At 46.6% G+C, this 72,089-nt stretch overlaps 2 protein-coding genes across 2 annotated transcripts; both read left to right on the top strand.

The window, feature by feature from the left end:
• Positions 1 to 12,748: 12,748 nt before the first annotated feature.
• LOC109940559 (uncharacterized) lies at positions 12,749 to 14,047 on the top strand. The gene is made up of 2 exons (XM_020540118.1): positions 12,749 to 13,461; positions 13,975 to 14,047. The coding sequence occupies exons 1-2, from the start codon at positions 12,884 to 12,886 to the stop codon at positions 14,045 to 14,047; spliced, it is 651 nt and encodes a 216-aa protein (XP_020395707.1). The 5' UTR covers positions 12,749 to 12,883.
• LOC103630183 (probable WRKY transcription factor 29) lies at positions 13,897 to 15,996 on the top strand. The gene is made up of 2 exons (XM_020540231.2): positions 13,897 to 14,205; positions 15,305 to 15,996. The coding sequence occupies exons 1-2, from the start codon at positions 14,090 to 14,092 to the stop codon at positions 15,819 to 15,821; spliced, it is 633 nt and encodes a 210-aa protein (XP_020395820.1). The 5' UTR covers positions 13,897 to 14,089; the 3' UTR covers positions 15,822 to 15,996.
• Positions 15,997 to 72,089: the final 56,093 nt, after the last annotated feature.

The raw sequence follows: 72,089 nt of genomic DNA on the forward strand, positions 1-72,089 counted from the left end.
ACGACAACCTCATCATCTGCAACCTCCCCCTGTTCCTCTCCGACACCGCTCGCGCCTGGTTGGAGCACCTGCCTCTGGGCAGATCTCCAACTGGGACGACCTAGTCCAAGCTTTCGCTGGCAATTTCCAGGGCACGTACGTGCGCCCCAGGAATTCCTCGGACCTCCGAAGCTGTCGGCAGCAGCCGGGAGAGTCTCTCCGGGACTACATCCGGCGATTCTCGAAGCAGCGCACCGAGCTGCCCAACATCACCGACTCGGATGTCATCGGCGCGTTCCTCGCAGGCACCACCTGCCGCGACCTGGTGAGCAAGTTGGGTCGCAAGACCCCCACCAGGGCGAGCGAGCTGATGGACATCGCCACCAAGTTCGCCTCCGGCCAGGAGGCGGTCGAGGCTATCTTTCGAAAGGACAAGCAGCCCCAGGGCTGCCCATCGGAAGATGCTCCCGAGGCGTCTGCTCAGCGCGGCGCCAAGAAGAAAGGCAAGAAGAAGTCGCAAGCGAAACGCGACGCCGCCGACGCGGACCTTGTCGCCGCCACCGAGTACAAGAACCCTCGGAAACCCCCCGGAGGTGCCAACCTCTTCGACAAGATGCTCAAGGAGTCGTGCCCCTATCACCAGGGGCCCGTCAAGCACACCCTTGAGGAGTGCGTCATGCTTCGGCGCCACTTCCACAGGGCCGGGCCACCCGCAGAGGGTGGCAGGGCCCGCGACGACGACAAGAAGGAAGATCACCAAGCAGGAGAGTTCCCCGAGGTCCGCGACTGCTTCATGATCTACGGTGGGCAAGCGGCGAATGCCTCGGCTCGGCACCGCAAGCAAGAGCGCCGGGAGGTCTGCTCGGTGAAGGTGGCGGCGCCAGTCTACCTAGACTGGTCCGACAAGCCCATCACCTTCGACCAAGCCGACCACGTGCCGAGCCCGGGGAAATACCCGCTCGTCGTCGACCCCGTCATCGGCGACGTCAGGCTCACCAAGGTCCTTATGGACGGAGGCAGCAGCCTCAACATCATCTACGCCGAGACCCTCGGGCTCCTGCGCGTCGATCTGTCCTCCGTCCGAGCAGGCGCTGCGCCCTTCCATGGGATCATTCCCGGGAAGCGCGTCCAGCCCCTCGGACAACTCGACCTTCCCGTCTGCTTCGGAACACCCTCCAACTTTCGAAGGGAGACCCTGACATTCGAGGTGGTCGGGTTCCGAGGAACCTACCACGCGGTACTGGGAAGGCCATGCTACGCGAAGTTCATGGCCGTCCCCAACTACACCTACCTGAAGCTCAAGATGTCGGGCCCCAACGGGGTCATCACCGTCGGCCCCACGTACAAACACGCGTTCGAATGCGACGTGGAGTGCGTGGAGTACGCCGAAGCCCTCGTCGAGTCCGAGGCCCTCATCGCCGACCTGGAAAGCCTCTCTAAGGAGGTGCCAGACGTGAAACGTCATGCTGACAACTTTGAGCCAGTGGAGACGGTTAAGGCCGTCCCCCTCGACCCCAGCGGCGACACCTCCAAGCAGATCCGGATCGGCTCCGGGCTCGATCCCAAATAGGAACCAGTGCTCGTCGACTTTCTCCGCGCAAACGCCGACGTCTTCGCGTGGAGTCCCTCGGACATGCCCGGCATACCGAGGAATGTCGCCGAGCACTCGCTGGATATTCGGGCCGGAGCCCGACCCGACAAGCAGCCTCTGCGCCGGTTCGACGGGAAGGAGCGCAGAACCATAGGCGAGGAGATCCACAAGCTAATGGCAGCGGAGTCCATCAAAGAGGCAAAAGGCGCCAAGCTCAATCCTGGTCTTGGGGTTCATCATCTCCAGGCGGGGCATCGAAGCCCACCCGGAGAAGATCGCGACCATCGCACAGCACCCCGAGCCCTTGTTGGGGGCACCCGGGGGCTACACGCACCCCCGGGAAGGACCGCTTGTCATCGCCAAAGTTCTGAAGCTCGGAACGCACAAGCTGGCCAACAGTCAAGGCGAGGTCTACGACAACGCTTGGAACATCCAACAGCTACGTCGCTTCTACCCTTAAGATGTTTTCAAGTTGTTCGTATACCTCGCTCCCATGCAAGTCTTAGTCGTCAAGGAAGGGTCAGCCTCGCCTCGGCAGAGCCTGACCCTCCCTCGGGGGCTAAAAAGGGGGGAACCCCTCTGCGTCAAGATTGGGGAACCTCTCTGCGTCCAAAATTTTCAATCAAAAAGGCTTTTGCGTTCCCCCGGCTATGTTAGAAGCAGGACCCCAAGGAGCGAACGCGGATGCATGTAAGTGGCAAGGTCGACTGAGCCGAGGGACTCCCATGCCTCCGGGTTAGGGACACCTCACTCGTCACCCGCCACGAAAAGTGACCCCTACTTGGGGAAGCCACCCTGCTACTAACAGGCAGAGCCGGACACGCAAAATAAAAGGAAAAGGAGTACGACTTCATGCAACGGTAACAAAGTGTTCAGGCCTCAGCGGCCGCAGAAAGACACACGCGCATCCAACAGAAACTGTTCCAGCAGAGTTAGGCGTCGCCTTGGGAAGGAGCCGCGCCTTCAGCCCCGTCCCCACCTTCGGCAAAGTCCATCTCGGCTTCCGGCGACGGCGCAGGTGGGAGGATCTCCGCCTCAAAGGTGGTCGCCAGCACTGCGCTCGGACCCGCGGTGGCCGCATCGAGCCTCTGGACTTCTGCCAGGGCGGCTTCATCTTCGTCGGGAAGGCAATACCCCTCGCTAACCCGCTCTAGGTCCACAACGTAGTGGGAAGCGAGCACGGCGAAGGCCCGCCTGACGCCGTGGTGTAGCGCCTCGCGGAGTCTGCCGCGCACATGATCGCCTAAGACTTGAAGGCAACTTTGAGGGGAGCTTCCTGAGGGGACGTCGCCGGAGCCAAGGATCCGGTAAACGTCCGAGACGGCTTCGGACATGGCCGCGTGGTCAGCCTCCCTCTGCTCGGCCGCCCCGACAAGCGCCTCGGCAAGCGCCTTGGCGGACTCATCAAGGGCGGACTCGAGCTCTGCGAACAGCCAGAAGAAAGATCTCAAACACAAGCAGAGGAAATAAACAGGAACGAAAACCGAGGATGGCCAAGGCGTACCTCTGGCTCGGGCACGCTGCTCCGAGGCTGTGACCTGGGCTACGGCTAAGTCGGCTGCAAGGGTTTCGGCCTGGCTTTCGGCCTCGGCAGCCCGACCCCGAGATTGGTCCCGCTCCTCGACGACCCGGTTGAACTCCGACCGTTGTCGTTGCGCTTCTGCGCGCACCGCGGCCGCCTCCGCGCGCGCCGCTGCCGCCTCGGCTCTCAGATCGGCGCAGAGCAACTGAAGGTCCGCTACCTCGGCACCCTGCTGAGAAAGGCGCGCAGTAGCCTCGGCGAGCGAGGTCCTCAGGGATCGCAGCGAGCCCCAGACGTCGACCTCGCGACGGATGAACGACGACTTGGCGGCGCTCTGATCCGTCAGATCCTGAGGGAAGGAAGCGGGGCGTCACGAAAGACGCCTCGGTCACAGAAGAGAAAAGGTATGCATGAAACCGTTACCTAGAGGATTTTGGGGACGTCCCTGCAGAAAACCTCCAGCGACGACCGGAGCGACCCCACCGTTGCTTTGGCACACTCGCGGAGCTCATCCCAGGACTGGTCCTCCCGTTTGTCGTCGAGAACGAAGACGGGATTCGAGGCCTCACGGGTCCGGAACCGGAGCAACTGGCGCCGGCCCTCGGAGCTCCGCCGCACAGCGACGAGGCTGCCGCCCGGCGGGACGGATCGCGTCTCCACGCCCCCCTCTTCCGAGGCACCAAGCGCCGACGCATCAGCCGTCTCAACGTCGGCAGCAACCGGTCGCTCTCCGACTGGGACGACGACGACTTTAGTAGCGGCAAGCGCCGGCATGGCCGGCACGTCCGGTGGGCTCGGGGCCACGTCCGTGTCAGCCGCCTCCCCTATCACAATGGCCGCCTCAGCAGAAGAGCCAGCCTCGGGAACCCGCTCCACGGCAACTGGTGCCGCCTGAGCCCCCTGCGGTGGAACGCCTTGCCAGAAGGTCGGCTGAACGGCAAGGCCCGGAGCGGCGCTGGCCACGCAAGCCGGCGCCGTCTTAAGGGCCTTCCGGGGTGCCAGGTCGGTTAGGCCATGGCTCCGCTTGCTGAGGGAAAAAGGAAAATCACGGCTGGGACATATGAATGAAAAGCCAGGACGAAGACATTCCGAGATACTTACCCGCTCCGGGCCATGATCTACCGTGCCTGGGGGGAAGTCTCTTGGATCTCGACCCCCAGAACCGCCGCCGAGGTCCGCTTCGCCGGAAGCTTCGGCACCACCCTTGCTTTGGACGCCCTGGACGCCCGGGGGGCGGATTGCCCAGGCACCGTCACGGCGACCTGGGGGTCGCTCCCCTGCGCTGCCGGCGCGGGCGGCGGCTCTCGGGGAGCAGACGCTTCGGCCTAGCTCCCCGGGGCCGCCTCAGCTCCTCCAGCCGAGGGGTCCGATACCCTCTCGGATTGCCCCCGCCCCTCAGGCCGGGACCCCGGCGTCCCGACCCCGGGGACTGACGACATCAGCCCGCTCGGGGGCTGGTTTGACGGCTCCTGGCCAAACCCCAAGCCGGGGCTGAGGCCGAGGCGGGCAGCCATGTCGTCCTCCCCGTCATCATCTTCATCATCGTCGTCGTCGTCGGGCGTTTTCGGCGACGGCTCCCTCGGGAGCCCCTCCCTCTCCTGCCGGCGACGAAGCTTCTCCAAGGCGTCTCGAGCCCGCCTCCGCTCGCGGGCCCGGGCCTTCTCCGCGTCCTTCTTCTTCTCCTCCGCGGCGACCCGCCGTGCCGCTCGGTCCACCGCATCCTGCGGGACCCGTGGCAGGGAAGGCTTATGCCACCCCACCTCCTGAAGAAGGGGGAAAACCCCAATCGTAAGAACCAGGAGCAACCCGATGCAAGAGAAAGGAGGAGGCGGACACTCACCAGAGTCACGCACCCTTGGTCTGGGCGCATCAAAAGCTGGGAGAAGGCGTTGGGGTCTGGCTTCCCCAACGCGACGGACACCCGCCTGTGGAGGACGTCGAAGGGAAGAGGATCAGGGGAGATCCGCGAGCCCTCCGAGTCAGCCTCCGGTGTCATCTCCCAAAGCGACAGCCGTCGCTCCGCCAAGGGAAGCACCCTCCGACGGTGGATGGTGGCAATCACTCCCGCAGCGGTGAGTCCCCCCTTCCGCAACGCCTCCAAGGCCTGAAGAAGGGGTTCGAGGTTCTTTTGTCTCTCGTGCGGGGTCCCGTGGCGCCAAGCATCGGTGGCGGTGGTGACTACTCGCTGGGAGAACGACGGGAGCAACTCGCCGTTGTTCCGGAGGTAGAACCACCGGCGCTGCCACCCCTTGTTCGAGGACGCGAGGATGGCAGGAATATACAGCGACGCCCGCGACTGCCTCAGCAGGAGGGTGCAGCCGCCGGCCCGCACCGCTGCGCGGACCTTCCTCTCCCCCGTCGGCGAGGCAAAAAGCTCCGCGAAAAAGAGATGGGTCCACAAATCCCAATGGGGGGCGATCCCCAAGTACCCCTCGCACACCGCTACGAAGATGGCGGCCTGTGAGATGGAGTTGGGGGTGAGGTTGTGCAACTCCACCCCCGTAGTGGTGCAGGATCGCCAGCATAAAGCGGCTCGCCGGCACACCAAATCCCCGCTCGTGGAAGGAGACGAAGCTCACGATGTACCCCGGCGGTGGGGACGGAGCGGCTCCGCCCACGGGAGGAATCCATTCCGGTCGCTGCTCATCGGTGAGAGGGCGAAGTAAACCCTCGCCAACGAGATCCTCCAGATCACTCGCCGTCACCATGGAAAAAGGCCATGGGTCGCGCGGCGAGATGATGGTCACCCGGTCAGCCATCACCGAGCGGAAGGGGTGGCGGCACAAGGCGCAGGGAGGGCGGTTTCCTCTTCTCTAGCTAAGCCTCTCGGGTTGCGAAAACCTAAGAGGGAGGCAGGAAGCGGAGCAAAGAACCGTCACCAGACCCTCTCCCGGGTATATAAAGACCAAGGCGAGACCGGTTCAAACGTTCCGCCCGGACCGGACGCGGGATTCGAAAACGCAAAGCGAAATAGCCGTTCCCCGGACGGCTCGCGCACGCGCCACGGCCGCCCCGCCAACCACTCGCCCCGTCGCATTAACTCCGCGGCAGGACAGGCGGCGCCTCTGGCAGGAGAAGTGGGCGACGCTTCGCCTTCGCCATAATAACCACGCCAAAAAAGGTACGCCGCGTCGTTCGATTTCGTATCCTTTTCCTTTTTTCCTCTTTCTCTCTCTTGCAACAGGGACCGGGAAAGGGGGATACCCCGAAAAGGATCCTTCCCCGTGAAGGAACCAGGCTCCGAGCCTCCCTACTGATCAGAGGTTCGAAGGCTGGCCCCCCGGAAGGGTTCGACAGCCGCCTCAGATCGTGTGGGCCCTACACCCACTACTGGTCAGAGGTTCGAAGGTCGACCCCTCGGAAGGGTTCCACGGTCGCCTCAGGCTACTCGGGCTCCACGCCCATTACTGATCAGGGGTTCGAAGGCTGGCCCCCGAAGGGTTCACAGCCGCCTCAGACGCCGAGCGAGGGATGACCATGGGTACGTTCGATACATAACCAAGGCTCGGGCTACGCTCCCGAGGTACCCTAGGACATTTCCGAGACCAGCGGGAGCGATCTTGTAACGGAATCGCATCAGAGGGAGGCATCGAGCCCTCGGACCCCGTCGCCAGGGGACCGGGTCCGGTAGATCACCCGCAGGTACTTTTGGGCGTGCCTCTGGGCCCCTAGCCGACCCCTAACGAACGGGGCACAGACGTCCACTCGGATTACCCGCTTGCAGCTCACCGGAGACACCATGTTCGGCGCCCATCGAGGGCAACATGGCGCTTTCCCCCCTCCTCCTTGCGGAAAGGCGACGCAGGGGCGTATGTAAAAAAGTCGAGTCTGTCCCTGATCGCCCTCTCGCCCTGTGCAGAGGCTCAGGGGCTGCTCTCGCAAACCCGGCTCCGGCCGAACTGTTGACAGCGTCAACATACCAGCCCAAGAACTTGGGACCCGACCATACACCCGGGCTACGGCCAGCTCGCATGAGGGAACAACCAGACCAGCCGAAGCATTACGCAAGGCATTAAGACCTCGAAGGAGTAAAACCACTCCTCCGAGGCCTCGGGGGCTACACCCGGCGGGTGCGCTCGCGCGCACCCACCAGAACAAAATGCAACCGAGAAAGGCTGGTCCCCTTGCAAAAAAGTGCGACGAAAGCCTCCAAGCGAGTGCTAACACTCCCTTCGAGGCTCGGGGGCTACTGTCGGGGACCATAATTAGGGGTACCCTCAAGGCTCCTAATTCTCAGCTAGTAACCCCCATCAGCATAAAGCTGCAAAGGCCTGATGGGCGCGACTAAGTCAGGGATCAGTCCATTCGAGCGACTCGATCACGCCTCGCCCGAGCCTAGCCTCGGACAAGGGCAGCCGACCCCGGAGGATTTCCGTCTCGCCCGAGGCCCCCCTCCAACGGCGAACATATTTCCGGCTCGCCCGAGGCCCTGCCTTCGCTAAGAAGCAACCCTGACCAAATCGCCGCACCAACCGACCAAATCGCAGGAGCATTTAATGCAAAGGTGGCCTGACACCTTTGTCCTGACGCGCGCCCCCCAGCCGGCAGAGCCGAAGTGACCGCCGTCACTTCGCCGCTCCACTGACCGGCCTGACAGAAGGACAGTGCCGCCTGTGCCACTCCGACTGCGGTGCCGCTTGACAGAGTGAGACTGACAGGCAGTCAGGCCCGGCCGAAGGCACCATAGGAAGCTCCGCTCCGCCCGACCCAGGGCTCGGACTCGGGCTAAGTCCCGGAAGACGACAAACTCCGCTCCGCCCGACCCAGGGCTCGGACTCGGGCTAAGTCCAGGAAGACGGCGAACTCCGCTCCGCCCGACCCAGGGCTCGGACTCGGGCTAAGTCCCAGAAGACGGCGAACTCCGCTTCGCCCGACCCAGGGCTCGGACTCGGGCTAAGTCCCGGAAGACGGCGAACTCCGCTCCGCCCGACCTAGGGCTCGGACTCGGGCTAAGTCCCGGAAGACGGCGAACTCCGCTTCGCCCGACCCAGGGCTCAGACTCGGGCTCAGCCCCAGAAGACGACGAACTCCGCTCCGCGCGACCCAGGGGCTCGGACTCGGCCTCGGCCACGGAAGACAGACTCGACCTCGGCTTCGGAGGAGCTTCCACATCACCCAACCTAGGGCGCAGGCCAGCCACGTCAACAGGAGGCGCCATCATCACCCTACCCCGAGCTGACTCGGGTCGCAGGGAACAAGACCGGCGTCCCATCTGGCTAGCTCCGCCAAATAGGCAATGATGGCGCCCCGCGTACTCTGTGACGACGGCGGCTCTTAGCCCCCTTACGGAAGCAAGAGGACGTCAGCAAGAACCCAACCGCTCTGACAACTGTCCCTCCGCCAGGCTCCGTCGCTCCTCCGACGGCCACGACATCACACCAGCTGGGTGCCAAAATCTCTCCGGCTGCCACAACGACATGTACTTAGGGCGCTAGCTCCCCTCCGCTAGACACGTAGCACTCTGCTACACCCCCCATTGTACACCTGGATCCTCTCCTTACGCCTATAAAAGGAAGGACCAGGGCCCTCTTAGAAAAGGTTGGCCGCGCGGGGACGAGGACGAGACAGGCGCCCGCTTGGAGCCGCTCGCTTCCCTCTCCCGCGTGGACGCTTGTAACCCCCTACTGCAAGCGCACCCGACCTGGGCGCGGGACGAACACGAAGGCCGCGGGATTCCCACCTCTCTCACGCCGGTCTCCGGCCGCCTCGCTCTCCCCCCTTCGCGCTCGCCCTCGCGCTCGACCCATTTGGGCTGGGGCACGCGGCGACATTCACTCGTCGGCCCAGGGACCCCCCGGTCTCGAAACGCCGACAAGTAGCGTGCAATAGTTTAGTCTACAGATTCGAAATAGTAGCGTGCAACAGTTGCGTGCCGGAAACATACATGCTTCGAATGTTTTTTATTGTACTTGTATTGTGATATTTTCATATTGATATGGTTACCGATTGTATTTTAGATTCCGACCGATATCGATGTTTTTTGTACCGAACTTCCGTTTCCAATGATTCCGAAATACCGATGTCGTTTCCGTTTCCGAAATTACCGTTTCCGATTTCGTTTCCGATAAAAAAAATGAAAACGGTAACGGTTTTAGTGTTTTCTGATCGTTTTCGACCGTTTTCATCCCTATTATAACTGTTCACTTTGATTATTACCATGCGATTATCATAAATTATGGAGATAGTTGGTATTGGTGTTTTAACTACTATACATCTATAATGAGTTTATGAATCCACTTAGCTTCAACTATGGCAGTGTATAATGTTGTGAGTTCAACTTCCATTGTCGACCTCCTTAAGATGATTTTCTTGAAATACTTTAATGAAACTTTGTCACCTCCAAGTTAGAATACATATCCACTTGTGGCATAAATCTTATCAGCATTAGATATCCAATTTGTATCAAAATAACCCTACAATGCCTTTGGGTACCCGGTATAGTGAATGCCATAACTCATAGCCCCTTATAGATAGCGCAATACCCTATCTAGGGCATGCCAATGGTCATATCCCGGGTTTGAAACAAACCGACTCAGTTTGCTCATAGACAATGAGATGTCAGGTCTCATTGCACTAGATAGGTACATTAGAGACCGAATGATTTGAGAGTATCTTATTTGATCACGTGCTATTCTACTTTTTTCTTAATGAGTGCTTAGATCATAAGGAGTTAGATCAAGTTTGTCCAAAGTGACTCAACACATTTTCCACATAATAGTTTTATGTTAAGAATAACATCAACTACTACTAAATCTTTAATTTTAAAGTTACTAGTCAGAAAAGTATTTCACTTCCTTAATCACATCAATGTTTTTGCCAAAGATTAGAATGTCATGCACATACAAACATAGAATCACACCTTCAGCCCCTCCAAACCAGTAATATACACATTTATTAGCCTCATTCACAACAAGTTCAACTGATGTCAAAACTTTATAAATTTTCTTGTGTTGTTTATGTACTTGTTTTAGGTCATACAACGGTTTTAATAACTAACAAACTTTCCCCTCTTGGCCATTTGCTATAAAACTATCATGCTTATCCATGTAGATCTCTTCGTCAAGTTCTCAATTCAAGAAAGTTGTCTTAACGTACATCTGATGAATGATACGACTGTGTGAGACAACCAAGGAAAATAGCACTCATATAGTCATTAGACGGGCAGCAAGTGAATAAGTATCAAAATAATCTTTGTCTTCCTTTTGGGTATAACCCTTAGCCACAAACCTGGCCTTGTACTTCTCAATAGTACCATCAGTCCTAAGCCTTTTCTTGAATACCCATTTAGATCCTACAGACTTCCACCCATAAGGACGATCGACAACCTCCCATGTTCCTTTAGCCATAATTGAGTCCATATTAGTCTGAACATCTTCATTTTATAAGTCATCATCAAGAGATGAATATGCCTCTTCTATGATTTTTGGAGTATCATCCACAAGATATATAATATAATATTCATCAAAAGATTGCAGCCCTTTGTCTCATACTCTTTCGAGTGACTATAATATTATCCTCTAGATTTTTCACATGGGGTTCAAGGTCGACATGTATTACTCATTCATGAATCGCATGTACAAATTTATAACTAGAAGTGTTGGGTGTATTTTTCATAGAAAATTCACTCTAAAAAATGTGGCATCTTTAGACTCCATAATTGTACCAACATTCATGTTAGGTACTCTAGAGTGTTTATTAAAAATCTATATCACACGATGTTAAAAGCATACCAAGAAAGACACAGTTAATAGTTCTTGGTCCAAGCTTTCGCTTCTTATTGATTGGCACATTCACCTTAGCCAATCAACCTCAAGTTCATAGGTAAGCGAGATTCAATCTCTTCTTCAACTGATCATCGAATGGTGTAGTTTCATTATCTCACTCCACTGTTCCTTAGATATATTAGCTCACTCCACCGTTTCTTAGATAGTCTCGATGTCTCTAACATGGCATTGGCCAACTTAGTTAGAGCCTAGTTTTTTCTTTCAACAAACCTATTGGATTATGGTGAGTATGGAGGTGTCCTCCTATAAATAATAACATGCTCTGTATAAAACTCAGAAAATTCATTTGAGAAATATCGCCCTAATCAGACCTTAATCGTTTAATTTTCTTCTCTATTTGATTTTCTACCTCAGCTTTTATAGACCTTAAAATAATGTAATGCTCCATCTTTTGTTTTTAACATGTACACATAGCATAATCTAGCGCAATTATCTATGAACGCCAAGAAGTACGCATAGCAGAATCTAGTGCATAATTTGAGATCTTAATGATCACCCGATGAAGATCATAGGTGGCCCAACTCATGGTGTAAACGGTTGTGGGTGAATCTTTGTGTTAGAGTAGCAAAGAATTAAGATGTGTAGAGTACTTGATGGTTGCGCGGATCAAGGGGAGCCACAACCCGCTCCAACAAGTTCAAATGAAGAGTGTGGGTTCTCTGATACCTCTGAAAAAACGTTGTGTTCCTAATCCTTCCTTTACTTTGAACATTTACTTTTGTTCAATTAAATTCTTGTGTTTATAGTATTAGAATTGACATACTATAATAGAGTTGCAACCTAGGTCGCGGAACTTTTATAGGAAGGATAGAACAAGATTAGGCAGAAGCGATAAACTGAGCTATTTGGTATGATTTAGTTATTGCGAGGAAAAAAAATAGATTGGTCTAATTCAGTCTCTCTTGTATATCTTGATCCTTTCACTTACATTACATGATTTATTGAATAGAAAAAAGAAATTTTGTCAACACTAGATGTCTACTTGTCACGCATCACGTAAGGTTCTTTATCTAAAAAAATCACTCAAGTTATACTCCAGGGGGGGGGGGGGGGGGGGGGATTTGTGTGTGAGGGGCCGTGTGGGTGCCTACGGTGAGAACATTTTGAGTGCGAACGAACCCCATTCTTTGATTTTTTTTTTTTGCAACTAAATTATCTGTGACACTATGGGCCTGTTTGGTTTGTGGCTAAATATGTCACACTTTGCCTAAGGTTAGTCGTTCGAATTGAATAACTAACCTTAGGCAGAAAAGTTAGGCAAAGTGTGGCAACTGAGGTAGTGAACCAAACATGCCCTATATACTCCTCGTCATATATAGAATATGTCTTTTCTGAACGGATGATTAGCATATATTCTTTTGATTGATGCCTGCCGATTTGTTACCATCGTCCCTGCTGGAACATGATCGCTGGAATGTAAAATAAAGGCCGAGAGGCCAGGTAGGAAACAATACGTGTGGTCGTGCTCTTTGACTCTTCCAATGAAAAGCTAGCTTCACCAAGTCGTTGGCCAAAGAAGGGAGGGGAGGGGAGGGGAGGATCACGGACGCCGGAATTAAGATCCTTCCACGTTGAACGCTAGCTATAGCTAGCTCCTTTTCAACGTCCGCGGTCTTCCCCATGACCCAACCAGAACCAAGACGGGGATCGTCGGAGCGGTGAGAAAGTGACCAGATCAGCGCAGCACAGCACATCATGCAATTAATAACAAGCTTGTTTGTTTATTTATTTATTAATTACTAGTATTATTTACTGCTCCTAGTAATCGCCATGACCAATGACCCGTTCTGCTTTCTTACCGCATATAGTGAGTGAGTCGTCCCCGCCCCCTGGCCCTGGCCGTGTACGTACCAGGCTGTTTCCTGTCCTCTGCATGCTATATAGCGAGTCTCGTCATCTCTCTCGCCATGGCATGAAGCACCAACGCCCTTGCATTGGAGATAGGTACGTACGTAGATACCAAGCCTAGCTATAGATCAGGTAGCTAACGCACAGCGGAGAAGATAGATGCACGTCCTTGCAGCCCACCCAGCAGCAGCTCCCCCACTCGCGTTTCTTGCTGCTGCTGGCGGCGTGCTTGACCACCACCGGTACAGCACCAAGGAGCTGACACCACCGACGACGACGACCATGGACAGCAACGCGCTGCGGCAGATCGAGGAGGGGTTCCGCCTGGCCAGGGAGCTAATGGAGGAGCTCCCGGCGGCCCAGAACGAGCCGGCGTACCTCGCCGACCGCTGCCACGGCATTGCCCAGGCCTACGTCGCGGCCATACGCATGCTTCACCCGCCTGCTAATCCTCCTACTCACTTCGGCGGCAGCAGCCAGCACGACCGCGTCATCCCTCAGCTGGACCTCCTCCGCCCGTTCCTCAGCGCTCCTTCGGCGCCGTCGTCGTCGTCGACGGCGTTCCCGCATAACCTCGGGCGCCACCAGCTGCTAGCTGCGGACCCGTCGTCGTTCGTCGTCAACGCCTCGCCAGTCGTCGCCGGCACGTCGTCGGGCGGGCCAGTGCGGCGGCATGCCTCGTCGTCGTCGCGGTCTTCGCCGCCGGTCCAGCCGCGGCAGCAGCAGCACAGGAGGAGGTACGTACGTGTGCCGTGTGCGTTGCCGTCCGGCGTTCGTTGGCGTACGTTAGGGTTCAGCTGGGGCGCGCGGCCGGGTCTGCTCGTGTTTTTTTTCTTTCTTTCTTATTCAAGTTTTGGCGGTCAAGAGTTCAAACCCTGCCTGGCGGAGAACCTTTTACCATGTCGTCGTGCCGTCGTGGCACGGAATTTTCCACGCACGCCCCTGGTATTTGTTCTCCGGTTGCGACGCCCACGAATACGTACATGATGACGTTATTATTAGGTCTTATAATAACGATTATATTACTCTAAGGACATATACAACCCTGCTACACGGTATTTAAAGTATAAGACGCAGCTAAAACATAATATAATACAGTAAACGTATTTAAAACCTATGTCTTATTATATTTATTGAATAATCAGATCATTCAATAAATTAAATTAATCAATCAGCTAGTCTTCTGTCTTGAGCATAGAGCAAGATATAGTGTATATGTTCTGAGTTTTTTTTTACATTTACTCACTTAGACACTCTCCAAAACACAACTTAAAACCTAACTTGCCGATGAAAGAGACAGGGGTGCCAGTAACAGTGAAGTGATTACTAGTATTAATTAATTTCAGGAGGGAGGGTGGTGAGAGGATGACAATAATGGTTCCAACACAGGCGACGGCGGGCAACGCTGATCAGCCACCGGACGATGGCTACACGTGGCGCAAGTACGGCCAGAAGGATATACTGGGCTCCAGATATCCAAGGTAACCCAATTATTATGTGTTTGAATCCACGCAGAAGGTTAATTACTTTGTTATTATTTGGCATCGTTTTATTCCTCTCGAACATCAAAAAAATCTTCCATTTGATCTAGCATCATTTCCGTTCTGTTTTCTGATCTGGATTTGGTATAATATTAATACTTAGTTTATGATCTGGATTTGCGTGTTTAATTTGGTCAGGAGATATATATATATGATTTAAGTCAAGTCACTAATAAGCATGCTTGCACACCCTTTCCTACATGTTCGCATGGCTGTTGACTTCGCTTTGCATTGCCTTGCGCCCTTGCCTTGGTTACTTCAATTTTTTCCTGCTTTCTCACGGCAGAGGCCAACGTCAGTGAATATAATTAATAAGCTGGTTCAAAAGTACAGCCACAGTACAACATTAGCAGTCTTAACATATATATTGTTTGGCTTTGATATCTTATTATTAGCAGTCTTAACAGTACAATATTACTAGCTCGTGTGTATCCTGTTCCTGTGTGTGTCAATGTATGTGTGCGCATGAAATCGAGTGGACGACACAGAAGAAATAAGAAACGTAAAGTTGTGTGAATGGCTATAGTGACAACACCGGCCGTGCGTATTCTCACTGTCTGACGGTTTTAAAATTGAAAATGGGCCCTTCGTACGTAGAATGTCCTTCGGGGCAACAAATTTATCAACTGAAAGGTACGTCACAATATATGCTGAGTTGTCGTTAGAGAATGCATATTTGTCACCAAGGTTGAGATGTCTAGATAATTTTAAAGCTAGCATGCAACATACCAATATGATATGAAGGCAAAGTTTATATCAATCTTATTATAGAGCCCGAGAATAAATGTACAACTCTGCCTTTTTTACCGAATGTTGCAAACTATAAAATTCTATAACGACTTCTCAAGATCCACAAAGTTTATTTTGTTTGTTTGGTCATTTATTCATTCCACATGATGGTTTTAACATTATTTATGAATCTTATAGATCTCTCTTCGAGTTTTGTAATACGATATTTGCATATTATTTTAATATTAATGGATGTCATGGTAATCATAAGATAAATTATAGCTTCTAACTTATAGCTATATATCCGCAGGAGCTACTACAGGTGCACTCACAAGAACTACTACGGGTGCGAGGCGAAGAAGAAGATGCAGCGCCTAGACGACGACCCGTTCACGTACGAGGTGACCTACTGCGGCAACCACACCTGCCTCACCTCCACGACGCCGCTGCTCACCCTCCCAGCAGCTGGCCCCGCCACTGCGGCCTCAACTGCCGCCAACATGCTAAGCAACTCCCCGACTGGCGGTTCAGCAGCAGTCCTCGCTGCTGCCAGCCAGGACCTCTTCATGGCGGCGGCCGCTGAGCATTCTGCACCGGCGCTGTCCACGGCCATCCAGCTCGGCATCAGCTGGATGCCATCAGCCCTCGTGGGCTCCAGTGCCGGCGAGGGAAGCAGCGCTCAGGTGAACGTGCCGGCCGCCTCAGGAAGGGACACGGCCGAATACCCGGTGATGGACCTCGCCGACGCCATGTTCAACTCTACCAGCAGCGGAGGGAGCAGCATGGACGCCATCTTCCCTGCTCATCACGATCGACGTGATAGCTAGATCCATATTGGATGCATCGGAGGATCGATTCCTGTGGGGATTCATCATTCATCCGTGATTCGAGTTTTGACTTTAGCCACTCAAAATCACTAGATAGATTAGTTCGCGGCTAAACCGTGCTAATAAAGGTGCTCACAGTTTTTAGGTATATAAAAGCAACAGTATTATTTGTGTTTGTATAACTCTAAGATTTAGAAGCAAGTGTGTGTCTACGTAGGCCGAATAGAATTTTTTGAAGTTGTTGAGTCACAGGCGGTTATATAGTACTAGTATATTGCTGAGATGATAAGAATGTGCTCAACGATTTTCTCTATATTTTACCCCTACATCCCACTAGTCCCGCCACATCACCGATCTCTCTTATATATCTCCAGTCTTTATGGCGGTTCTTCCTAAATTCTACCCTTATATTCCAATACAACTATAAAATATTATTTTCCATACCTATTCACCATCTATTAGCATTTTTTTCCTAGCTAACAAACACTCACTACCAGAAACAAGCCTAGAAAACACTAGGTGAAAAAAGAAGGCTAAGTGAATTGTACATCGGCAACGACTTCTTTACCGAGTACTTTCTATCGGGCACTCGACAAAGACTTTGCCAAGTGCCACTCGATACTCGGCAAAAAATGTCGCCGTCATGGCGCCAGGTGACGGTGATAGAGCGTGCCTGCCGAGTGACACTCGACAAATTAAGGCTCACTCTTTGCCTAGTGTCGTCTACTGTGCTGACACTCGGTATAGAAGCTCTCTATGGTCCCCTTTACCAGTTCCTTTGCCAAGCGTATTAGGTGGCATACGGGTTTTGGGTTAGGGTTAGGGTTTAGGGTTAAGGGTTTAGGGTTTTGGGTTAGGGTTAGGGTTAAGGGTTTAGGGTTACGTATTGCTTACGTTAATATGTGTTAATATGTATTTAATTATTGCTTACGTTAATATGTGTTAATATGTATTTAATTATTGCTTATGTATTTGTATATATATAGCTCAATGAGTTCTCCGATCAAGGACCAAGGATTAGTGCCCGAGCACATGGACAAGAGTGTTGCTCAAGAACAATCCAGCAGTGAAGGATATGAAACGCCTAGCGACCCTTTTCCTACCACTAGCATAGATAGGGCCGCTCTCCGTGAGTTGCAACGTGACCCTACTTATGATCCACGAGAAGCTGAGGTAAAAGTACGCATCTTTAGCTTCGTATGTGTACCCTACTGATTTCACATGCATGATCTCTTGTGCATTTTATTACATGAATAGGAGGTCGTGTCTGAATTTCGTGCGATACTCGAAGAAGCCGTGGCACGATACGAAGACGTACCGGAGCCGACCCAAGACGCACCGGAACAGACCAAGACAACAACCGAGACGTTAAGGAAAAGGAAGCAGAGCGATCGAAAAAGAGGTGACAGGGGGCTGAACAAGTTTCCCGACAAAACATACAAAATCTCAGACGTGAGCCCGAAAGGTCAGCCCCTAGCTCCAGAAGAGGCACTACCTAAGTTCCGGAATGCACTTGGGTTTTTAGTTAGAGATAATCTTGACATAACAATACGACAGTGGAGAGATGTGTCAGATGATGTCAAGAATCAAATATGGAATAAGCTATTAATGAGGTTCGTTCTGCCTCGGGGTTCAGAAGAACTCGTGAAGGAATACACGATGAAGCAGCTTGCAATCAATTTCCGAAACTGGAGGTCTGAGATGAACACAAAGTTTGCAAAGAAAGGTCTGGACCCGACCAAAAAATATAAAATCTCAACAGGTCAGTGGGCAGTATTTCTAGAGCAGAGGAGCAGCCCTGATTTCATATCTCTAAGTGAGGCAAATTCGGAACTATCAAAGAAGAACAAGTACCGCCGCCACCTAGGCACAGGTGGTTACAAGCGTCAGGTTCCTAAATGGACACAAGAAGACGCCGAGAAGAAGGCCGCAGGGTTGCCGACGCTGTCCGAGCAACTTGGTGAAAGGGCGGCAAATTGGCTCCGTGCTAGAAAACCAAGGGAAACCGAGACCGGTGTATCTTTTGATGATCCCATTGTCGAAGAAGCGGCAAAAAACATATATACAATGGCAGCTAAGCAGAGCGAAGGAACTTTTAAGCCACAAAGGGAAAGAGACATCCTAACGGCTGGTCTCGGTAACCCTGAGCATCCTGGTCGTGTACGAGGAATCTCGTCTAAGGAAGGATGGATGGAAGGATTCGGACCACAGTGGGAAGGTCTGTACAAGAAACGTGATCGATACAAGGAAGAGATGGCGGATTATTTTAAGGAGGAGGCCAAGAAAGAGTTCAAAGCCATGATGTCTCAAATGCTATCGAATCCTCCTCCAGAATTGATGCAACAGTTGGCGAGTGCGATGTCTGTTCAACAGATGACCACTCCACAGATACAAATAATTCCAGCAGCTCAACCGCCGGCTTCCACAGATTGTACGACATTACCAAGCTCTGTTGCTTCAACGGGAAATAAGGACTGTTATCCAGTTGATGACATCACAAGGCATGTGGCTTGCACACTGGTTATAAGATATGGTATTAACAATAAACGTACAAAGAAAGTAGCCACAGACCTTGCGATCCCAGGACGCAAGTTCCATGGAAACGATATTCCAGATGATTATTGCAAAGTAGAAGTGACGACGGTCGTCCAAGGATCCGAGGACGACATGCTAGACATCCCTGGGCCCGAAGGTATCGAGAAACTTGGACAAGCCATCAAGAATTTTATCCTTTGGCCTCGAAGGGATGTCGAATTGCTTGATTGGTCGAATTCGTCGCAGGCGTCGCAGGCCCAACCGCTCCGCCTTCTCAAATTGCTGTTCCTATTGTACATCCATCATCACCTCCTCAAACTTCACATGCTGCTCCTCATCCTTTTTCTGACCCACCGTCTCCGCCACAAGCATCACCATTCAGGGCTCCACCACCTTCTCCTCCCCATCCTCTTGGTGACCCACTGTCTACGCCACCATCAAGGGATCCACCTTCTCCACAACCATCAAAGGATCCAAGGCCATCAAAGAAATCTAAACTTCCTATACCAAAATTGGTGTTCCCGTATCAGAAAAAGAAGAGTAAAGCTACTACTGCTGGCACAGCTCGGTTTTTGAAAGGGATTGGACGGAGCCTCACGTCACAAACTGTTGATTTGGCCAAGCACGAGGAGTCTGCAAAAAAGGCTGAGACAATGGCCGCAAAGATAAAGAAGCCAACTAAGGCAGATTACAAAAACGTGCCTAAAAAATATGTGTCGGGCAGACCTCTGCTACCTCTTGAGAAACTAAGAAAGGTCCCGGCTGGTGTTAAAAGGTTGCATGACTGGTACATGCGGGCATCATCGGTTGGCATCGACACCATCAGTGTGCATATACCAGACCATGCTTTTATTGGTTCGGACCAAAAGGCCATTGTTACATTCGAGGACATGTGGTTAATGATGAACCTTCAGAGACTCGACGTGCAACTTGTAACGATGTTTGCATTGTAAGTGTCGCTCATACTTCCACATATGTGTGTTATTATTAGTGAGCTGTATAAAATTTCAAAATCTGACATGCACGTGTGACTTGCAGAATGCAACATGATCAGCAGGAGATTCTTTACGGTACCAAGCCCAATGCTAGTGCCAGTAAAAGGGTTGGGTATCTCAACCCAATACTTATATCCGAGGAAAGCCACACTTTTAGAATCGGGAAAGACAACGATGAAATACGGGGAAAGACGGACGAAGAAGTTGAGAAGCGTATAAAGGATATGAAGAAGGATTTTGAAGCTCGATACGCCACCTACATAGGACATGCAATGCTTCAATTTCAAGACAGGGAAGCCATAATGGCCCCGTACAACTTTAAGTAAGTGTGATTTTGCATAAATAAAATTAATAATTTCAATACACATGCATCACAAATTTGATTCGTACAGGGACCACTGGATATGCTTCCTCATTTATCCTAAGGTTGGAAAGGTGCTGGTGCTCGACTCCTTGAACTTCGACCCTTCGACATATGCAACATTCCTCAGCATCTTAGAGCTGTAAGCCTTTTCTATGCATGCATACTTTTATCGATTAAAATTTGAGAATAACATGGTGATTCTATTTGAGATCACAGGGCTTATAGATTCTATAAGATGAGAGGTGGAAAGTACGACCTGTCGAAAAAACTCGTGCCACTAGACATCCATCATCACTGGCTGGTAAGTATGTGATTTTATGAATACATATCATACACAATGTTGCAACTAAATAACCAATATCCCGTTATGTAGTGCCACAAGCAACCACAAGGATCGGTCCTATGTGGATTCTATGCGTGCGAGTTCATGAGAGTGAACGGACGATACATCACGAACCCTGACAAGGTATTATTAGTAATAGTCAAGTATGTATTTATGTCATTAAAGATGCAAATGTGTTATTATTGAGTATAAATAGATGATGTTTATAAAATTCCTTTACAACAATTTCAACGAGGAAACCCGGAGAACTTGACCGAAGCTGCATTGTATGGCATAGTCGAGGACCTCTGCACATTCATATTGAAAGAGGTCATTCCCGCAGAAGGAAAATATCACGATGCTTCCGGAACATTAGCTTTGCCAGAGTTTAGAATACTAACAGAAATTAGTAGATTATCTCTTAGCCGAGATAGTTATTAGAGCTTAGGTGAAAACTTATGATGTATAGAATGCATGAAGGATATATGGTTGTAAACAGAATACTTTGATGTATATAAATGTATGATAGAATTTAATTTCATGTTGCTTTCAATATCAATATAGATCTATATATATACATGTTTGTGTGTGTGTAAATAAATATATATATATAATTCAGTATTGTTTGAAATTTTAAAAAAAGGCGGGAAAACTTCCACTGGCGGCTAAATAAAGAAAACCGCCAGTGAAAAGTGCATTTCCACTGGCGGTTTGCTTTATAAAACCGCCAGTGGAAATGCATTTTCACTGGCGGTTTTCTTTATTCAGCCGCCAGTGAAAATGCACTTTTCACTGGCGGTTCCTTAAGAAAACCGCCAGTGAAAATGCACTTTTCACTGGCGGTTCCAAAATAACCGCCAGTGGAAATGCTGATTTCCACTGACCCCTAGCACTGGCGGTACTGAAAAACGCCAGTGTAAATAGGTTTAGAACCGCCACTATAGAGCTTCTGTGTACTAGTGGTCTACTGTGCTGACACTCGGTATAGAAGCTCTCTGTGGTCCCCTTTACCAGTTCCTTTGCCAAGCGTATTAGGTGGCATACGGCAAAGGCTCCCTCTTTGCCGAGTGCCCGCGGGACTAGCACTCGGCAAAGGGATCACCAGCGGGCCCCTTTGTCAGTTCCTTTGTCGAGTGCACTATGAGACACTCGGCAAATGTTGCTTTTTTGCCGAGTGCCAAGGCCACATCACTCGGCAAAAAAGCTTTATTGGTGCCCAGGTGTGCCTTCTTTGTCGAGTGCTATGACCTTAAAACTCGGCAAAGAAACCTCTTTGCCGAGTGTTACTATAACACCCTCAATTTGGGGTATAAAATTTCTTTTCTAATATCCACCAAATTCAGGTGTTACCCTCCTATTTACTTGCTTTTCTTCTTCTTTTTGTTTTCTAAATAATGGATATTAACTTTATTATATATATATATGAGTTTTTGGCATGGTAAAATAAAGTCCAGCTAGAGAAGATTTGATTGTTACATTCATGCCGTTGCATATTGTTTATGGGTGCATAAGGTTTTTGAAACATAAAAAGATTATCTCGATAGTGTTTTTAGGAATGTCTGGAACCTTTGAAACATTTTCGAGTATTAAATATGAATTTCTAGAAATTTCTAATATTAATTTAACCTCTAAAATTTAGTATTTGCGAAAACAACAAAATCTTGGAAGTTCGATTATAAATATATATGTTTCTCTCGTCGAACTCGTTCTATGTTTTGTGTCTTTTTCGCGAGGTCGTCAAACCGCTTTTCCTCCTCATGAACATTGTGCTGCTCGCAGACCTGCTACCTCTCTATTTCATCTACCATCGCCTACCCCTGCCTAACTCGATCAGTCTCTGTCATACACTGTATCGTGCAACTCGTCGCTCGGCCAGGACGCGGCATGCGACAAATTTTACAACCGTCTTCCGCATCCTCTCTCTTCTATAAATACATCCCTAGGCATCGCAAAATTCCTCATCTCGCCCCGGATCCAGACCACAGGCGTGAAGGGCAGCGTTTACCAGGTACGCAGGATCCCTCTCCTTCTCCCTCTCTTCCTCGCGCGACCAGACGGCGCAGGGCCGCGGCAGCTTAGTGTGCACGCCCTGGCCTTGTCCCCGGCAGCCCCGCGCAGCGCCCGTGCGCGCCCCTGTAGCCTCGCGCGCGGCGCGGCAGCCATCCCCGGCCAGCCCGCCCAAGCCCCAGCACGGCACGGTTCGCCGCCCAGGGCCGCGGTGTCGCGGCCGACCTCGGGCCCTGTGGTGCGTCCAGGAGGCCATGGCGCAGGGCGTCCTCTGGCGCGGTTTCCCCTCCCCCTGTGCTCGACCAGCAGCAAGGGCCCCTACGCGCGGCGGCGTGGCCTGCCAGCGCAGTGGCGCGGCCATCTAGTGCGGGGAGCCCTGCGCGCGGCAGTGCCGAGCCCTTGCTCTCCCATGGCGGCTGCACGGTGGTTTTTTGTCCGTGCGTGTGTTCGTGAGCGGTGGAGGAGATGCTAGCCACATTTGATCCCACTCATTTTGACTAATTGTGGCTGAGATCCATGTGGCCTTTCATGTGACTTTGGTTCAACCAATAGAATCACGCCACGTAGTTTAAATTCGAGAGATGATATCTATTCAATATATATTGCGTCGTAAACCCGTCACGACTCGTTCCAGTCGCGTTAACTTCGTAATAACTTCAATTTCATATTAGTAACATTATTTTGGTATGTCGCGGATCTTAAGTAATTAATTATTTGTTCATTCAATAGTGGTTAAAAAATGACTCTCCAATTAAAACTAATGTATAGTTCTAACTTGTGCTTTACAAATACGTGTTAATTTGATTAATGCCAACTCAAACATTTTGAATTAATACTCGCTTAGTGTATGCACGACATCTGTTTAAGTATTTCTCGTATGTCGCGCATGCTGTTCCGCGCGCGATGGCGTGCTGGGTCGCGCGTGGTGTTTTGCGCGTGTCTCCACACGTTGTCTTCGCATGTCGCGCGTGCGGATCGTGCGCATCGCCGCGCGTTGTCCGCGCGCTAAGTCACGTATGTCGCGCGGCGTCTGCACGTGATAATAATTGTTTTCGCTTATAAACACTTATGTTAATAATGATAATTTGTCGGTTTGCATATTTTAGATAGTTAACTTAAGGTTTGCTCAACAAATAATTGTTAGATTAATATTCTGATTAGATTAAAAGTGTAGTGTTCAACTTGCGCTTTGATAATAAACATTAACATGGTTAATATTAGCTTAAATACTTTTTACTTATTTAATACTTGTTTAGTTTAAACACGACATCTAATTAGTTTCTCTCTGCCTGTCGCGTGGCCTGTTCCGCATGCGGTGGCACGCTGTTTCGCGTGTCATTCGCGTGCTGCTTGTACATCGTCGTCGTTCGTTCGCACGTTCGCGCCTCGCGTATGGTTCGCGTGTTGTCGCGTGATGTTCGCACGTGTCGTCACGCGTCAGTCGCACATGGTCACGTGTTGTCGTGCGTACTGTCCGTGAGGTCCTTCGCGCGTGCCGCAAGGTTGTTTCACGTGTCGTCGCGCGTGCTAATTCACATTGTTCGCTTGCGTCGCCGCTCGCATAAATCGCTATTCAGACGCTTTGATAAAATCGCTTCGTCGCATCGTTCATGTTAAATAATTAATTTCTTGTTTAGCGTCGGTTAGTTAAAATAACCGTTCGATCGAACCTGTTAAGCGATTATGCCGACTTAGACGTTATATTCAATATTCGATTAATATAAAACGATATAATTTAGTGGTACCCGTATGTCGTGTCGTTTATAAATTTATTATATGTTTAAACATAGCGAGTCTTATGTGTCGTGTTCATAAATATAATCCAACCAGTTTAAAATGTGGTTTCCGATCAAATTACAATCTCGATTAATGCCACATTAGATATTTCTTTAGAGTATCTTCTGCGGCAGAACCTCCCAAGTTATTGGGCCCACATGCACCTGTCCTTGTCTCAAAGACCTCAGACTGCTATGCATGTGCACCAGATAACTTAACAGGATCCGTCCGATTGCCCCAAGGACACCGGATAAACCACTTACAACCAGAACCGCGGGATTAAGTAACACAAATCACACACACCAATATTTTTGCAGCGGAAATCTTGTTACCAAATTTTACAAGTTACAAAAATTTTACATTATTTTATCGGAGTGATTGCAAAAGTATAAGTTTGAAATATATGCTAGCTCAAGGGACCATCCTCATTAAGAAGTTTAGAAGGGTTACTTAGACTTATAAGAAGGCCGAGCCCACTGGCACTTAACACCATCATCAACAGCACAAAACTATGACCTGAAAAACAACAGGGAATAAAACCCTGAGTATGGAATTACTCAGCAAGACTTACCCGACTAAAGAAAAGACTCTCAAGGATATGCTGGATTTGGGAATCAAGGAGAGGCTTTTAGCAAGAATCAACTTAGATACTTTTGCAGAAAAAGCTTACTAAAGTGAGTCCTTACTTTCAATATTTTAATGCCAGATTAAATATTAATAGACTCTATTTGCACCTAGTCTAATTTCACCATTTCATCAATACAACATCATTTTTACTCATAATGTTTACATCCTGACTTAGGTTGTAGGTCGGAGCTCAAGTCTCCACTCTCCGGGGATATAACGGCGATCCGAATCGATTTACTCAGCTGAGGATCTCTAACCACACGACATATGTAGCACTTAACCCTTGCATATGTCAATCGTTCCCACAGATCCTCCACAACGTGAACCGGTCCGCGCTACCCGGGAGCACTACTCCTCCATCCAGCCTCTAGCCAGGAGGGTACACGCTACTCCCACCATCTCCCACGCCCAGTGCGCGGTTGTCTTTTCACGTATGGAATAGCCGGGTTCAAGCTTACCCTGTCCCATTTCCAGGGCATGTGGCTAGTTAAGATAGTCCTTGATCAACAGGCCTACATACGCATCCAATCCTTAATTAACCTGGGCGGAGCATCACCTGTTCCTAGCCCAAGTCCCGATTTAAGTACTTCCATCCTTAGGAGTGTTTGTGCTCCCTAGGATGAAAAGAGCATTATAGGGAACTTTGCAGTAAGATCCCACCATGCTCCCAATGAAAATATTCTTGCAGGTAGAAATCATCCTTCCTCAGGATAAACCTGAGCTAGGCATAAGTGCAAAGGACAAACTCTATCTGCTTATAAGCAGGGCTAAGCATTTTTTGTAAATCATATTTTGATACTTCACCAGAAGTACCTATAAAGGTATGGATATCAAGGTAGGCAATGCATCAAAGGGTTTCCAAGCAACTCCTATAAACCTAATGCACATTTCGCTAGACTTAAAGTGTGTAAAAATAATTTAAAAACACAAGGAAGGGGTTGCATGCACCGGGGCTTGCCTGAGTAACACTAGGTTAGTGTTTGTTAGGCGATCACTTGGCGAGCATCCTTTGGATTGACACTCGTTCAGATTATCCATCTTCCAGTTCGTCCATCAGCATCATCCTGCGGATTAGCCCACGCTTGGGGTAGACTTGGCTCTTTTCCTCCGCATCACGTGATTAATTATCGTACCTAAATGATTTGCATAATGCACATGAATGCATAGTACTGACTTCACTCCACAACTAAAATTTCTCGCATAAAATGCCGATAGCGCCTACCGGCAAAGCCCTAAAATTACTAAGCAAATAAATTCAGCTTACCAGCATTCAAACGTGACTCAATACTTGTGAGAATGTTGATAAATTCTGGTTCGGGCTTGTCGTCGAACATCATAACGGGTAAGTTCCATGCAGCGCTGCGTGGTGGAGATTGACAGCCGGGTGCCGAGAGTGCGTGGAGTCTTATAGAACCATGATGCTGAAGATGGCGTGGTAACGAGCGAACACGTGGTTGAGTGTCGACAAGGTGTCCAAATCTTGTGAGGCAATGACATGGTCGAAGAAGACAACCAATATCATGCGATATCGATGGCAGGGCTTCCACTGACGGCGACCAGGAAAGGGAACCTGGCCACACAGCTTAAGCGAGCACTTGGGATTGAGCTCAACTAGAGGAGAGCAGGAACGCATGGGTGGAGATAATCGGCGGCAGGCGCACCAGGGGCACGATCAGAGGCGAGGACGATGATGAGGCAGAGGTCTCACGAGCTCACCACGGTAGTTGGCTAGAGAATAGTGTCCCGGCGAGCACGACCAGGGAGGTGAGGAAGGGGCATAGGGTATTGATGTCCTTCGACCAGAGACCACAGCACATAGCATGGCGGATGGACTTAGCCGCGGCGAGGTCGACCGACGAGGGAAGCAGGGAACACGACGACGACGGTCAGCCGATCGATGACCGGAGCATGACGCGATAGACTTGGGGATGTCGTGACGGCTGCCGAACGCTGATGGCCAAGCACACGGAACAACGACACCCGCGAGCTGAGGAACGACGGCGAGGTCGCGGCCGGGGTGAGTGCAGGATTCGGTGGTCTGGAGAGCAGCAGGATGCAGAGTAACATGGCGGACAACCTCCACGGCGAGCTGAGCGACGGCACAGGGGCGAGCAGAGAAATAGAAGCCGAGCTGAGGATCCACTCCAACCAGGGAACGGCGGCCATGGCAGGGACCGAGCAGGAGCAAGGAGAAGGGGGCGAGCTCGGAGGGAGCCAGGGGCGCGCTCCCGCGACACCAGAGAGCTCGACCACCATAGAAGCAGGGAATAAGCGCTGGAGTCGAGCAGGACGCAGTGGCGGACGCGCGCAGGAAACTGGAGCTTGCAGGGAGAAACGGCTGAGGGAGAGAGAGGAGGGGCCGCGCGGTACAGAGACTGGGCGTGGGCAGAGAGAAACGCAACAGCCATGGAGCTCCACGAGCGAGAGAGATGAGCGTGCAGTGGAGCAGAGAGGGAGCGCCCAGGAGCTCGCGCAGGGAACGGGGCGCGGCACCGGAAATGCCCTGCGGTCAGCAGAGAAGCTTCAACGGGCGCTGAGCAGCTGGAAGACAGCGCGCGCAGAGGAGCTGGGGGTCGCGAGCTGCAATAGGAAGGGGCCGGGGCGAGTTCGGTCGGGCAGAGGGAAATCCCACGGCGAGGGAGCACGGCTTGCAATGGCGAGCAGAGAATGGAAGCCGCGGGGAAGAGAGAAGCAGGGAGGATTGCCGACGAACAAAAGCTGGAGGAAGCGCTGCGGAGGATAGAGATAAGGAGGAGTCACGCGACGATAAGGCTGAGCGGAAGAAATATCAGAGCATACAGCGGCTGAGCGGTCAGGCGGCAAGATCTTCTTCTCCAAGCACGGCGGCGCGGCGTGGAAGAATAACAGGGGAGGCTGCGAGAGGGATAAGAACGATGACACAGGAAGAGATAGGAACGATTCAAGAGAAGAAAAATCTATGAAGATATTTTCATTTCTTCCCCTTTTTTAAATAAAATTGCAGATATTTTGAATTGGTATTTTTAGCGATGATTAAAGGGTCGAATAATTAGGATTGACAGCAACAATTGGGTAGGATTTGATTTGGCGAATTTTCCGGAATCAATTGAGTTTTCACCCGTGATTTATATTCGGAGATTCAGATCGAGACGAGAACACACCGACCGAACTACACTGGTTTCAGCTTTGGTATTTTAATTTACGATTGATTTCGTTGAAGTTAAACCGATTAGAAATTATTTGAGTCCGGCTCTAATTCCCTTTATCTGTTTTAATCGATTTATTACCAAATATTCCTGATTATTAATCTCGCGCATAATTTCTCTCGGATGATGCGCGATTCGAATTATTTTGCTCCGAACATTTTAGTCGTTGAGTGCGAATTAATTTACTTGGGATAAAATGCGTAAAAGCACATCGAGCTTCCGAATTTGTATTCGTGCGAGCGATGAATAATCACCGAACGCACCGATTTTCGGAATAACTAGGTTCCGAACATCACGAAAATTCAGGAAGAGCCCAAATAAATAAAAACGATGTCGAACTCGCGACAAACGGAACAGATGCGATATTAAAATCGTGATAGGCGAAGATGATTAAAATTAAGCATCTGTTTTATCCACTGATTACGTGCTTAAATCCGTACTCGTTGTCGAGCGGAATATAAACACCTGGGGTGTTACAGCCCTCCCCCCTTAAAAGAATCTCGTCCCGAGATTCGGAGCGAAAGACTTTTAAGAGTAGAGAAGCATGTAACCCATGTCCAGATCAACGATAATGATAAGGCAGTCTTGAACGAAGGCGAGTGCATCAGGATAGGGTTTCTCTAGTGGACATAACATGTATCGACTTAAGCCAATTTAGAAATGCCCACAATTGGAGACGTTGCCTGCCAGAGGAACACATAGGGTTCCATATGTGCAGTTTGCTTTTTCTGATGACACTGTACTATCTGAGTCTGTTGGGCGAGCGGCAAATACTCCATTTTACCCAAACAGAATCAGATGCACCATCTTGGGTAAAACACACAGAAAGAGGTTTACCAACAAGTGGTTACGGTAAGCTCATAGCACACGTGACAAGTGCGGATGTCGAACAACACCATAGTTGACCCGTGGCTAGCCAGAAAATCCAAGTCCAAGAGAAATGATAAAGACTCGTAAAATATCAACGAAGAGATCCGTTGATGTTGGCTCTGCAACCAATTCATTTTATCAAGCACTAGTCACGGCTCGACTTGATCACTCATGCTGGAAAAGCACACGCGAGACGATCGAGGCACGACTAGAGCGATGATTAGGTGGTTACTAGTCGAATTAACTTGGTTTTTGTAAGTACTTTCTCAGGATGGTTTGTGCTAAAGTGAGTTTAGATAACTCGACAAATCGATCTCTAAACTCAACCTTTGTTCATTGGGCAGTTACAAGTTAGTAAAACCAACTTGTTGAACTACTTTTGACATTGAGCAGATCCTCTCAGTTCCATCGGTAAGCCAACGGTCGAGAGTTTACTTCGGCTAACAGGAGATCATGCACTTGGGTAGAAATCCATTTAGTCAGGTTGTTCATCCGTTTCTTCCATGCGGGAGGAACTGGCTTGTTTTGGAAATATATGGGTTAAATAAGAGAGCGAATGAACAAACTCCTGCATCTCAACAGTAGGGGAAATCCAATCTCCATTCTGAGAGCTACTTAGTTGTCTCTCGACACTAAAAATCTCCAAGGCTTCACCTTTACACCAAAGATGCAAAGGGAAACTTATTTGAGTAGTCACTACCAAGATCAAAAGAAAAGAGCCCACACATGAAAGTGGTATTGCCCTTTTTATCCAAAAGAGATGATAGATGTTGCTTGATCACTTGACAAACAACATGGAAATTGTTTCAAGGGAGAAGTCCACGGAAGATCACATATCAGTGTAGTTCCACAATGGATCATGACTAGAGACATCGATACCAGCATGCGCCAAGCAGCATAACCTTGCGTGTACATTCACAAGGGGCTCTCAGTTTCGCTGCGGCACCATAAGTCGTTAACCATGACACCATTACAAAACTGGCACCAATAATAAATCTCACGTAGCAAAAATAGATTGTGCCAAGATAACGCATTGACATAGTCTCATAATGGATTACAACTACTAACCATGATACCAGCGCGTGCCGAGCAGCACAACCGTGTGTGCGCACACACAGAAGGCCCTCGGTTTCGTCATGGCACCACAGGTTTTAGCCATAATGCCATTACCAGACGTAACCAATAAGAAATCTCGCGCGATACAAATGAATTGAACAAGGGTGACAATATACAAGGAGATACTCCACCTGTAAGAATGGTTACAAGTAGAGAGCCAAATAGATTATGTCCCGATGAAATGAACAAGGCGTGTCCATAACCTAAAATTAATGAAAGGAGTACGATGGGAGACTGTTAATTCAGCCCCAAGCATATTTCTATGCCCATAGTAGAGATTACAAGGTCAAGGATTAAGTTGGTATGCCTTCACTAAACATGAGGAAGCCAAAGGCATCAACCGAACAAGGGAATGGTTCTAGAAGGAGACATGACTTGAGATCCTTGTTTTAAGCTTAGATACATTTTATGTCCAATAAGGAAATTATCTAAGCATTCATTTGTATGGGCTTTGTCATGGAGTAATAATGGACAATTCAAGTTTGGGCATGGTTTACTAAATAAGAATATGACCTAGTTTTGGGTTTAGGCAATCAAGTCTCTAACCTTCTATCGACACATTAAGCACAAGAGCACATATAAAGCACCCTAAGAGGTCACCTAAAGAATGGAGGACACCTATTTCATCGAAGTTCATAATACAATATTACACTACATTATCTACAATCAATGGTTGCTGGAATAAAGATGAGGTGAGCATTTTGGGTGTATAGGTGACAAACATAATGCAACAATCAGGATGCATGCTCGTCTTATTCGTCCTCACTGATTTTGCCAACATAATGTGGCCATAGCGTTCTATATCGGTGGCATACGTTCTCTCTCGGTAATTTGCTAGTCGTCAACTACACATATGTTTTTGAGGTTAGTATACCTGCAGAAAAATCCATCACAACCCAATTCCCAATGATGCAGTTCACACATGACAGTTTATCACAGTTTATACTCCATATATTGCTATATGGAGTCCAGCTCATCATTAAGCGCCGAGCCACGCATAGGCGCCGTTGCCACACTTTAACCATAGGGCAACTCATTATGGTAACTCACCTTCTTACCTGAGCGTAGGTGCGTCGTTACAAGTACAATACACTTCTCAGTATTCCCATGTCTGTATACCCATACACATCCATGGGGTACTGAATCCCAGAAAATTAAATACTCCACAACGCAGCCTTCATATATACATATGTGGAACATGTATATAATCAAGCGCCACAATTAAGCACTCCCCTAGACCGACGGTTGTTCGGTCATGCTCTCACAACTCACCTTACCTTGAGCGTCGATCCATTCAAAACTGAATGGCCTCAAAATAACATTACACATGTATGCAATACCCACCCGGTTGTGGGTTAGTGGTTTTGAACTAAGCCACCTGGTAGTCCTTAACTTAGGGCTTAATAGAGGATGTCGCTAGCATTATAGTTTTGCAAAACTGTTTTTCAAAATCAAACAATGTGTTTAGTTGAAAATAGGTTTTCTAAAACCAAAACTTTTGTTTTAAAAATAAGTATGTGACCGTATATACTTAATCCTGCTCCGATACCAGCTGCGGCAGAACCTCCCAAGTTATTGGGCCCACATGCACCTGTCCTTGTCTCAAAGACCTCAGACTGCTATGCATGTGCACCAGATAACTTAACAGGATCCGTCCGATTGCCCCAAGGACACCGGATAAACCACTTACAACCAGAACCGCGGGATTAAGTAACACAAATCACACACACCAATATTTTTGCAGCGGAAATCTTGTTACCAAATTTTACAAGTTACAAAAATTTTACATTATTTTATCGGAGTGATTGCAAAAGTATAAGTTTGAAATATATGCTAGCTCAAGGGACCATCCTCATTAAGAAGTTTAGAAGGGTTACTTAGACTTATAAGAAGGCCGAGCCCACCGGCACTTAACACCATCATCAACAGCACAAAACTATGACCTGAAAAACAACAGGGAATAAAACCCTGAGTATGGAATTACTCAGCAAGACTTACCCGACTAAAGAAAAGACTCTCAAGGATATGCTGGATTTGGGAATCAAGGAGAGGCTTTTAGCAAGAATCAACTTAGATACTTTTGCAGAAAAAGCTTACTAAAGTGAGTCCTTACTTTCAATATTTTAATGCCAGATTAAATATTAATAGACTCTATTTGCACCTAGTCTAATTTCACCATTTCATCAATACAACATCATTTTTACTCATAATGTTTACATCCTGACTTAGGTTGTAGGTCGGAGCTCAAGTCTCCACTCTCCGGGGATATAACGGCGATCCGAATCGATTTACTCAGCTGAGGATCTCTAACCACACGACATATGTAGCACTTAACCCTTGCATATGTCAACCGTTCCCACAGATCCTCCACAACGTGAACCGGTCCGCGCTACCCGGGAGCACAGTACTCCTCCATCCAGCCTCTAGCCAGGAGGGTACACGCTACTCCCACCATCTCCCACGCCCAGTGCGCGGTTGTCTTTTCACGTATGGAATAGCCGGGTTCAAGCTTACCCTGTCCCATTTCCAGGGCATGTGGCTAGTTAAGATAGTCCTTGATCAACAGGCCTACATACGCATCCAATCCTTAATTAACCTGGGCGGAGCATCACCTGTTCCTAGCCCAAGTCCCGATTTAAGTACTTCCATCCTTAGGAGTGTTTGTGCTCCCTAGGATGAAAAGAGCATTATAGGGAACTTTGCAGTAAGATCCCACCATGCTCCCAATGAAAATATTCTTGCAGGTAGAAATCATCCTTCCTCAGGATAAACCTGAGCTAGGCATAAGTGCAAAGGACAAACTCTATCTGCTTATAAGCAGGGCTAAGCATTTTTTGTAAATCATATTTTGATACTTCACCAGAAGTACCTATAAAGGTATGGATATCAAGGTAGGCAATGCATCAAAGGGTTTCCAAGCAACTCCTATAAACCTAATGCACATTTCGCTAGACTTAAAGTGTGTAAAAATAATTTAAAAACACAAGGAAGGGGTTGCATGCACCGGGGCTTGCCTGAGTAACACTAGGTTAGTGTTTGTTAGGCGATCACTTGGCGAGCATCCTTTGGATTGACACTCGTTCAGATTATCCATCTTCCGGTTCGTCCATCAGCATCATCCTGCGGATTAGCCCACGCTTGGGGTAGACTTGGCTCTTTTCCTCCGCATCACGTGATTAATTATCGTACCTAAATGATTTGCATAATGCACATGAATGCATAGTACTGACTTCACTCCACAACTAAAATTTCTCGCATAAAATGCCGATAGCGCCTACCGGCAAAGCCCTAAAATTACTAAGCAAATAAATTCAGCTTACCAGCATTCAAACGTGACTCAATACTTGTGAGAATGTTGATAAATTCTGGTTCGGGCTTGTCGTCGAACATCATAAAGGGTAAGTTCCATGCAGCGCTGCGTGGTGGAGATTGACAGCCGGGTGCCGAGAGTGCGTGGAGTCTTATAGAACCATGATGCTGAAGATGGCGTGGTAACGAGCGAACACGTGGTTGAGTGTCGACAAGGTGTCCAAATCTTGTGAGGCAATGACATGGTCGAAGAAGACAACCAATATCATGCGATATCGATGGCAGGGCTTCCACTGACGGCGACCAGGAAAGGGAACCTGGCCACACAGCTTAAGCGAGCACTTGGGATTGAGCTCAACTAGAGGAGAGCAGGAACGCATGGGTGGAGATAATCGGCGGCAGGCGCACCAGGGGCACGATCAGAGGCGAGGACGATGATGAGACAGAGGTCTCACGAGCTCACCACGGTAGTTGGCTAGAGAATAGTGTCCCGGCGAGCACGACCAGGGAGGTGAGCAAGGGGCATAGGGTATTGATGTCCTTCGACCAGAGACCACAGCACATAGCATGGCGGATGGACTTAGCCGCGGCGAGGTCGACCGACGAGGGAAGCAGGGAACACGACGACGACGGTCAGCCGATCGACGACCGGAGCATGACGCGATAGACTTGGGGATGTCGTGACGGCTGCCCAACGCTGATGGCCAAGCACACGGAACAACGGCACTCGCGAGCTGAGGAACGACGGCGAGGTCGCGGCCGGGGTGAGTGCAGGATTCGGTGGTCTGGAGAGCAGCAGGATGCAGAGTAACATGGCAGACAACCTCCACGGCGAGCTGAGCGACGGCACAGGGGCGAGCAGAGAAATAGAAGCCGAGCTGATGATCCACTCCAACCAGGGAACGACGGCCATGGCAGGGACCGAGCAGGAGCAAGGAGAAGGGGGCGAGCTCGGAGGGAGCCAGGGGCGCGCTCCCGCGACACCAGAGAGCTCGACCACCATAGAAGCAGGGAATAAGCGCTGGAGTCGAGCAGGACGCAGTGGCGGACGCGCGCAGGAAACTGGAGCTTGCAGGGAGAAACGACTGAGGGAGAGAGAGGAGGGGCCGCGCGGTACAGAGACTGGGCGTGGGCAGAGAGAAACGCAGCAGCCATGGAGCTCCACGAGCGAGAGAGATGAGCGTGCAGTGGAGCAGAGAGGGAGCGCCCAGGAGCTCGCGCAGGGAACGGGGCGCGGCACCGGAAATGCCCTGCGGTCAGCAGAGAAGCTTCAACGGGCGCTGAGCAGCTGGAAGACAGCGCGCGCAGAGGAGCTGGGGGTCGCGAGCTGCAACAGGAAGGGGCCGGGGCGAGTTCGGTCGGGCAGAGGGAAATCCCACGGCGAGGGAGCACGACTTGCAATGGCGAGCAGAGAATGGAAGCCGCGGGGAAGAGAGAAGCAGGGAGGATTGCCGACGAACAAAAGCTGGAGGAAGCGCTGCGGAGGATAGAGATAAGGAGGAGTATCGCGACGATAAGGCTGAGCGGAAGAAATATCAGAGCATACAGCGGCTGAGCGGTCGGGCGGCAAGATCTTCTTCTCCAAGCACGGCGGCGCGGCGTGGAAGAATAACAGGGGAGGCTGCGAGAGGGATAAGAACGATGACACAGGAAGAGATAGGAACGATTCAAGAGAAGAAAAATCTATGAAGATATTTTCATTTCTTCCCCTTTTTTAAATAAAATTGCAGATATTTTGAATTGGTATTTTTAGCGATGATTAAAGGGTCGAATAATTAGGATTGACAGCAACAATTGGGTAGGATTTGATTTGGCGAATTTTCCGGAATCAATTGAGTTTTCACCCGTGATTTGTATCCGGAGATTCAGATCGAGACGAGAACACACCGACCGAACTACACTGGTTTCAGCTTTGGTATTTTAATTTACGATTGATTTCGTTGAAGTTAAACCGATTAGAAATTATTTGAGTTCGGCTCTAATTCCCTTTATCTGTTTTAATCGATTTATTACCAAATATTCCTGATTATTAATCTCGCGCATAATTTCTCTCGGATGATGCGCGATTCGAATTATTTTGCTCCGAACATTTTAGTCGTTGAGTGCGAATTAATTTACTTGGGATAAAATGCGTAAAAGCACATCGAGCTTCCGAATTTGTATTCGTGCGAGCGATGAATAATCACCGAACGCACCGATTTTCGGAATAACTAGGTTCCGAACATCACGAAAATTCAGGAAGAGCCCAAATAAATAAAAACGATGTCGAACTCGCGACAAACGGAACAGATGCGATATTAAAATCGTGATAGGCGAAGATGATTAAAATTAAGCATCTGTTTTATCCACTGATTACGTGCTTAAATCCGTACTCGTTGTCGAGCGGAATATAAACATCTGGGGTGTTACATCTTCCGCAAATGATTTATATTAATTAAAATCGACCTAGAACATAGGTTACACGTTTATTATGTAAACCTTCCGAAAACCATACCGTCTCAACCATAGTTTGGATTTCAACGTTTATTTCCTCGCGTGACTGTAGAAACGATCTCTATTTCATAGTACACGTTTTATAATGGTTTTCTTTGTATGGTGTAATGTTCTTATGCATGTATATGTTTGTTTGCCTATGCCTATTCGTATTCATTGCGCGTCGCGAATAGATTGCGATCTATTCCCGAGCTTCGAGGAATCGATGATCAAGATTTGGTGAACCACTGGTCTTGAGATCAAACTCTTCGAGTTCTACGATATTGAAGACCCTGAGCATCTGTTTGGTGAAGGCAAGTGTTCTCTGACCCATTATGTCCTACATACTTATAATCCACTGTCCCGCATTACATTATTGAAACCTAAGGATTGACTAGTCTGTATTTACCTCATCCTTGTTTACCTTTTGGGTTACCATGGTTAGCTTTATGTTATTGCTTTACTTTAATCAATGAACATGATGTGAACATTTATGATACGATGTTGCCATTGTGATTATGATGATGGTCCTGTGATACTTTAGGGGACTCAGGCTGTTTCCTGAGTGCCTCTCCGTAAGGACTTGTTCGGGGAGGGACACCCCGGGAAAACAGTGCAACCATGAGGGTGGTATGGGACGCCCTTGGCCAAGTAATTAGGGAAGTCTTATGTTGGGTGCTGGTTTTTGGTCATTCGGAAACGAAGGCATCTATTATGGCTCCTATATTCTCGCTCAGGGATCTAGGTACGAGCATCGTCCCACGGCTTTTTCGTGAGGGCAGAGGTATAGGCTTTGGGACGTCAGATGGACTTTATGCAATGGTCATTTCCAACATTTGCATAGTGAGGACCCTAGGGAAAAGTCACGTAGTGAGACCCTGCTAGTTCATCTTGGAAGTGATCAATGGGGAGTCACGATCCTCGGGCAGAAAGGGAATCACGGCTCATGGGTAAAGTGTGCAACCTCTGCAGAGTGTTATGAAACTGATATATCAGTCGTGCTCACGGTTATGAGCGGCCTTGGGATCCTCTTTGACTAGAGATACAGATGGTTCGATATACAGTGGTTCTATTTATTATTTTGGTTCGATGATGATAATAATGTTCCTCGATGAGGAAATGATTCACGGGTTGGTTATTGCTAAAACTTGGCTTCTAATAATAATAAATACCTGACAAACTAAAAGCAACTGCTTTGACACTAACCCCACATAAAGCTAGTCCACCTCAGCCAAACGAGACATTTGTTGAGTATGTTGATGTGTACTCACCCTTGCTTTCACAAAACACCAGGTTGCCTTTGGTGCAATCTATGCTCAGGTAAAGAAGAAGGTGTCGAGGCGGATCTCTAGGGGTTCCAGGACTTCGACGAATTCGAGGATTAGGCTAGCAACCTCCCCCAGTCAGCTGCTTGTGGTGGGTTAATTTACGTTGGCTATGTTTCGATTCTGTGTACTTTGATTTATATTATGTAAATGACTCTAGTCTTTAATATTATTACTTACTCTTTATTGTAATTTGAAGCATTGTGCTATATTGAGTCATTTATGTAATCGTTGTGTACGTGAATTTCTGATCCTGGCACGTACATGGTTCACATTCGGTTTACCTTCAAAACCGGGTGTGACATAAATGGTATCAGAGCCTTGCTGACTATAGGACCACTTACCTAGAGTAGCATTGGCCGTTTTAAGGACTTATTGAGTATTACTTCACCTCATCCTTGATTTTGCTTCAAAATATTAGTCACCTCGACTAATTTTATGTTGTGCTCCTATATTCCCCCTTGCCAAAAAAGTATTTAATTCTAGTATGTGAGAGCACCTAGAGGGGGGGTGAATAGGTGATCCTGAATAAAAAACTTAAAACTTGAAGCCACAAACTTGATTAAGTGTTAGAGCAATGAAATCAAGTGGCTAAGGAGAGGAGTTCTTGCAAACCACAAAGAGATCAACACAGAGAGGCACAATGGTTTATCCCGTGGTTCGGCCAAGTACAAAACTTGCCTACTCCACGTTGTGGCGTCCCAACGGACGAGGGTTGCACTCAACCCCTCTCAAGTGATCCAATGATCAACTTGAATACCACGGTGTTCCTTTTTCCTTTACTATATCCCGTTTGCGAGGAATCTCCACAACTTGGAGTCTCTCGCCCTTACAATGAGGATCAATGTGAAAGCACTAGAGTAAGGGAGGAAAGCAACACACACAAATTCACAGCAAATACGCACACACACAGTCAAGATTTCAGCTCAAATGAATGTCACAAAGTTCTCACTAGAACGGAGCTCAAAACACTAAGAATGTCAAACGAGTGCGCAAAGACGAAGTGTGAATGATCAAGAATGCTCAAAACACCGGATAGTCCGGTGCACACCGGATAGTCCGGTGAATTTTAGCCGTACGCCGCCGACGAATTCTCGCGAGCGGCCTTTTCACCAGAGCCAGCCTGGCGCACCGGACAGTCCGGTGCACCCAGACTGAGCAGAGTCTTGGCTGCTCGAGCCAAGTCTTTTCCAATTGTCTTTTCTCTGATTCTAGCACTTAGACAAATATGTTAGTACACAAAAACCAATGTACTAAGTCTAGAATCATACCTTTGTATTGATTTGCATTTTGTCCACCCTTTGGCATATACCCATTCCCTTAATGTGTGTTGGGCACTTAATCACCAAAATCTTATAGAAATGGCCCAAGGGCACATTTCCCTTTCAATATCCCCCTTTTTGGTGATTTATGCCAACACAACAAAAAACAACTAAAAAAGTGCAACATCAATGCAAATAAGAACACAAATTTGTTTTGATTCAAATTTGGCATATATGGATCATTCTTTGCCACCACTTGGTTTGTTTTTGCAAATCAAACTCAATTTCCTATCTCTAAGTCAAATTCACTTGTTGAGCCATAGAGAAAGGTATTCCAAGAGAAATTGATCATTAATTCAAAAACTCCCTCTATTCCCCATAATCAAACATTCCCATAATCAAACATTCTCCCCACAAGAGACCAACTTTTGACAAAAAGAGACAATAAGAATTTTGACAAATCAAAAAGTTCTAACTCTACTATTTTCAGAATTCTCAAGTGGTAGCTGATCCATTTGTTGCTTTGGCCCTTAATTTCTCCCCATTTGGCATCAAGCACCAAAACAGGATCATTTTTGGCCTTTAAACCCCATTGCCTCACCAAAATTGTCAATTAAGAGCAAAAAGGCAATAAGTGACATGGGGATGAACATGGAGTAAGTTACCCTCTCATCGGAGTGCAGTGGAAGTCTTTCATGGTCCAAGTCCAACATTCCCTTTCATTCCACCTTTGAGACTAAATCAAGCAAACTCAAGCACACAGTTAGTCTCAAAGGGTCAAGTTGTAGCACATCCCCCCCTAAATATGTACATCACTTGCAAATGGACTTGTGAGGTCCGGGGAGTGTTTGTACAACTTGAGCACAATAAATAAACAACAAAATGCATAAGGAACATGATCAAGGCATAAAACACATGTATGCTATAAATCAATCCAGGTTCCGCGAATCTAAGACATTTAGCTCACTACGCAGCCTGCAAAAGGTCTTCTCATCTAGAGGCTTGGTAAAGATATCGGCTAGTTGGTTCTCGGTGCTAACATAAAACACTTCGATATCTCCCTTTTGCTGGTGGTCTCTCAAAAAGTGATGTCGGATGTCTATGTGCTTTGTGCGGCTGTGTTCAACAGGATTGTCCGCCATGCAGATAGCACTCTCATTATCACATAGGAGTGGGACTTTGCTCAGATTGTAGCCAAAGTCCCGGAGGGTTTGCCTCATCCAAAGTAGTTGCGCGCAACACTGTCCTACGGCAACATACTCGGCCTCAGCGGTGGATAGGGCAACAGAAGTTTGTTTCTTAGAGCTCCACGACACCAGGGACCTTCCTAAGAATTGGCACGTCCCCGATGTACTCTTCCTATCGACCTTACATCCAGCATAGTCAGAGTCTGAATATCCAATCAAGTCAAAGGTAGACCCCTTTGGATACCAGATCCCGAAGCAAGGCGTAGCGACTAAATATCTAAGAATTCGCTTCACGGCCACTAAGTGACACTCCCTTGGATCGGATTGAAATCTAGCACACATGCATACGCTAAGCATAATATCCGGTCTACTAGCACATAAATAAAGTAAAGACCCGATCATAGACCGGTATGCTTTTTGATCAACAGACTTACCTCCTTTGTTGAGGTCGACGTGTCCGTCAGTTCCCATTGGAGTCTTTGCGGGCTTGGCGTCCTTCATCCCAAACCGCCTTAGCAAGTCTTGCGTGTACTTCGTTTGGGAGATGAAGGTGTCGTCCTTGAGTTGCTTCACTTGGAACCCAAGGAAGTAGTTCAACTCGCCCATCATCAACATCTCAAATTTCTGCGTCATCGCCCTGCTAAACTCTTCACAAGACTTTTGGTTAGTAGAACCAAATATTATGTCATCGACATAAATTTGGCACACAAATAAGTCACCATCACAAGTCTTAGTGAATAAAGTTGGATCGGCTTTCCCAACCTTGGAAGCATTAGCAATTAAAAAGTCTCTAAGGCATTCATACCATGCTCTTGGGGCTTGCTTAAGTCCATAGAGCGCCTTAGAGAGCTTACACACGTGGTCGGGGTACCGTTCATCCTCAAAACCAGGGGGTTGCTCCACGTACACCTCCTCCTTGATTGGCCTGTTGAGGAAAGCGCTCTTCACATCCATTTGGAACAACCTGAAAGAATGGTGAGCGGCATAGGCTAACAAAATGCGAATGGACTCTAGCCTAGCCACAGGAGCAAAAGTCTCCTCAAAGTCCAAACCTGCGACTTGGGCATAACCTTTTGCCACAAGTCGTGCCTTGTTCCTTGTCACCACCCCGTGCTCGTCTTGTTTGTTGCGGAACACCCACTTGGTTCCCACAATGTTTTGCTTGGGACGAGGCACCAGTGTCCAAACTTCATTTCGCTTGAAGTTGTTGAGCTCTTCTTGCATGGCCAACACCCAGTCCAGATCTAGCAAGGCCTCTTCTACCCTGAAAGGCTCAATAGAAGAGACAAAAGAGTAATGCTCACAAAAATTAACTAATCTAGAGCGAGTAGTTACTCCCTTGCTAATGTCACCCAAAATTTGGTCGACGGGATGATTCCTTTGAATCATTGCTCGAACTTGAGTTGGAGGTGCCAGTTGTGCTTCTTCCTCCATAACATGATCATCTTGTGCTCCCCCTTGATCACGCGCCTCTTCTTGATGAACCTGTTCATCATCTTGAGTTGGGGGATGCACCATTGTTGAGGAAGAAGGTTGATCTTGCTCTTTTTGTTCCTGTGGTCGCACATCGCCAATCGCCATGGTACGTATTGCGGCCGTTGGAACGTCTTCTTCATCTACATCATCAAGATCAACAACTTGCTCTCTTGGAGAGCCATTAGTCTCATCAAATACAACGTCACTAGAGACTTCAACCAAACCCGATGATTTGTTGAAGACCCTATACGCCTTTGTATTTGAGTCATAACCTAACAAAAACCCTTCTACAGCTTTGGGAGCAAACTTAGAATTTCTACCTTTCTTCACTAGAATATAACATTTGCTCCCAAATACACGAAAGTATGACACATTGGGTTTGTTACCGGTTAGGAGTTCGTATGAAGTCTTCTTGAGGAGTCAATGAAGGTATACCCGGTTTATGGCGTGGCAAGCCGTGTTCACGGCTTCCGACCAAAACCGCTTGGGGGTCTTGAACTCTCCAAGCATCGTCCTTGCCATATCGATGAGCGTCCTGTTCTTCCTCTCTACCACACCATTTTGCTGTGGTGTGTAGGGAGTGGAGAACTCGTGCTTGATTCCTTCTTCCTTAAGGTACTCTTCTACTTGAAGGTTCTTGAACTCTGACCCGTTGTGGCTCCTTATCTTCTTCACCTTGAGCTCAAACTCATTTTGAGCTCTCCTTAGGAAGCGCTTGAGGGTCCCTTGGGTTTCTGTTTTATCCTATAAAAAGAATACCCAAGTGAAGCGGGAAAAGTCATCAACGATAACAAGACCATACTTACTTCCTCCTAAGCTTGGATAGGCGACAGGTCCGAAGAGGTCCATATGAAGCAACTCCAAAGGTCTTGATGTGGTCATCACATTTTTGGTGTGATGCGTACTTCCCACTTGTTTACCTGCTTGACAAGCTGCACAAGGTCTATCTTTTTCGAAATGCACATTTGTTAGACCTAACACATGTTCTCCCTTTAGAAGTTTGTGAAGGTTCTTCATCCCCACATGTGCTAGACGGCGATGCCACAGCCAGCCCATGCTAGTCTTAGCAATTAAGCATGCATCTAGACCGGCCTCCTCTTTTGCAAAATCAACTAAATAGAGTTTGCCATCTAATACACCCTTAAAAGCTAATGAACCATCACTCCTTCTAAAGACAGACACATCTACATTTGTGAATAAGCAATTATATCCCATATTACATAATTGACTAACGGACAACAAATTATACCCGAGCGATTCTACTAAAAACACATTAGAGATGGAATGCTCGGAAGAAATAGCTATTTTTCCTAGTCCTTTAACCTTGCCTTGATTCCCATCACCGAATATGATTGAGTCTTGGGAATCTTTGTTCTTGACGTAGGAGGTGAACATCTTCTTCTCCCCCGTCATGTGGTTTGTGCATCCACTGTCAATAATCCAGCTTGATCCCCCGGATGGATAAACCTGCAAGGCAAATTAGGCTTGGGTTTTAGGTACCCAACTCTTGTTGGGTCCTACAAGGTTAGTAACAATAGCCTTAGGGATCCAAATGCAAGTTTTATCTCCCTTGCATTTTGCCCCTAATTTTCTAGCAACCACTTTCTTGTCCTTTCTACAAATAGCAAAGGAAGCATTGCAAGCATGATAAATTGTAGAAAGTTCATGAACATTCCTCCTAGGCATATGATGAGTGACATTTTTCCTAGCCAAACTTCTATCATGCATAATAGAAGAACTTGAAGCAATCATGGCATGAGAATCAAAAGCATCATAACTTCTATGAACATTCCTAGAACATCTCCTGTCATGGTACATGAAAGCATGGTTCTTTTGAGCACTATTAGCCATAGGGGCCTTCCCTTTCTCCTTGGCGGAGATGGAAGTCTTATGACTTGTTAAGTTCTTGGCTTCCCTCTTAAAGCCAAGTCCATCCTTAATTGAGGGGTGTCTACCAATCGTGTAGGCATCCCTTGCAAATTTTAGTTTATCAAATTCACTTTTGCTAGTCTTAAGTTGAGTATTAAGACTAGCCACTTCATCCTTTAATTTAGAAATGGAGACTAGGTGTTCACTACACACATCAACATTAAAATCTTTACACCTATTGCAAACCACAACATGTTCTACACAAGAGGTTGATTTGTTAGCTATTTCTAGTTTAGCATTCAAGTCATCATTGGTACTCTTTAAGTTAGAAATAGATTCATGGCATGTAGACAATTCACATGAAAGCATTTCATTTCTTTTAACTTCTAAAGCAAGAGAATCTTGTGCACTTACAAATTTATCATGCTCTTCATATAAGAGATCTTCTTGCATTTTCTAAAAGTCTATTTTTCTCATTCAAAGCATCAATTAATTCATTGATCTTATCAATTTTAGTTCTATCTAATCCTTTGAATAAACTAGCATAGTCTACTTCATCATCGCTAGATTCGTCATCACTTGAAGAGGCATATGTAGTAGCATTTCGAGTACTTACCTTCTTCTCCTTTGCCATGAGGCAGGTGTGATGCTCGTTGGGGAAGAGAGACGATTTGTTGAAGGCGGTGGCGGCGAGTCCTTCGTCGTCGGAGTCGGACGAAGAGCAATCAGAATCCCACTCCTTTCCAAGGTGTGCCTCGCCTTTAGCCTTCTTGTAAACCTTCTTGTTCTCTCTTTTCCCATTCTTTCCTTGTTCCTAGTCACTATCATTATCAGGACAGTTAGCAATAAAGTGACCAATCTTACCACACTTGAAGCAGGAGCGCTTTCCCTTCGTCTTGCTCTTTTTGGGATGCTCCTTGCGACCCTTTAGCGCCGTATTGAAGCGCTTGATGATGAGGGCCATTTCTTCCTCGTTGAGCCCCGCCGCCTCAACTTGTGCCACCTTGCTAGGTAGCGCCTCTTTGCTATTTGTTGCCTTGAGAGCAATGGCTTGAGGCTCATGAATTGGACCATTTAATGCCTCATCAACGTATCTTGCCTCCTTGATCATCATCCGCCCGCTTACGAACTTTCCAAGTATTTCTTCGGGCGACATCTTGGTGTACCTAGGATTTTCACGAATATTGTTTACAAGATGTGGATCAAGGACAGTGAAAGACCTTAGCATTAGGCGGACGACGTCGTGGTCCGTCCATCACGTGCTTCCATAGCTCCTTATTTTGTTGACGAGGGTCTTGAGCCTATTGTATGTTTGGGTTGGCTCCTCCCCCTGATCATTGCGAACCTTCCTAGTTCGCCTTCCACCAACTCCATCTTGGTGAGCATGGTGACGTCGTTCCCCTCATGTGAGATCTTGAGGGTGTCCCAAATCTGCTTGGCGTTATCCAAGCCGCTCACTTTATGATATTCATCCCTGCACAATGAAGCTAACAACACAGTAGTAGCTTGTGCATTTTTATGAATTTGTTCATTAATAAACAAGGGACTATCCGTACTATCAAATTGCATTCCATTTTCTACTATCTCCCATATACTTGGATGGAGAGAGAACAAGTGGCTACGCATTTTGTGACTCCAAAATCCGTAGTCCTCTCCATCAAAGTGAGGAGGTTTACCAAGGGGAATGGAAAGCAAATGAGCATTTGTACTTTGCGGAATACGAGAATAATCAAAAGAAAAGTTTGAATTGACCGTTTTCTTTTTCTCGTAGTCGTCGTCGTCCTTTTGGGAAGAGGAAGATTCGTCGCTGTCGTAGTAGACTATCTTCTTGATGCGCCTCTTCTTCTTCCCGTCTTTCTTCTTGTGACTCGAGCCCGAGTTAGTGGGCTTGTCATCTTTTGGCTCATTGGAGAAAGACTCCTCCTTATCATTGACCACCATCCCCTTGCCCTTAGGATCCATCTCTTCGGGCGATTATTCCCTCACGTGAAGAGAACGGCTCCGATACCAATTGAGAGCACCTATAGGGGGGTGAATAGGTGATCCTGAATAAAAAACTTAAAACTTGAAGCCACAAACTTGATTAAGTGTTAGAGCAATGAAATCAAGTGGCTAAGGAGAGGAGTTCTTGCAAACCACAAAGAGATCAACACAGAGAGGCACAGTGGTTTATCCCGTGGTTCGGCCAAGTACAAAACTTGCCTACTCCACGTTGTGGCGTCCCAACGGACGAGGGTTGCACTCAACCCCTCTCAAGTGATCCAATGATCAACTTGAATACCACGGTGTTCATTTTTCCTTTACTATATCCCGTTTGTGAGGAATCTCCACAACTTGGAGTCTCTCGCCCTTACAATGAGGATCAAAGTGAAAGCACTAGAGTAAGGGAGGGAAGCAACACACACAAATTCACAGCAAATACGCACACACACAGTCAAGATTTGAGCTCAAATGAATGTCACAAAGTTCTCACTAGAACGGAGCTCAAAACACTAAGAATGTCAAACGAGTGCGCAAAGACGAAGTGTGAATGATCAAGAATGCTCAAACTGTGCTTGGTGTTATCTCCTCCATGCGCCTAGGGGTCCGTTTTATAGCCCCAAGGCAGCTAGGAGCCGTTGAGAGCATTCCAGGAAGGCAATTCTTGCCTTCTGTCGACTGGCGCACCGGACAGTCCGGTGCACTGTCCGGTGCGGATTTCTTTCCTATTCTGGCGCAGCCGACCGTTGAAGGTTTGGAGCCGTTGGCGCACCGGACACTGTCCGGTGCCCCCTTCAGACCGTTGGCTCGGCCACGCGTCACGCGTGGATTGCGCGGCCGACCGTTGGCTCGGCCGACCGTTGGCTCACCGGATAGTCCGGTGAATTTTAGCCGTACGCCGCCGACGAATTCGCGAGAGCAGCCTTTTCACCAGAGCCAGCCTGGCGCACCGGACACTGTCCGGTGCACCACCGGACAGTTCGGTGCACCCTGACTGAGCAGAGTCTTGGCTGCTCGAGCCAAGTCTTTTCCAATTGTCTTTTCTCTGATTCTAGCACTTAGACAAATATGTTAGTACACAAAAACCAATGTACTAAGTCTAGAATCATATCTTTGTATTGATTTGCATTTTGTCCACCCTTTGGCATATACTCATTCCCTTAATGTGTGTTGGGCACTTAATCACCAAAATCTTATAGAAATGGCCCAAGGGCACATTTCCCTTTCAGTATGGTCTATACTTCTCTCAATATATTAGATCCGATCTCACTCTTGTGCTTGCGACATCTTTGTAGATGCCCCCTGACCATAACCTTCTTGTCCTTCTGGGATTCTTTCCTCTTTCATCATTAAATTGCTACCATCTGGCGAACTCTAGTCCTTTGGTATTGACATGCTTGTATCCCTTTAATACTCTTGTTTCAAGTACTTACCTCTGAATTTCTACTGCCTACTTAAACATTTCAGTTTATATGTTCATGATCATCCTGTCTTTTGAGACACTTTCCTATTCTGTTGTTAAGTCGCTATCTTTCGGCAATTCGTACTCCCTTGGTCTTGGTATGCTCGCACCTTCGTAATCTTGCATACTTTTACTTTGTATATAAATGCTTACCTTTGCACCCCAATGTCTGTTTAAAACATTTCAGTTTACATACTCTTGACCACCTTTGTTTCTTCATGATCCATGAGCGATCATTCCAATCCTCACATCCTTAATGATCTCATCGTTTCCATATAACTTCTCTCGGTAATAATTTCTTTTACTTCAACCATTCTATTGGAACCTTACCTACCTTACCGTGATTTTCCCCATTTCGCCATTTCGTGAGTCTTTCCTTAACTCCATCCTTTTCTATGCTCTTTGTTATTATCACCTTTACCCTTGACACTTCTATATCTTGCATTGATGTTCATCTTATACCTACCCTTCAAGGTCTCCCCTCTCCCATCTCAATCTGAGAGTTGTATGTTTTACCTATTTTTCTTTTGGGTGTATCATCTTCTTTGTCCCTTGCGAGTTTTTAACTCCATCCTTTGCCCACTTTTGTTTGCTAGTACCTTTACCTTTCTCATCACTCGATCTTACCTTGGTGATTACGTTATGTCTGTTCTCTAAAATCTCCAACTTCATATTCCAATTTGAGAGCGGTGTTTTACTTACCTCGCCCTTGGCTATATCCTCTTCTTTATCGCGTGTAAGCTTGGACGTGACTCCATTCTTTGTTGTACTCATACCGCTGGCTCTTCAATGCTTTCATCTTTCCTCTCATACCCTTGTCTGTTATCGCCTTTGAACCTTGGAATATTGACGTCTTCTACCTAAACGCTTACCTTGAACTTATCCTTTAAAAGCCTCCCCTTTCTTTCAACCCAGATTGAGAGTTGCGAGGTACCTACCTCTCCCTTGATTTCTTTTCACTTCTTGTCGCCTTACAAGTTTAGTGTTAATTCTATCCTTTGCGGTGTTTATATTTGCTATCACCCTCACCTTGTCGTCCATCGATCTTGCCTTGATACTCATCTTTATTCCTACTCTTTAAAAATCCCCTCTCTTTCACCTCAATTTGAGAGTGGGAATTTACCCATCTGGCCCTTGGACGCACCCTCTCCTTTTTCATTTGCAGGTCCTGTCCTAACTCCATCCTTTATGGTATTTCTATCCTTTGTTCTTATGCCCATTTACCTCCCCTCTTACATTCTTGTCTGTTATCACCTTTAACCCTTGTAATATCTATACGATTACCTTCACGCTTACCTTGAGCCTACCCTTTAAAGCCTCCTCTTTTTCTGTCCCTGTTCGAGGATAATGCCTCACCTACTTCATCATTGATTGCTCCCCCTTCTTCGACGCCTTGCAAGCTTTGCCTAAAATACATACTTTATTGTGTGTTTGTCCATTATCATCTTAACTCTTGTCATCCCTCGATCTTTACCGTGATGCTTATCCTATGCCTATCTTTTGAAGTACCATTTTTCCCATCTCGATTTGAGAATGGTGTTTTACCTACCCTACCCTTGGTTGCATTTTCTCCCTTGTAGATTACAGTCCTTGCTTTAACTCCATCCCTTATTGTACTCGTGTCCCTATCCTACACGTCTTGTTCTTCTCCTTGTCCTTCAACAACCTTAGAGAGCAGTTATTCCCTTTTTAAGAAGGACCACCATTTAATTAAAAGGAACGTATAGCAACGAGATGTTTGTTGTTGTATGCTTGTGATGTTTGTCTTTGTGTGATGACTGATTTGCTTCTTTGTGATGAGTGTTGATGTGTTGTGGCCTTTGGTCCGCAATGACATCAGTTCACTAGATGAGTGCCATATAGTTAGGTAGTTGGGTTCTCTTTTCCTGCTCTCTCCATTTAATTCGTCTATAGTTACCTCTTTTCTCTCTCTACCCCTTTTCCTCTTGTACCTGCTTAGTTGGCAAAGTCCGAGTTGAACCGAAGAATCTATGTGCCAACCTTGTTTTCTTGCTAATCTTCTCTTGAAACACAATACCATCAAACCTATCCCTATTAAAATATAACACCATCCTTGTTTCACGCTCGCTGTCACTTCCTTTCTATTATAAATGTCTAAATGTCCTTGTTTCATATTTGCCCTTTGTATATATCATGAACCTTGTGAAACCTTGTCTCACTCTCCCTTTTTCCCCTACCTAGATGATGAATCCCAATGAAGATGAAGTGGATGAGGTCAACGACAAGATCCCAACCTCGACAGTGGTGAAAAGGAAAGATGAGTCACATAGATATCTGTTGAATGGAATGAAGTACAACAAGAGGACCAGAAAGATGTTTGGGTACAAGATTAAACCACCTCAACCGCAAGCAGAAGCGCCAAAGCTCTTGAATACCCAAACAGGAGAATCAAATCAAGCTTAGTTGTTCAGCATGCAGGCAACCGATCAACCATCATCTGCTGGCAATCAAGGAATGTTGACTCGCAGAGAGGTCAAAGTAAGAGGTGCTTGTTTCTACTGCAAAGAAGAAGGGCACTTCATTTGCCAATGCCCTAAGAAGCATCTAGATCGGCTCGCGAAGAAGGCCTTCAAGCAGAACTCAACCAGTGATGATCCAGAAGAAATTGTCTTCACTCGCTCAAAGTATAAATTAATTCAAACAAGCGATGAGAGTGGCAGGTTGCTAGACATAAGAGTTGAGCCGAGAGAGTGATGAGTCTCTTTTAGTGGGTAGATCTATTTGTAAGATCTTGTGAACAACCGATGAACCGACCTAGTTTTTCTTGCTACCTTCTTCTTGAATCTCGGGGCGAGATTCCTATTAAGGGGGTTAGATTTGTAACACCATGAATTTGGGGGTATAAAATTTCTTTTCTATTATCCACCAAATTCAAGTGTTACCTTCCTCTTCACTTGATTTTCTTCTTCTTTTTATTTCTAAATAATGGATATTAACTTTATTATATATATGAGTTTTTGGCATGGTAAAATAAAAGTCCAGCTAGAGAAGCTTTGATTGTTACATTCATGCCGTTGCATATTATTTATGGGTGCAAAAGGTTTTCGAAACATAAAAAGATTATCTCAATAGTGTTTTTAGGAATGTCTGGAACCTTTGAAACATTTTTGAGTATTAAATATGAATTTCTAGAGATTTCTAATATTATTAACCTCTAAAATTTAATATTTGCGAAAACAACAAAATCTTGGAAGTTCGATTATAAATATATATGTTTCTCTCGTCGAACTCGTTCTATGTTTTGTGTCTTTTTCGCGAGGTCGTCAAACCGCTTTTCCTCATCGTGAACGTTGTGCTGCTCGCACACCTGCTACCTCTTTATTTCTTCTACCATCGCCTACCCCTGCCTAACTCAGTCTCCGTCATACACTGTATCGTGCAAATCATCGCGCGACCGTCGCTTTCGCTCGGCCAGGACGCGGCATGCGATAAATTTTACAACCGTCTTCCGCATCCTCTCTCTTCTATAAATACATCCCTAGCTGTCGCAAAACTCCTCATCTCGCCACAGATCCAGACCACAGGCGTGAAGGGCAGCGGTTACCAGGTACACAGGATCCCTCTCCTTCTCCCTCTCTTCCTCGCGCGACCAGCCGGCGCAGGGCCGCGACAGCTTAGCGCGCACGCCCTGGCCTTGTCCCCGGCAGCCCCGCGCAACGCCCGTGCACGCCCCTGTAGCCTCACGCGTGGCACGACAGCCATCCCTGGCCAACCCGCTCAGGCCCCAGCGCGGCCAGGACCCCCCCCCCCCCGCACGCGGCACGGTTCGCCGCCCAGCGCCGCGGTGTCGCGGCCGACCTCGGGCCCTGTGGTGCGGCCAGGAGGCCATGGCGCAGGGCGTCCTCTGGCGCGGTTTCCCCTCCCCCTGTGCTCGACCAGCGGCGCGGCGGCGTGGCCTGCTAGCGCAGTGGCGCGGCCATCTAGTGCGGGGAGCCCTACGCGCGGCAGTGCCGAGCCCTTGCTCTCCCATGGCGGCTGCACGGTGGTTTTTTGTTCGTGTGTGTGTTCGTGAGCGGTGGAGGAGATGCTAGCCACATTTGATCCCACTCATTTTGACTGGATGTGGCTGAGATCCATGTGGCCTTTCGTGTGACTTCGGTTCAACCAATAGAATCGCGCCACGTAGTTTAAATTCGAGAGATGATATCTATTCAATATAAATTGTGTCGTAAACCCGTCACGACTCGTTCCAGTCGCGTTAACTTCGTAATAACTTCAATTTCGTATTAGTAACATTATTTTGGTATGTCGCGGATCTTAAATAATTCATTATTTGTTCATTCAATAGTGGTTAAAAAATGACTCTCCAATTAAAACTAATGTATAGTTCTAGCTTGTGCTTTACAAATACGTGTTAATTTGATTAATGCCAACTCAAACATTTTGAATTAATACTCGCTTAGTGTATGCACGACTGAAAGTAGCCTAGAGGGGGGGTGAATAGGCTAATCTGAAAATTTTCACAACAAACTTCGAAAGATTGTTAGATACACAGTTCGACTGGTGCAGGCCGGTTCAACAGCTACGTGCGCAAGTTGAACCACTCTGAACCAATCCAACTGTTTTATAAACTTTAGACTAAAATCTACTCAAAAAAGTATTTCGCAAGTTCTTGAGAGAAGTAAGATATAGCTAAGTGAGGATGAAAAGATGAATATGTAAAGGCTATTTTACTTCTAGATAAACTCTACGGAGAAATCTTTATGTCAATCTTGCAAGTAAAAATATCTCAAGTTAAAACAAGCAAGAACACAAGACACAAGATTTAATCCGAGGTTCGGCCACACCACAAAGGTGTCCTACTCCCCGTTGAGGAGCCCACAAAGGGCCGGGTCTTTTTCAACCCTAATCCTCCAAAAGCCGACCACAAAGGTCAAGGCAATCTCTTCTTATCTTAGCTCAAAGAGCGGGTGATACAAACTTCTTAGGGTCGTCCACAAATTTGGAGACTCCCAAGCAACCTCAAAAGATCTTGAAACCTAGGGTTTCAAGAACACCAAGAACGCACAAGAGGGGTTTGCACAAGCTCAAGTCTTTGGAAAAGTGATGGGAGAGGAAAATCAAATCGTGAGCACAAGCACAAACCTCACACCCAAGAGCTCCTCCAACAAGGTTGAATCTTGAGGAAGATTTAAGTGTGAGAGAGATGGAGAGATGAGTGCTTTGTCTCAAGTTAGGTGAGCAATAAATGAGTGAGTGTTCAGCCGTATTCCAGAAGAGAGAGAGGGGGGGTCTATTTATAGTCACGGCTCAAAAACTAGCCGTTTGACCAAAAACCCCGCTGAAAACCGGTTGAACCACCCCCTAGGGCGGTTGAACCGCCCCCTGACAGGTCAGCAGTCTGTCTGCCAGTCTGACTGCCAGACTGACTGGCAGACTGACATGCAGGCGGGTCAGACATGCCAGGACCGGTTGAACCGCCCCCTAGGGCGGTTGAACCGCCCCCTGACACCCCTGGCGACCTGACTGCCAGTCTGACTGGCAGACTGCAGATCAGAAGTCAGAGGGTCAGAGACCAGTTGAGTTGTCCCCCAGGACCAGTTCAGCTGGTCTAGACCAGAGAGTTATGGAGAGAAAACCCCAGCTCAGCTGCCCTGGGGCAAGTTCAGCTGGGTATGGTCAGAGAGGTCCAAAGCTGAAGTTGAAGTTCAGTTGGAGTTGAAAGTTCAACTCACCTGAAGTCCAGCTCAGCTGCAGCTGAAGAAGCTCATCACAGCTGAAGTTAAGTTCAGCTGGAAAGCTCAGCTGCAGCTGAAGAAGTTCAGCTGCTTTTCAGCAAGAACACTCTAGGTTTCTCAACCCAAACCATGGTCAGCCAAATAATGTTAAAGTGATTTTTGGTTTTCAAAAATAGCTTTTGAATTAGAGGACTTGAGCTATAGCAAACACCTGTACCTTTGCGGAAAAGAACAAGGAAGAATTACATCATGCAACACAAGATTTTACATAAATTTTATACGTCTGTTGCATGAAGTCCTTGGTGCTTCCTTAAGTTCTTGTTTCCTTCTAATCAAACACTGAGAACAAAAACTGTTAGTACCCTTATTTGTTTTGTCATTAAATCACCAAAACCCTCACTTGGGGTTGATTGCACTTACAATCTCCCCCTTTTTGGTGATTGATGCCAAAACAATTAAGGTCAAAAAGATATATATTTGCAATAGAAAATTTCTTTTGAATGATTGTATGTAGATGGCTCCCCCTAAATGTGTGCACGATTGTGAATCCAACGTCTTGACATAATATGTCATGTGAGCAACACATTTAGAGATACTGACAAAAACCATACTAAATACAATCATCCGAGGGGTGCAAGAGTGTCATAATAGGAGTTGTGATGCACATGACTATCTCTAAAAACACATTATTTTTACTTCATAGCAGAGTAGTCATTACAAACTGATAGGACAAAAGATGATGGCCAGAAGACCATCATATTACTTTGAATAACAATCCAACAGTTTTATTTCATACAATGGTAAAAAAAGTACAAGCCACAACAGTGGCCAAAAACAAAAATAATCCAAAAGAAAACCGAAAGAACCACAAACTAGAAGTTGGATTTTCTCCCCCTTTATGGCAACAAGTACCAAAAACGGAGAGAGAGACAAGGATACAAGAATCAATATCCTCCAGGAGGAGGATATGACGGAGGATAGGATGGAGGATATGAAGTGTAGTTAGGGAAAAAAGTCCTCATCGCGTCCTCCTCAAAAGTGGAGTCCCGAGGTGGCTCATCAGCCGCAGAAAAAACAGATGCCGAAGATGTACGATGATCAGGAGGAGGTGGAGGGTGGTGGTGGTAACCAGAGCCGGATGGCCTAGGGTCACCAGGAATGGGTCCCGGACCCGGGTAAGGAGGCGGAGGGTGGGAGGATGATTGACTCGGATCCCCATGGTAGGGAGGCGGGGCAAACTCCTCGCGATCATCAACATAGGCTTCTTCTTCGTCATCGTCTGCAGACATAAAAGGCACCCCGTAAGCCTGCTGGTGCCACTCATTGATCTCCGGGGGAGGAGGATGGAGAGGCACATCAAGTGAACGAGGGACAAAAGGCATGCCCATGGAGGAAGCTTGACGACGAAGATTGTCGTCAGTCTCCCGCTGACGCCGTGCCACCTCATGGACATCAGCAGAAATGTTGCGGCACATGGAGAAAAATGCCGCAAACCCATGGACCAAGCGAGCACCCATCCCGCGGCCACGACCTTGACCACGACCACGAGCACGTGGCATGGGAGATCCGCGGCCAGGAGATGGATGCGAGGCAGCAGCGGGGTGAGAGGAAGATGGATGATGGGGAGGCTGGGAAGGTGGCTCAGTGGAGGAGGCAGGGCCTCCAGACCGTGAGGGAGCCCGCTTCGTACGAGCAGCTGGGTTGGAAGAATCAACCCAGTAGGGTACGTAGCGGGAGTGTTTGACGGGTTTTTCGAAGTGGGTCTGGGTGACCACTTCGATCATCTTCATGATAAAGGGTGCATGAAGACACCCTCTGAGAGGAGACCAGGAAGCACGGACGATCTCTTCCCAGATCATGTCAAACACATTGATGCGGGCGAGACTATTTGGAGCAAGGAGGAGGAGGAAGACGCGACTCTCCCCAAGGACGTTCATTTGATTTCCGCCCTTCGGGAGAACGGTCATCCGGGACAAAGAATTAAGGTACATGTAGTACCTATGCATGTTAGCGGTTGTCCAGAACTCCCGCTCAGTAGAGACATGAATGAATTTCGTCTCTTCCCGCATGGGCAGCCGAATGTCATGCACTCGCATGTTGCTGCCCTGAATATCTGCATCAGAGAAGCCCAGAATATGGGCAAAACGACGATAACTGACTTTGTGCCAGTTACCCTGGATGAAGAAATACATGACTGGGTAATCATACCCATCGGCTTCCTCATCTACTTTCTTTATCCAGAGGGTGGCATAGAATTGAGCTACCACCTCGTCGTTCCAGGGGTATTCCATGGTCATAATGTTTCGTAACCCCTTTCTCTCTAAGTTTTCGAGAGCTAACGTCATGTCAGCATCTCCCATATTCTCACAACCCTCCCAGTCAATAAACCTATGTCTGACGACTGGGTGTTTCTTGGAAAGAATGACAAAATTGTAGAAGTCAGCCTGGAAAAGATTCTAGAACCGAGGGTCCTGGACACCAGGATGACGAGGAGTGAGAGTAGGGTTGGTGAACCTCAGGCGCTGAAGGGTGTCTATTCCCTTCAGAGTGAAGTCGACGGAAGGTTCATGCGGACCGCGGCTGACGTTCGCCGGATGCATGTGCAGTCCGGTGACGTAGAGAGCATCAGGCGCCGGAAGGTCGACGAAGTCGTCGAAAGCCCCATCCTCCTCCTGGCAGGGAGCATACCCAGAGGAAGACGTGCTACGACGAGGACGAGAGGCGCCAACCTTTTGGCGTCTCCCGCGAGTCGGCTGCGAGGGCATGGAAGAGCCCTCACCATCCATCCGACCAGAGCCACGTCCTCTCTTAGAGAGGGAGCGACGAGGCGGAGGAGAGGGGACGGGAGATTCCTCCTGAATCTCGTCCGAGTCGCTGCTAAACTCAATCACAGAAGGGTTGCGACGATGCACCATGATTGAAAAGGTGGTGAAACTGTGAACCGGTTGAGGTGTGTGAAAGAGAGGCTCTAAAGGTTGTGAAGCGACTAAGGCGAGAGTGAATGAAGTGGGAGAAGAGAAGGGGAGTGTCAAATATATATAGGCAGTTGAGCTGGTCCTCAGGACCGGTTCAACCGCCCCCATGGGCCAGTTCAACTGGTTCTGACCAGTGTGGTCAGAGAGCCAGAAACAGCAGAGGGAAGACGCCAAAAATTCAAATTTCTGACGCAGGATTCTGAAAAAGTGTACTGCAGAGATTCCATGCGCAAAAAAAACCAAGTGTCTGCGCAGATGAGACCGGACGGCAAAAGAAAAAAAAGAACTGCGCAAAAGAAAAGTTTTGCGCGCCCTGTATCCCTCACACTTCTGCACGGAAGTGACAAAAAAATATTTTCCTTGCTGCGCGGGTGACACAGCGACCGGTCACAAGAACAAAAGGCTGCGCACACGGCAGTAGAGTGTGGCTGTGACTAAAAAAAACTGTGCGCGCAGCTGCTGTTGACCGGAAGCGACAGGACAGAAAAAAAATCGCTGGCGCCCCTGACACGCTTGCATGGCTGTGAGGAGGAGAGAAAAATTTGCAGCATGGCGCCCAGACGGGCTGTGCAGAAGTGACCGGACAGAGAGAAAAGTTTCTGCATGCGCAGCAGCTGCTGACCGGACACCACAAAAAAAGATTCTGTGCGCGCAGCAGGATGCGACCGGACAGCCCCCAAATAAAAAATTCTGGCGCGCTGACAAGGCTGTGGAGAAGCGACCGGACAGAACAAATAAAAAAAGTGGCGCGCACTGACGCTGCTGAGCGGCAGCAAGCAAAAAAAAATATGCGTGCCCAGCAGAGGAAGTGACCGGTCAATAAGAAAAAGAAAAAAAATGTTGCGCGCCCTGCAGGATGCGACCGGATTAAAAAAATTTGCACGCCAGGCCGCCAGCAGAGATGGAAGCGACCGGTCAATAAAGAAAAAGATGCTCCATGACTAAAAAAGGATGCAGCTGACAGACCTGCGCGGACAGGCCTGCGCGGACAGACCGGTCAGATACCGGTTCAACCGGTCCACTATGCCGGTTCAACCGGTTATAACCAGGATGGTCCTGGTAAAAAATGGTTAAAAACAGCTGAGCTGAAGTTCAGCTCCGAAGTTCAGCTGGCCTCCTCCAGCTGAACTAGAAAGTTCAGCTGGTCAAGCCAGTTGAGCCAAAAAAAAAACTTAGCACTAAAATTCATTCGAATTTTAACATTTTCACCAAGTTTTTGAAAGATCATCACATAGCTTTAAAACTATCAATCAAAAATAGTGAATCAAACAATTTTTGTGACCGTTTTCAAGTTAAGTTACGAGAATCCAAGATATTTAATTCACTCCTAAGAAAGCAAAACCTAGTCTCATCGAGGGGTTTTGTGAAGATATCGGCTAGTTGATTTTCGGTGCTCACATGAAACAATTCGATATCTCCTTTGGCTTCGTGGTCTCTCAAGAAATGGTGTCTGATGTCAATATGTTTAGTTCTAGAGTGTTGCACAGGGTTGTTTGCAAGTTTTATGGCACTCTCATTGTCACACAAAAGTGGAATTTTGTTAAACTCACAACCAAAATCTAGGGTTTGCTTCACCATAACAACTGTGCACAACATGCCCCAGCTGCTATGTACTCAGCTTCTGCAGTGGAAAGTGCAACACAATTTTGTTTCTTAGAACTCCATGATACTAAGGATCGCCCAAGGAATTGGCAAGTCCCAGTAGTGCTTTTTCGATCTACTTTGCAACCGGCATAATCTGAATCAGAATAGCCAAGTAAATCGAAAAGGGAGCCTTTGGGATACCATAATCCTAGGTTTTGGGTGTGAACTAAGTATCTTAGAATTCTCTTAACTGCTACAAGATGACAATCTTTAGGATTTGCTTGAAAACGTGCACACATGCAAACACTCAACATTATATCAGGTCTAGATGCACATAAGTAAAGCAGTGATCCTATCATTGATCTATATAATTTTTGATCTACAGGTTTACCTTCCTCATTTAGGTCTGTTGGGACCATGCTTCGTCGCCGAAGGTCCTGCAGAAAGAGACAGCTTCGGCTGAAGCTGCCCGTACGTGACGCCGAAGGTATCATTCATGAAGCTTTGATAATACAACATATCCGAAGGTGAAGGGACGAACCGACTTAAAGATAGAATGACCTTTTAGTCCATAAAGGTCTGAATCAATGTTGTAAACTTTTATGAGGGGCATGATTGTAATTCCTCACAGGCTCTGTCCTGTGCCTATAAATAGTGAACAGTATTCCTTTACTGTTCACGCATTCTTGCAATTGCAATCGCATCACTCGGAAATTATTCTTTGCCAAGGCAGAGGTATAAATGTATCTAACATTTGAATACATCAAGTTTGTATAATATGAGAATGATGTTGTTTATTTATAATTTACTTGTCGTTAATGCTTCATATCTCGAATTATTTTATACAATCTCTGAGAGTTCAATTACGAAGATTCAACCTTCGTAATTGTACCGTCTTTAACCTTCATCCGAAGTTCATTAAATCCTTAAGGAAATAATGCTTCAGCGGACGAAGGGCATTAACATTTAACATTTTATGTTGCCTTGTTCTTAATTCATAGCATTTGAGAACGAGTCCCCAACATTGGCGCCCACCTCCGGTGAACTCACTTCCACTTTTCTGAGCTGATGGCTTCGTTCAATATTCAAGCTGGAGCTGCTTCGGTTCCGAAGCTGGTACTCCCGATAACAGGCGGTTCATGTTCAGAACCAGCCAACAAGAAGCAGAAGAAGGAAGCACAGAGAAGGGTACAGCATGTCGAGGTGCAAGGACCCTTCATCAAGTCAAGATGGTCTCACATTCCTATTACCTTCTCCCAAGAGGACCTTCAACTCAAGGATTACCCACACAATGATGCTATGGTTATCTCTTGTGTTATCAAAGGATTTCTGGTCCACAATGTTTTGGTTGATACAGGCAGTGCAGCTGATATCATATTTGCTAAGGCCTTCAGACAGATGCAAGAGCCCGAAGATAAAATTCTTGATGCCACACATCCCCTCTGCGGCTTCGGAGGAAGGCAGATTGTAGCACTCGGCAAAATCTCAATGTCAGTGGCCTTCGGATTCATCAACAACACAAGGACTGAACAAGTTATGTTGATATCGTTGACATGGAGTACCCTTACAATGCAATCATTGGTCGTGGTACTCTTAATGCCTTCGAAGCAATTCTGCATCCAGCTTATCTTTGCATGAAGATACCTTCGGACCAAGGGCCCATTGCTATTCATGGAAGTCAAGAAGCTGCCAGAAGGGCCGAAGGAAATTGGACAGACTCAAAAGCAATCCATAATATAGATGGAACTGAAGCTTGTGAGCAATACAAGTTCAGAAGGGAAAAAGCTGCTTCGGCTGACCAGCCGAAACCCATGCTCCTATGTGAGGATATAGCAGAGCAGAAGGTGCTATTGGGATCTCAATTGTCCGAAGAGCAGGAGAAAACCTTGATAAGGTTTCTGTTCAACAATAAAGATGTTTTTGCTTGGTCAGCTAATGATCTTTGTGGAGTTAACAGGGATGTTATTGAGCATTCGCTCAATGTTGATCCATCCTTCAGGCCCATAAAGCAGAGGCTTCGGAAAATGTCTGAAGACAAGGCCGAAGGTGCTCGGAATGAAGTAAAAAGACTCCTCAGTGCCAGAGTTATTAGAGAGGTAAAATACCCAGAATGGTTGGCTAACACTGTTATGGTGAAGAAGGCCAATGGTAAATGGAGAATGTGTATCGATTTTACTGACCTCAATAAAGCCTGTCCGAAGGACGAGTTTCCATTGCCAAGGATAGATTCCTTAGTTGATGCAGCAGCTTCATGAGAGCTTATGAGTTTGCTGGATTGCTATTCAGGCTATCATCAAATATGGATGAAGAAGGAAGATGAACCAAAAACCAGCTTCATAACCCCTAGTGGGACATATTGCTACCTTCGAATGCCTGAGGGGCTTAAAAATGCTGGAGGAAGTTTCAGCAGAATGACAGCGAAGGTCCTTCACTCTCAGATAGGAAGGAATGTGCTAACTTATGTTGATGATATCATTGTAAAAAGCACGAAGCAAGATAACCACATTGCTGATTTGCAGGAGACCTTCGCTAATTTTAGACAGGCTGGTCTAAAATTGAATCCAGAAAAATGTGTCTTCGGAGTAAAGAAGGGGAAATTTCTCGGTTGCCTAGTCTCAACAAAGGGAATCGAGGCTAATCCAAGCAAAATCGAAGCAATACTTCGAATGGAACCACCAAGTACAAAAAAGGGGGCTCAAAGATTGATAGGAAGGCTGGCGTCTCTCAACAGATTCATATCTAGATCAGCAGAGAGAAACTTACCATTCTTTGAAGTGCTGAAGACAGTCGAAGTCTTTCAATGGGGACCAATCCAGCAGAAGGCCTTCGAAGAGCTGAAGCAGTATTTGATAGATCTAACAACATTAACTCCACCTACGCCAGGGGCTCCTTTGTTATTATATGTGGCAGCTTCGCACTCAGCGGTAAGTGCAGCACTTGTTCAGGAGAAGCTTGAAGGCCAAGTTAAGAGGCAGGCCCCAATATATTTTGTATCCGAGGTTCTTAGTTTATCAAAGAAAAATTATACAGAGTTGGAGAAGGTACTGTATGCTGTCTTGATGGCCTCCAGGAAGCTTCGGCACTATTTTCAAGCTTACAACATAATTGTTTCTTCTTCACAACCTCTGAAGGATATTATGAGGAACCGAGAAGCTACTGGAAGGATTGGAAAATGGGCTGCAGAGCTCAATGAATTTTGTATTGATTATGTTCATAGATCTTCGATTCAGTCCCAGGCGTTAGCAGACTTCATTGCTGACTGGACGCCAGGGGCTCAGGAGGAAGAAACAAATAAAGGCGCTGAAGCATGGACAGTGTTTTGCGATGGGTCTTGGGGAACCTTCGGAGCGGGAGCGGCTGCTGTGTTGGTTTCACCTTCCAATGTTAAAACTTGTTATGCGGCAAGACTTGATTTTAGTTGCACAAATAACATCGCCGAGTATGAAGCTCTGCTTTTGGGTCTTCGGAAATTAAAGGCAATGGGAATCAGAAGGGCCATTCTTAAAACTGATTCTCAAGTTATTTCTGGTCATATTGACAAAAGTTACAAAGCAAGAGACCCGAAGCTTGAAAAGTATCTAGATACAGTCCGAAGGATTGAGGCTTCCTTCGAAGGTTTCTCTGTCAAAAATATTCCTGTGGAGAAAATGAATACGCTGATCTATTGGCTAAGTCAGCAGCCCAGGGGCTGCCTATACCTTCAGAAGTATTTTTTGAAACAATAAAAGCACCTTCGGTCGAGCTTCTTGAAAGAGCAATCCTTAACATATCCCCTGTTTATAGTGAAGATTGGAGAACTGAGATCATCTCTTTCCTTCAGGGTAATTTTCTTTCAGACGACGAAGCTTATAACAGGAGAATAGAAGCAAGAGCTCGACCATATGTCATAATAGAAGGGGAGTTATACAAGCGCGGGGTCTGTTCCCCATTGCTCAAGTGCTTATCCAGATCCGAAGGTATAGAATTAATGAAGGACATACATGCAGGTCTGTGTGGATCTCACATTGGATCTAGGCCCTTGCTTGGGAAAGTTTTTCGCCAAGGGTTTTATTGGCCAAAGGCAGCTTCGGATGCAGCGGATTTAGTTCAAAAGTGCGAAGGTTGTCAGAAATGTGCAAGAGATCAAAAACAACCTTCGTCTTTAACTCAATTAATACAACCCACTTGGTCGTTGCAAAGGTGGGGTCTGGATTTGCTAGGTCCATTACCACCAGCACAGGGGAACTTAAGATATGTGGTGGTGGCAGTGGAATATTTTTCCAAATGGATTGAGGCGAATCCCTTAGCCACAATAACTTCATTTACTATTCAAAAGTTTTTCTGGCAAAACATTGTTTGTCGCTTCGGAGTGCCGAAGGCTATCACTGTGGATAATGGGACACAGTTTGATTCTGAAGCCTTCAGAGAATTTTGTAATCAAATTGGCACGAAGATCCATTTTGCATCAGTCTGACACCCAGAGTCAAATGGACTTGTCGAAAGAGCCAATGGGATCATAATGACAGGAATAATGAAGTCAATCTTCAATCAGCCCAGGGGAAAGTGGCCAGATGAGTTAATCAAAGTGGTGTGGAGTCATAACACAACCATGTCAAGATCAACAGGCTTTACACCCTTTAAACTATTGTTTGGTGACGAAGCAATAACCCCAGAAGAGGCCAAAACAGGATCAATAAGGACAGTAGCTTCGGCAGAGGGCAAAAACGAAGCTGATTGCTCTGTAGAAAAAGATGCTATTGAAGGGATCAGACTTCAAGCTGTGGAAAACATCAATAAATATCAAGCTGAAACAATAAAATGGCGTGATAGAAAGGTCAAGCTGAAGAACATTGAACCAGGACACTTGGTACTTCGAAGAGTAGCTAACCCTGAAACAGTAGGCAAATTACAGCTGAAGTGGGAGGGCCCCTTTTTGGTAGTATCTTCGTCAAGACCCGGTTCTTACAGATTGAAGGATATGGACGGCAATGACATTCCTAGATCATGGAATGCGGATGAGCTTCGGCGATATTATGTTTAGTTCGATGTAATTTTTTATATTCTTTTTTGTGGCACCCTTTTCCTTTCCAAAGGGGGAGAAAGGTTTTTAATGGGGCCACAACATGTAATTTTTCTTTTTCTTATTTCAATTCTATAAGAGCGATATCCCCCAAAAATGTAAATGTAAAAGCTGAAAACGCACCTTCGAGTGCAAAGGAAAAAGAAAAGAAAACAGGGAGAAGCTCAAAAGTCGTTCCTAAGGGAATGCAGAGCTTACAACGAAAAATAAACGCTGATTCCGCCGAAAGTAAAAGGCGAAGAAGCTCCTAAGGGAGACTTACAGCGAAAAATAAACGCTGATTCCGCCGAAAGTAAAAGGCGAAGAAGCTCCTAAGGGAGGCTTACAGCGAAAAGTCAACGCTGATACACCGAAAAGTAAACGGTGAAGCCGAAAAGTAAACGACAAAAAGATTTGTATCATTCTTGAGGGGATGAAGGGTCGTGCTTATGGTTTTTGAACATGTGTCCTAATATTCATTTGCACATTACATGTCATCATGTCATTTGCATTCATAAACATCCATTTAGACATATATAGAATCATCATCATGCTACACAAAGAAGACAGGTGCTTCAGAAAATAAGGAAAAGATTCGAAGAAAAAAAAATTATGCTTCGGTGTGTACGAAAAGAAGGGAAGGTGTTTTTCGCCTTCGGCTCAAAAGAGAAGTTTCGTCCACAGCAAAGCAGACTGAATATGGATAAGGGAGACAGGATATATTACAAGGTATGTACAAATTTACATGAGTTGTTCCATATCTATATTACAAGAGTTTCTCCAAGAATTTTTGCAGGAAAGCACATTATAAGCAACTTTAAGCTTCAGCTAAGGCTTCGTTTTCAGTTTTGCTAAACATCAGCATTGTCAATCTTCAGCTTCGTCATCCTATATATACCAAACAGCAGAGTAAGAAAGGTACAAATTTCAAAGGAGAAGGTAAAAGTAACAAACATAAGTTTCTTACCGGCTTAAGATGGCTTCGAGCTTCGTCGCCTGCCATTTTCCGCCCGCCACTTACCCAGATCTGGGTCATGAATCTATTTCCGATGCTTCTGGCTAAGCTTGGGATATCTATCAAATCTGAAGCTGACAAGCCGAAGTTTGGTCTGTTCACAATGTTTCCATGCGTGCAGCCAGCCTTCAAAAAAGCAGTAGTTGTGCCCCGAGAAGCTACCAGGGCGCAGAAGTCGGCATGCCCACCAATAACTTCGTCAAGGGCATCAACTTCGCCTTCAATATATTCTAATGTTCTTGGCAGACTTTCAGCTGAAGGTGTAAATTTCGAAGAGCTAGCTCCGACAGAGTGAAACACGTCCTTCAGCCGCTGCACACATCGGCTGCTGAAGCTTAAGCATTTCTCCTGAAGTTCTTTAAAGGATTTCTGCAAATTTGAGTATTTATCCACTTCAGTTTTCAGGCTTGCTTCAAGATATTTCTTTTCTTGCTCGAATTTTTCTGATTGTCGGAGCAATTCATTCTTTAATTTGTCATTCTCAGTTTGGACTTCAGCCAAAGAGCCCTCCATGGTCTGAATAACAAAATCCTTCTTTTCTAATGCACCTTCGTGCTCTTTGACCATGATTTCAAGGTCTTGGATTATGAAGTCTTTCTTTTTCAGATTGGCTTCGTGATTTTCAACTTTTTCAGCCAAATCTTGAATGACGGCTTTGTTTTTCTCTTCTTCCAGATCTTATTGCATTTTTAGAACCTTGCTTAATAATATGCTCTGTCGAAACGATCTTCGTTAGAACGCGACCTAAAAGATAGTAACAATAGTAATAAAATAACAAAAATATTCGTTACCTTGAAGTTAGCATAAAGCAAGCTTCCGGCGATGTGGTGTCGTTGATAACGGCACAAGTCAGTTTCCAGCTTCGGCAAGCCAATGCTTTTGGAGAGGGTTCTAACAATTTTGGCCTCGGTACGGTTCCGAAGGCATCTTAGTTTCCCTTCGTTCACCCCACCAAATAGCATAGCCCCTGATTTATATCCACAAGATATGGCATATTTTTTTCAACTCCTCTTTCTCAGTGTCTGTTAACTCTTGTCCAAGTAGATCTTGAAAGTTAAAATCTTCTTCTTCCGAAATTTCATCAATTTGCTCTTTCCCCTTTTCAGTTGTCGTGCTCACCGCAGCTGCAGTAGTTTCTTCTTCAGCCATTTTCAGGAGTATATTGTCAATAACCTCAAGTGTGGTTTCCAGGTTCGACTCTTCGGTGGTCCCGGCTTCGGCCCCGGTAGCTTCGGCTGCGGCGCCTTCGGCTTCGGCAGTCTCGGCAAAGACAATTTTTGACACCGTCGCCGGTGGCGGTGTCTGATGGATCACATCTGTCACTTGAATAATTCTCCGTTTTTTCGGCTTCACAGGACTTTTTGCTGCCGAAGCTGCCTTGTCCCTCTGAAAAAACTTCGTCAGTTCCAGTGCCAGCGGACTTAGCCTGATAGGCAAGGGTTCAGTCATTACCTTCATAATCTCTTCTACTTCAACAGCAGAAGGAGAAGCAGGAGTATCTTCTTCTCGGACCGTTTCCGGCTCTGGGGATGCACTTTTTCTCTTTCTTGTAGCGGCCACCTTCGGCTCAGGATTTAACTCTTCAACGCTAAGATTTTCAGAATCTTTCTTTTTCTTTTTGGCTACCTTGACGACTTCTTCGTTAGTAGCGCTGGCAATCCTTTTTCGCTTCGGGCCTCCAGCATCTCCGCCCAGTCGGCCGTAGTCAACATATTCAAATCCTATGGCATCAAGCACCCTGTTCAGCCTTCGTTTCGGCCGAGTGCCGAAGGCCGCTGTCATCAGTTGGTCCTCTTTTTTAGAGTAATTCCCAAGAATTTCATTACTCATTATTTCAATTGTATCAAGCCATTCTTGGCAGGGTACTTTAAAATATTTCTTGAACTTATAATAGTAGGGCAGTCGGACGAGTTCCCCCTCTTTCTTTTCCCCTTTAAGCTTCGGCATTGTCCACTCTTTCATAGTTGGAAAAACTCTGAAGGCCAGGAATTCCTGCACTAAATCTCTAGTGCCAATATGTTCTGCAATAATTTTGAATTCGCCCAGTGCAGCCCAAGTTGGACCTTCTACTGCCATTTTGCATCGGGGTATTGTTTCTCCGAAGATTAGTTCAAGAGGGCTCTGAACCAGCTTCTCTTTGTCTTCGTCAACTTTGACATAAAACCATTCTGATTTCCAGCCTGCCGGCCATTTGCTTCGGTAGCTGATCACGGGAAACTTCGTGGTTTTCCGATAAGCAAAATTATAGCAACCAAAATTTTCATGCAATCCATCTTTTCTGGCCTTAGTTTGGTAATGCAGCTCATGAACTCGACAGAAGCTGTCGGCAAACGGCTCCACCGCCTGGCTTCGGAGAGCCCAGATATAGACGCTGAGCCTAACAATCGCGTTGGGAGTTAGTTGGTGAAAATAGATACCAAATCTTTGCAGCACATCAGAGATCATCCTATTTAAGGGGAATCTCAACCCAGCTTTTAGAAAGCTCTTGAAAATAACTATTTCATCCTTTTCTGGCTTCGGGGTAGTTTCTTCCCCCCGAAGCGAAGCAGCTTCTTCTCATTCTCACTGAAATAGCCCGACTTCACCATTTTGGAGAAATCAGCCTTGGAGACAGTCGACTTTCCGAAGTCCAAATGGTTGGGCTTGCTTGGTACGGCAATATGGTAATCATCATCGGAATCAGCTTCCTCAATATCTCCTTCTTCCGCTTCGGCAGCAACTTGTTCTGTATCGGCAACAGTCTGCTCTGTCTCGGCAGTGCGGATTCCTTCCGAGGTCACCAGTCCGGATCGTTGCATCGCTTCGGAGATAGGAACAGTCTCCGCTCCTTCGGCTTCGCCTCCCTCACGCTCAACTCTAGCGGTAGAGCGCACTCTGGCCATTTAATTCTGAATTTCTTGGGAACTAAAAAACTTTTTCTTCCGAAGCTTTTTCTTCTGACGAAGTAGGCTTTAAACCGGAGCTTCGTCTGATTGCGAGAGTCAAGCTTCGGCTATGGTTAAAAATTTTGGCAGCAAAACAGTGCAATAGCAATGAATGTTGTGGTAACTTCATACCTACTCGTCTGTTTATATAGTACTGCAAGTAAGAAGGTGAATCGTCAGGATTTTTACACCAGGCAAACAGCTGCTCACACCCACTGCGCGGTGGACCGCAGAGACCAAATAGTAACCCTGCAGGGTGGGACCGCTATCGTTTCTCGACAACGAGCTCAGGGAAGGTGTTTTTCGGACCTTCGGCTTCCTGAAGCCTAAGAGACTTTTTTCACGGATCAAGCTCGTTACGAAAAACGATCTAGCACCGCGAAGGGGCTACTGTTGGGACCATGCTTCGTCGCCGAAGGTCCTGCAGAAAGAGACAGCTTCGGCTGAAGCTGCCCGTACGTGACGCCGAAGGTATCATTCATGAAGCTTTGATAATACAACATATCCGAAGGTGAAGGGACGAACCGACTTAAAGATAGAATGACCTTTTAGTCCATAAAGGTCTGAATCAATGTTGTAAACTTTTATGAGGGGCATGATTGTAATTCCTCACAGGTTGTGTCCTGTGCCTATAAATAGTGAACAGTATTCCTTTACTGTTCACGCATTCTTGCAATTGCAATCGCATCACTCGAAAATTATTCTTTGCCAAGGCAGAGGTATAAATGTATCTAACATTTGAATACATCAAGTTTGTATAATATGAGAATGATGTTGTTTATTTATAATTTACTTGTCGTTAATGCTTCATATCTCGAATTATTTTATACAATCTCTGAGAGTTCAATTACGAAGATTCAACCTTCGTAATTGTACCGTCTTTAACCTTCGTCCGAAGTTCATTAAATCCTTAAGGAAATAATGCTTCAGCGGACGAAGGGCATTAACATTTAACATTTTATGTTGCCTTGTTCTTAATTCATAGCATTTGAGAACGAGTCCCCAACAAGGTCGAGATGTCCATTTGATGACATTGGAGTCTTGGCGTGTTTTGCCTTTTCCATGCCAAACTTCTTGAGCATATCTTGTGTATATTTGGTTTGGCATAGAAAAGTACCTTCCTTGAACTGTTTGACTTGAAATCCCAGGAAGTATTTAAGCTCGCCCATCATAGACATCTCAAACCTGTTCGTCATTACTTTGCTAAACTCTTCACAAAATTTTTCATTAGTACTACCAAATATAATGTCATCAACATATACTTGGCACACAAATAATTCATTGTCAACTTTTCTAGTAAATAAGGTAGAGTCAGCTTTTCCTATTGTAAACCCATTCTTAATTAAAAAATCTTTAAGACAGTCATACCAAGCTCTAGGGGCTTGTTTAAGCCCGTAGAGTGCCTTGTGAAGTAGATAAACTTGATTTGGCTTCTTTGGATCTTCAAAACCCGGTGGTTGCTCCACATATACTCTCTCTTGTAGTGGTCCATTTAGAAATGCGCTCTTGACATCCATTTGATATAGCTTGAAATCATGGTTAGTAGCATATGCAATTAATATTCTAATTGATTCTAACCTTGCTACCGGCGCATATGTTTCGCCAAAATCAAGTCCTTCCACTTGAGTGTAGCCTTGGGCAACCAACCGTGCTTTGTTTCTTGTAACCACACCATGTTCATCTTGTTTGTTCCTAAAGACCCATTTAGTCCCAATCACATTTTGTTTGGGTCTTTGGACTAAGGACCAGACTTCATTCCGGGTGAAGTTGTTCAACTCCTCTTGCATGACAATTATCCAATCCGGATCACCCAATGCTTCTTCAACCTTAAGTGGCTCAAGAGAGGAAACAAACGAGTAAAATTCACAAAAATTAGCTAAACGAGATCGAGTTGTTACCCCTCTCCTGATGCTACCTAGGATGTTGTCCACTGGATGATCCCTTTGAATTGTTTGATGGGCTCTAGGATGAGGCACTGATGGATGTCTTTGTATTTGCTCCTCCTCATCATTCACTTGATCAAGAGGCACTTCACCATCAATACTTTCTTGTTCATCTTCTACCACTGTTGGCATCCTTTGATGATTTTCTTCGTGGCTTGGATGACTTGAGGTTGATGGGTTTGCTTGGGTGGAGACTTTGTCACTCACCACCCTTGCACCCACATCAACTACCTCATTGGTCATCCATAAGGTTCCTTCTTCATCATCCTTTTCTTGGGGTCTCACCTCACCTATTGCAAGTTTCTTTATGGCCTCACAAGGTTGTTCTTCATTTCCTGTAGTGTCATTAGAAACATGCCCTTGCGAGCCATTAGACTCATCAAATGTCACGTCTATCGCTATTTCAACAAGACCGGTGGTATTGTTGAAAACACGATATCCATGCGCATTTGATGCATAACCAAGCAAGAAGCCCTCGTCCACTCTAGGAGCAAACTTTGAGCTCTTGACTTTCTTGTTAAGGATAAAACATTTACAACCAAATACTCTAAAATAATCAACTTTAGGTTTGTTACCAGTGAGAAGCTCATAAGCAGTCTTTTTGTAGATCTTATGAAGATAGAGACGGTTGATTGCATGACAGGCGGTGTTGACCGCCTCTGCCCAAAAGTTGTCAGGTGTCTTGTACTCATCCAACATGGTTCTTGCAGCTTCAATTAGAGTTCGGTTCTTTCTTTCCACAACACCATTTTGTTGTGGAGTGTAAGGCACCGAGAACTCATGCTTGATTCCCTCTTCTCCTAAGAATTCTTCGACACCCGTGTTCTTGAATTCCGTCCCATTATCACTTCTCACTTTCTTGATTTTGAGCTCAAATTCATTTTGAGCTCTCCTCATGAATTTCTTCAATATTTCTTGAGTTTCACCTTTATCACTTAAAAAGAAAACCCAGGTGAATCGAGAAAAATCATCAACAATGACTAAACCATACTTACTACCACCAATGCTAATGTAGGCCACAGGTCCGAAGAGGTCCATGTGAAGAAGCTCCAATGGCCTCTTTGTTGTGACCACATTCTTTGATTGATGTGGGACTCCATGTTGCTTTCCTGCTTGGCATGCGCCACAAACCCTATCTTTCTCAAATACAACATTTGTTAGTCCAATGATGTGATTATCCTTTTGAAGTTTGGCCAAATTCCTCATACCGACATGGGCTAGCCGGCGATGCCATAGCCAACCCTTGTCGGACTTTGCCACTAAACAAGTCTCAGGCGTCACTTTACTTGTTGTGAAATCAACAAGATAAAGCTTGCCCTTCAAGCGACCGGTAAAGGCAACTGAGGAGTCCTCCCTTCTAAGGATCTTCACATCCACATCCGAAAATAAACAATTATAACCCATTCCACAAAGTTGTGAGACGGACAACAAATTATAGCTTAAAGAATCTACCAATAAAACATTTGAAAGTGATTGTTGGTCAGAGATAGGAATTTTACCAATACCAATCACCTTACTCTTGCCACTATCTCCAAACACAATTTCTTGTGCTTCTTGAGTTAGTTGCAATGTATGAAACATGTCTTTCTCCCCGGTCATGTGATTTGTACATCCACTGTCAAGCACCCAACTTGACCCACCAGAGGAGTAGACCTGCAAAACAAGTTTAGGCTATGCTTTTAGGTACCCAAATTGAATTGGGTCCTACAGTGTTAGTTATAGCCTTGGGTACCCACACACTTCTTTTCATGACTTTTCGTTTAGTGTAGGCACCCACATATTTCACAACCAATTTCCCTAAATCCCAAGTCAACATATAATCACAAAGATATGAGTGGGAAATGGGAGCATTAGATTTTTGTCCACTTGAGGATCCCACTTCCTTCATCTTACTCTTTGTGGAACTCAAGTTAACCTTTACCTGAGGTGACTTATCATTTGAGGAGTGGATCCTCCCCAAGGCATCATATAGAGTGGTTCCCTCTATGAACTTGGGAAATCTCCACCCCTTATGCACTGTGCTAGGGTTTTCCTTGGATGAGTTGAACCCAAGCCCCCTTCTTCCATTGTTGGGCTTAAGGGACTTGTACTTGGGTTCAACCTTCTTTAACCCATCATTGCTAGAGCATCTTTTCAAAATTTCTTTGACCTTCACCTGTGGGCTATTCTTCCTTGCATGGTTAGTTAGACAACAAGAAGCATGATATTTGGCACAATGTTTGCAAGAATTATTATTTGAGCTAGACTTAGATTCAAAAACTAAAGATGAGGCATTGATGTTCTTGCAATTTTCAAGTTGCACTTGAAGTTCTTGATTTTGAACATTCAAGCTTAACATGCTTGATTCAAGTGCATTCTTTTCATTTGCAAGATTAGTTATAGAGGTTTTCATGTTAATTACTTCTTTATCTTTATTCTCTATAGTTATCTTGACTAAAGAGACTTCCTTAGTCAAGACATCTAGCATTTCATCTTTATTGTGAATCAACTCTTGAAGCTCTAGGTTTCTTTCCTTTTCAAGGATAAGCAAGTCTTCTTGAGCATCAAGAGTTGCTTTTCTTTTATCTAGCTTTTCCATTAGTTTGGTGATAACGTTGTATCCATTCAAGCCAAATTCTTTAATCATTTTATTTTTCATGGCAATTTGATCATCATCATCATCATTTGAAAAATCATTACTAAATAAGGTTACCTTATCTCCCTTTGCCATGAGGCAAGTTGGAGTGTAGGAGTCGTCTTGTAGGTTGGTGAAGAGTTGCGAGCTTGATGTAGATTGGATGGCCACGTTTGCCACCACTTCCTCTTCCTCGGAGCTAGAACTCTCTTCATCGGAGTTCCATTCTTCACCAATATGGGCTTGACCATTTTTCTTCTTCTTGAAGTATCCCTTGGTCTTGCCCCCCTTTTTGAACTTGTCCTTCTTGTATTCCTTCTTAGCTTCTTGTTCCTTCTTGTTAGGACAATCCGCTATGAAATGACCGGTTTGGTCACATTCATAGCATGCCCTCTTCTTTCCTTTCCTTTGGAACTTGTCATTTTTCCTTACAAATTTCTTGAATGTTTTGATGAACATAGCTGTGTCTTCATCACTTGAGCTATCTTCATCACTTGAGGTCTCGACCACTTTCTTTGCTTTGTGGTCTTTGTTCTTCTTGAGGTTGTCTTATTCATTAGTGATCAAGGCATGAGAGTCCCTTGACTTGATAGGGGCTTCTTCGGACTCGTGTTGTTGAATCTTTGCAAATAATTGATGAGGCGTCATATCCTCATAGTCATCATGATCCCTAATCATCCTTGCAAGACTCTTATCCTTTTCTTTATATGCTCTCATGAATAATCTTGTGACCTTGGAGTCACTCCAATCTTCACTCCCAAGTACTCTTATTTTGTTGACCAACACCATCAACCGATCAAAGAGTGATTGAAGCGACTCACCCTTTGTCCAATCATATCTTGCAAGCTCACTTTCCAAAGCTTCAACTCTATGTCTCTTAGCTTTGGGATCTCCTTCATGTGACATTTTAAGAATATTCCAAATGTCACGGGCATCTTCTCTTCCTTGAACTTTCCGGTATTCTTCCGGACAAAGACTTCCTTTAATTATGCTCACTGCTTGAGCATTGCGATGAACCTCTTGCATCATTTCCGGAGTCATCTCTTCTCCTTGGGCGGGCTTATACATACCTACATTAACAATCTCCCAAAGACTAGGATGCACACCGATTAAATGCGACTTTATCTTGTCGGCCCACTCGTCATAGTTCAACTCACTAAGAGTTGGTAACTTTCCAAGTGGGGCGGAAGAGAAGTTGGGAATATAATTTCTAGAGTAATCAAATTGAACTTTGCTAAATTCATTACCTTTGCTTTTGGTAGATGATCCTTCGGTGTTGAGACTTACCTTGCTCAATACCTTAGACACCAAAAGATCCACTAGATCGTCATTGTAATCAAATGTTCCCTTACCTTTATCTTCTTCGGCCTTTCTTCTTGATTCTTCTTCTTCGGCCTTTTTCTTAGCATCTTCCTCTTTCATTTTGAGGAACATTCTCTCGGCAATCTTCATGGCGAGGTCGAGGACCTTGGGGTCCACTTCCTCACCGGAAGATGTGATGGGGATTTCCTCGAGGAGAGGATCCACATGGTCCCGTTGAGTAGACATGATAGTTTCCTCACGCGGTTAAGCGTAAAACGAGGTACGAATCTTTGATACCAATTGAAAGTAGCCTAGAGGGGGGGTGAATAGGCTAATCTGAAAATTTTCACAACAAACTTCGAAAGATTGTTAGATACACAGTTCGACTGGTGCAGGCCGGTTCAACAGCTACGTGCGCAAGTTGAACCACTCTGAACCAATCCAACTGTTTTATAAACTTTAGACTAAAATCTACTCAAAAAAGTATTTCGCAAGTTCTTGAGAGAAGTAAGATATAGCTAAGTGAGGATGAAAAGATGAATATGTAATGGCTATTTTACTTCTAGATAAACTCTACGGAGAAATCTTTATGTCAATCTTGCAAGTAAAAATATCTCAAGTTAAAACAAGCAAGAACACAAGACACAAGATTTAATCCGAGGTTCGGACACACCACAAAGGTGTCCTACTCCCCGTTGAGGAGCCCACAAAGGGCCGGGTCTTTTTCAACCCTAATCCTCCAAAAGCCGACCACAAAGGTCAAGGCAATCTCTTCTTATCTTAGCTCAAAGAGCGGGTGATACAAACTTCTTAGGGTCGTCCACAAATTTGGAGACTCCCAAGCAACCTCAAAAGATCTTGAAACCTAGGGTTTCAAGAACACCAAGAACGCACAAGAGGGGTTTGCACAAGCTCAAGTCTTTGAAAAAGTGATGGGAGAGGAAAATCAAATCGTGAGCACAAGCACAAACCTCACACCCAAGAGCTCCTCCAACAAGGTTGAATCTTGAGGAAGATTTAAGTGTGAGAGAGATG

Source organism: Zea mays, chromosome 6, assembly GCF_902167145.1.
Source record: "Zea mays cultivar B73 chromosome 6, Zm-B73-REFERENCE-NAM-5.0, whole genome shotgun sequence".
In the NCBI taxonomy this organism is placed as follows: Eukaryota; Viridiplantae; Streptophyta; class Magnoliopsida; order Poales; family Poaceae; genus Zea; species Zea mays.

What these genes read in the sequence shown, in the direction of transcription:
- LOC109940559 (XM_020540118.1), top strand. Translation starts at nt 12,884, where the DNA reads ATGCACGTCCTTGCAGCCCACCCAGCAGCAGCTCCCCCACTCGCGTTT. An exon ending in CAGCAGCAGCACAGGAGGAG is followed by an intron (nt 13,462 to 13,974) that starts GTACGTACGTGT and finishes TTACTCACTTAG; the next exon opens with ACACTCTCCAAAACACAACT.
- LOC103630183 (XM_020540231.2), top strand. Translation starts at nt 14,090, where the DNA reads ATGACAATAATGGTTCCAACACAGGCGACGGCGGGCAACGCTGATCAG. An exon ending in CTGGGCTCCAGATATCCAAG is followed by an intron (nt 14,206 to 15,304) that starts GTAACCCAATTA and finishes ATATATCCGCAG; the next exon opens with GAGCTACTACAGGTGCACTC.